At 36.5% G+C, this 72089-nt stretch overlaps 6 protein-coding genes across 11 annotated transcripts in view; 4 read left to right on the forward strand and 2 right to left on the reverse strand.

The window, feature by feature from the left end:
* LOC135206208 (ribosomal protein S6 kinase alpha-5-like) overlaps positions 1-2408 on the forward strand; it is a 177092-nt gene extending 174684 nt beyond the window's left edge. For both annotated transcript variants that reach the window (XM_064237547.1, XM_064237546.1), the window contains 4 exons: positions 1-14; positions 411-561; positions 999-1222; positions 1423-2408. The exon at positions 1-14 is cut by the window's left edge and continues 202 nt beyond it. In XM_064237547.1, coding sequence (XP_064093617.1) covers positions 1-14; positions 411-561; positions 999-1222; positions 1423-2130 — 1097 coding nt within the window. In that variant the 3' untranslated portion in view covers positions 2131-2408. The remainder of the gene's footprint in view (positions 15-410; positions 562-998; positions 1223-1422) is intronic.
* A 3629-nt stretch (positions 2409-6037) lies between these two features.
* On the forward strand, positions 6038-6808 carry LOC135206299 (uncharacterized). Its single transcript, XM_064237723.1, has one exon. The coding sequence runs from the start codon at positions 6038-6040 to the stop codon at positions 6806-6808; it is 771 nt and encodes a 256-aa protein (XP_064093793.1).
* A 728-nt stretch (positions 6809-7536) lies between these two features.
* LOC135206300 (uncharacterized) lies at positions 7537-8133 on the forward strand. Its single transcript, XM_064237724.1, has one exon. The coding sequence runs from the start codon at positions 7537-7539 to the stop codon at positions 8131-8133; it is 597 nt and encodes a 198-aa protein (XP_064093794.1).
* An 836-nt stretch (positions 8134-8969) lies between these two features.
* On the forward strand, positions 8970-10805 carry LOC135206301 (uncharacterized). The gene has a single exon (XM_064237725.1). The coding sequence runs from the start codon at positions 8970-8972 to the stop codon at positions 10803-10805; it is 1836 nt and encodes a 611-aa protein (XP_064093795.1).
* Positions 10806-26947: 16142 nt separating this feature from the next.
* On the reverse strand, positions 26948-59858 carry LOC135206211 (uncharacterized). Its single transcript, XM_064237548.1, has 4 exons — positions 59695-59858; positions 30911-31099; positions 30266-30382; positions 26948-28744 (listed from the first exon to the last, which is right to left on the reverse strand). Exons 1-4 carry the CDS (start codon positions 59758-59760, stop codon positions 28670-28672), a joined length of 447 nt encoding a protein of 148 aa, XP_064093618.1. The 5' UTR covers positions 59761-59858; the 3' UTR covers positions 26948-28669.
* Positions 59859-63901: 4043 nt separating this feature from the next.
* LOC135206212 (tubby protein homolog) overlaps positions 63902-72089 on the reverse strand; it is a 427064-nt gene continuing 418876 nt past the window's right edge. For all 5 annotated transcript variants that reach the window (XM_064237549.1, XM_064237550.1, XM_064237551.1 and 2 more), the window contains one exon: positions 63902-71657. In XM_064237549.1, coding sequence (XP_064093619.1) covers positions 71524-71657 — 134 coding nt within the window. In that variant the 3' untranslated portion in view covers positions 63902-71523. The remainder of the gene's footprint in view (positions 71658-72089) is intronic.

Genomic DNA, 72089 nt, shown 5'->3' on the forward strand with positions numbered 1-72089 from the left:
TAGGAGTTATATTGGTGAGTTCCAGAGGATGGCCATTGCTTAATTTTCTCTGGGCATTTTTCTAATTTTTATCCCTTACATGTATTTGATAACATAGTTGTACAATCAAACCGTACAGTTCTTGATAATTTCGCTTACAGAATCTTGACATTAAAAGTTATGATGACATTAAAAGTTATGATGATTTTCCTTGAAGAATCTTGGCAGTAAAAGCCAACACGGCATAGCTGCCATTATTATTTAGCTATTATAATTGATGTGCCATCACTTCTATGAGAGGCTTATCTAAATTTTAGATATCCAAAAGAATTGAATCCATCATTTACTATTATTACTTACAATATGGCCATTTCTATTATTGCTTTTTAATTCTAGACATTGATATTTCTAACTAATTTTTCTTATTTCAGTACACTATGCTGTCTGGCAGAGCACCTTTCCAGTCTAGAAGTAAAGATGATACATCATCAGATATTATAGCTAGAATCAAGGGTGGCAGTTTTGACATGTCTGGACCAGAATGGCTCACTATTTCATCTCAAGCCAAGAACTTGATCAAAGGTAAGATCATTTTAAAGACTATCCTTTTGTTCACCATGTACTTTATTGCTTTTCTTGAGACAATGCTAAAGCATAAAAATTGACAAAAAATAAATCAAAGACAATATGAGGAAAACTCAAGTTGAGGAAACTCCTGTTTTACATGTACCTTACTTGGATGAATGGAGATTTTGAACCTGAAATACATTACATAAGTTCTTTTGCTGCAGTAATAACAGGTGATAAAAGTCTTTGTAACAGTCTCACATCTTTGTTACAAAAAAGCAAATTAACTCAGTAATTTAAAAAAGCAGAACTAGTTAAAAGTAAGCAACATAAATTTTATGTAATATTTTTCTTACCATTGACAAGAGTATTCTGACCATTTTAAAATTCTCTCTATGGAGATCTTTGACAACCATTCCTGCAAATGATTAAAGAAATGAATTTTTCCACAGGACTGCTAACTGTAGATGCCTCAAGAAGACTTACCATTTATGACCTGCTTCAAGATGAATGGTTACAAGGAGGTCCACCCTCTGTGTTTTCTGCAACACCTCTAATGACCCCTACAATCCTCAGTGCAAGACCAACACTTAACGGTCCAGTTTCAGCAGAAGCTGGGGTCAAGCAGGCTTTTCATGCATTCCATATGGCAACCAGAGAAGGTTTCCGATTACTAGTAAGTATATAATTCCTTTAATCTACTGGTTAACTGTCATATTCTAATGATGTTGCTGTGTTTGTGGCAGCTGAAATGAAACAGAACTTTGTTTAATGTCGTAGATATTCATATCTCCATTACCATATGATAAAAGCATTTGAAATGCATTATCTTCATATATAAATGAACAGAACTAATATGACTTCTAATTTTCCCAGGATGTGAGCAATGCCCGTTTAGCCCAACGTCGAAAAAACAAAAAGTCTTCAACTGATGCCCGCAGCCATTCTTCTACCTCATCCCTCTCCTCTACCTCATCAGCGTCTTCCCTCACATCTGTCCGTACACCTAGTAAATCAGACCGATGTAGTTCCTCACTAGGTGTTACACCAAGGAAAGAGGAGAGTGTCTTTGACTTTGGGGAAGCAAGAGTCAAAGCTTATTTATCAAGTATCGAGTCTCCTTCTGAAATGGCATTCCCTGCCACCCCAAGTATGGTCCTCACATTACCGAGCCCAAGATCCAAAGCAAGTTCAAAAGGTTCTTTGGGTTCTTTTGACTTTTCGAGAAGTGACAAATCTATAGAACCAAAGCCAAAGTCCGAATCCTCCATAGGTTTGTCACCGGAAGTCAGTTCGCCCAGTAGTTCAACTGTGTCTTATAAGAAACAGGAACAGTGCCTTGTGTCTCAAGAACAATGTAATGTTAGTGAAATGAAAGAGCGTGTCACAGAGACCAGAAGTCCTGAGACGTCTTTCAAATCCTCTATGTGCCTATTAGGTGATGAATTTTCTGGCCCACAGACTAGATCACGGAAAAGGAAACTGGAAAAAATCTGTGATGCGGATGTGACTGTAGTCAAACAAGTGTTCAAAAACAGAAACACTCGTAGTAAAAGGTTTGATACGATTGTCATAGATGACTGATGTGTGAAAGGTATTTAAGGCATTACTGTATGAGACACTTTCCAAATTCTGACTAAGAGTATTTTATGTCTTTAAGCTTAAAGCTGAGAGATTGCTTTATTATTATACAGTATAACTGAATGTAAATTATATAAATAAAAAAATATATATATATAGCTGATCTGATATGTAAATACAGATTACAATATTATAACATTTATGCTCTAAAGTACATTATGTAGGAATTTACATGTGCAATCTGAAAAAACCCATAAATATAAAGCACTTTGAAAATGCAATCATGTCTTATTATCCTCAGTGAAAACTAGGTAGCTACAGCACGTATGTGCTCTGAAAAATCAAAATAAATGATGCCAAAGAATTACATCTCAGGGCTGGGTAGCATCAACTACGACATTGAGTGCCAGCGAGGTGGTCATTATCTGTCAAGGTTACCGATCTCCAAATTGGAATCCACAACTAATTGCTTTTCTGGTGAAAGAGGACTGTCAGTTAAAGATCATGGAATGTAGTTTTATCCACAAAATAAATACCACTGCATAGCCTTGTTATTTATACTGTACACTTAGCTTTCTCTCTCTTGCTCCTGGATAGAGGGCTGTAAAAATGTTCTACTGAGACATTTTGCTATCCTGCAACCTTTAAAAGATAAAAAAGAAATAAATAGCACATGCCAATTCAGAGTATGCTATATTGACAAATCTATTTTTGATGAATTCTTGTAGTCGTAAAAACCAAATAACTGATCATTTGATTAAGTTAATGCAGTCACAAGTGAGGAAATCAAAAATAATTATTTCCCTGAAGCATTTACATATAGAGTCCAGGACATGTACAATGGTAAGAACACTAAAGTTTCTTTTGAAAAACTTTTCAGTTAACAACCCGGAAATGAATAATTAAAAAAGTGATAACATGTACAGTAATAACCGTCTTGACTGTTTAATAAAACTTGCTTAATAACCTCTTTGCGTTACAATGAACTTGTTTATGCAACAAGAGCATAATGATACGAGGTTTTCAGCTTTCCCAAATATGATACAAAACAAACTAGGAAAAGCACACTGATAGTCTAAAATCCTAACTATTACTTTATGCATTAAAGTATATGAAACACTTCCTCTTGTTTACTGATGATGCAGAAGTACTGTACATTGTCTTTGGTGTCTCAAATTTAATGTTGAATTCTTATGTTAATTCATGCAGTTTTAATTATAAGTGTCAAGTTTCACTAAGGTATCAAGCTTGATTTACAGTATATGTAGATACATTGCTGTATAGCACATAACTGAAGTTGTTTGTTTTAAATAATATCAGCAAATCCTGTAACGAATAATAGTATGACATAGTACGTATAAAGTTTAATATTAACATTAGGTAACAGTCACAGATCCAATTTACTCTCTGTTTATTGAAGTGTTGGCCTTTCTTGGATGATTTCCTCCACACATATACACATACACAATGTACATGGATCAACAAACTGAAAACACTATCATCTTCGTGTCTAAATAAAAATTCCTTGACGTATCAATTAGAAATTGCTAGCACCATGCATATATGTATTGTATATTGTATTGCATATTTTCCAGCAATACTCTGCTTCCTGAAAGAGGATTCGGAGAAAAGGACTGCTCGATTTTCTCTACCTGGCATCAAGCAGATTTAGAGAAAAACATGACTGAAATGATCCTCTAACTGCCCCTCCAAGAATGAAGCCATGCTGGGAAATAAAAATCCATGGGCTTATTGTTTCACATGAAGTACTACTGTAAAGGCCTATATATATTCATGTTCCAAATGTTCCCAGGTTTACCAATCTTTTGTCTTTCAGATTGTAGAAGACAGAACTGTATCACTACACATGTTCCAGTTGGATTCTCAGGTGTGATCCATCCACTGTCATCAACCTTCAGTCCTATTAACAGCTTTATGAGTTTACTTTGCAGAGGATAATTATTGTTGTAAATTTATTTGTACATATCCATTTTCTAACCTTTAACGAAGTCACTGCTAAGAGCTACAAAATAACTATACCCCATTTTCTTTAGTATAAGCTCTGCAGAAATTATAATAATATATTTTGAATAATCTGATTAATTTTACTTAGCATTTAAAATATTTGATAGATAGATTTAATAGATTTAACTGTCCCTTCAAATTAGTTAAGAAATTATTTAATTGATTTAGGGAGTGATAAGAGCCATTGACCTGACATAGGCTTTTTCGGGGGATAGCGAGAGGTCGAGAGCGGGTTTTTGGGGCCTTATTCAAACAGGCAGCAACGGAAGACGGGCAACAACTTGTTTTGTCAACTTCGTCTTGAGTTTAATTTACGTAGTGTAGGGTTTTAGAAATTAATAACCCTCAAGATAATTGGTTAGTATGATCTCCTTCCTGTTTGTACCTATCCTAACCCATATCCTATCCGAATCCTTATCTGCAACCAAAACTTAAAACGGCCATTCACACTGACCTGTCGGCGGAAAATTCGGTAAGTAAAATAACATTTCTTGTCAACGTACCAATTTATTTCCAAGAATGTAATTAAAGGTCGCTGGGTTTACTGATTAAATATACATATAGGATTTGTTTTTTTAGTTTAGGAGTGAATTAAGAGGTATGCGTCCAAACTGGGTTAACTAAAGGTAGGTCAACATACCAATTTTCCACAAAGGCTAAGCCGCCATATTATCGGACGGCTGATTTACGCCAACGGTCATTCGTTAGCAAGCGGTTTCGTCTTTTAACGTTTAACTTACTTATTTAAGATATAATACACTGTTTTCTTTACCTTATCTAAATTTTGAGCCCTTTTACGTAGTTAGGCTATTGTAATATTGGAGTTTGTGAGAATTGATTAGGCACAGACCAGATTCGAACAATTTTAACAAGGGTTTATATTAATTGTATGGCGTAGTAGAAAAAATTTGGTCAAATTAGGTTCTGTCTGGTTACTTAGCATTCACTTGGGATTAGTTTACCTTAAGTTTTTACTTTAACCGGCCAAACTGAACTGCCCTGGGAATTTTTAGGCCTTTGGTTTGTAATTTATTGCATAGGTCCTTATTAAGTTAATTTGCATTTACCTAAGTTACTCTTACCTGAATTTAACTAGCCTACTTAAACTTTACAAAGCAATTATTAAAATCCTTGGATTTTCTGGCAAAGTCTGAAAACACGTTGGGCGCACGGAAGAATTGTGAGCTTAACAGCCCGTTTTATACCATTTACTATATTACTAGAGAACACTCAGTGGAAGGAATTACTCTCGTAATTTTGTAGAGTATATTCCTTCAATCTTCCCACTGTTGTCCAGGGATTTTTTTTTTTTTTTTTTTTTTTGCTTTGTACCTTTTAAACTCAATTAGCATATTCCTTCCAACTTTATGAGGAAACCTGCAAGGATCTATGCACAAGCACTGCTGACCTAATTCAAAGGGCAAGTGATGTTGAGTCCTCGACCTTGGAGGCATATCGTCTTAGGCTAGAGTCTCAAATAAAGAAGTATGAAGAACTCAACTTCAAGTACTTAGTTCAACTTGGAGAAGAAGGGTTCTCTGAGCAAACCTCTGATAGAAACACAGCCTCACTGCAAAGTGCGTCATGCCAACCAAATCATCATGCAAAGCGCCAAAGTTTTGGAGAAACTAAAAATCATTTGCATGGAAGCCAAACCCCAGAGTATTGCAACAGAGTTTAGGCCATTGCATAAAGTTAAGTTGCCGTCTTTATCACTACCAGAATTTGAAGGGATCGATGGAGAATGGGCCCCCTTTTGGGATATTTTCGAGTCTAACTATCACTCTCGTCCAGACTTGAGAGCTGTTGACAAATTTAATTTGAAGCTCTAGCTCTGATTAAAAATATCCTTGTCACAAATGAAAACTATTTAGACGCCATTGACATGTTGAAGAAAACTTATGCTGATCCACAGAAAATAACCTCATCTCTAATTTGTCAAGTAGCAGGCCTGCCTAAGCCTTCTGCAGATCTGGATTCACTACATGGCTTCCGGGCTAAACTTGAACAATATGTTAGAGGCATAGAAAGAAACAAATCTAATTCGGATCACTGTAGTACCTGGATACTTGGTCCTTTAGTTTTCCAAAAACTACCTGGGAAGGTGAAAGAACAAATCCAAAACAAGTGTGGATGGGACTATCCCTCACTCCTAGATATAAGAGAGGGGCTAGGAATGATAATCCTGACCTTGTCTTCTTCAGATTTTGAACCCAGGGATAAGAATAAGGATTACTCCCATAGAAAACCCAAGCCTAACCAAAGTTCTAATAGACCAGGTAATCGGATCAAAACTCAGGTTAGTTCTTACACCCCTAAGAAACATGATGTTACGAATCTGAGTATTTCTGTCACTCAAGGTCAGCCTAATAAGACAGCTAGAACCCAAAGTTGTGTATTCTGTGATAGACCAGAACATAAAGCCTACCAGTGTGACAATTACAAGACCACGCAAGAGCGCATTTCAAGACTTACCGCACAAAATCGTTGCGTGAAATGCACTTCACCCAACCATAAGACAACAGATTGTCTTGTAAAGTTCCAGAAATGTCTGTCATGTAAAACTGGACTGCACCATTCAGCATTGTGCTCTGATTCCTCAACTGAAGTCTCTGCTGTGAACTATTGTGGAGACAATGACAGTGACAAAGACTAAGTCACAAACAAGTGGAATTCTCCCTACCACCTTAATGAAAGTGGTGTGTCCGCCCTCAGGCAACACCAAGGAACTTAGATCACTGTTTGATTCTGGGGCACAACACACCTTCATCACACAAGAGGCAGTAGAAGAGTGTAAACTTGAACGAGACAATCCTGTCCAACTGAGCATCAGTGGGTTCTGGGATACCAAAGAACCTAGAGAATATAGTACAGTCACTGTACCTGTCAGGGTAAACGATGACAGCCTTGTAACTTTAAAGGCTATTGTCGTACCTAAACTACCTCAGAGCGCTAGGCCTCGTGGACTCTGTAAGATAGTCTCTGAACTGAAGAGCAGGAATGTCACCCTAGCTGATCCTAACTTGTCAAGTAGTCAGATTGACCAGGTGAAACTGCTTGTTGGCATAGATCACTACTTTCACTTTATCCATTCTCCATAAGCAAACGGAGTGAACCTGATTGAGTCCTCCTTAGGAAATCTGGTCGCTGGTAAACTGCCTAGTAATGACACCCCTATCAGTACTCATTCTGTAAACTGTAATGAGACTGGCAGTTGATGAACCTTCCAAAGCTGCTCTAGAGATACCACTTGAGATGTCTGATAGCAAATTTGCTGAAGACCCCATCCAACATCTTTGGACCCTAGAATCAGTCGGAATTGTTGATCAAGATATGTGACCTGAGGATAAGTTTGTACTGGAAGAATTCAAGAATTCCATCAATATGGTTGAAGGACGATATGAGGTATCTCTCCCCTGGAAAGTCAATAAGAAACAACTCCCTACCAACTTAACACTCGAGGAAAGACTGAACAGCACTATTCACAAGCTGAAACAAACTAATAAATATCTGGAAATTTATGACCAGATCATCAAAGAACAACTGTCTCTCATCTTCATTGAAACAGTGCCAGAAGAAGACCACAAGTTGACAAATGTTCATTATTTACCCCATTTACCTGTGATTAAGGATTCAACTACAACGCCCATTCATTTTGTATTTGATGCAAGTGCCCGGATGGACAAGCAGGCCCCTAGTCTGAATGATTGCTTATACTCTGGCCCATCCTTGACTAGTCATCTAACCGACTTGTTGTTGAAATTCCGTCTCGACCCATTTGCGGTATCAGCAGACATCAGCAAAGCCTTCTTACGGGTAGGTCTCCAACCTAGAGATCGTGATTTTACACGTTTCATCTGGCTAAAAGATCTTAACAATGAAAAGGACCTTCAAGCCTATAAATTTAGATCAGTTCTCTTTGGAGCCACCTGCTCGCCTTTTCTACTCCAGTCGACCTTGCAACATCACTTAGAAACCTAACCCACTTCACCTGAAGTTAGTTTCCTCATGACCAAATTTTATGTGGACAACTTAATTGGTTCCTTACCTACAACAGTCAGCCTCTACAGCCTTTACAAGGTTGCAAAGGAAGTTCTGTCAGATGCCAGAATGCCTTTAAGAGAATGGATCAGTAATGATCCAACCTTCAACGAAATGGTAACACAAGAAGGTGATGGAACAACAGAAGGCTCAGATCTTGTCAAAGTTCTAGGACTTCATTGGAACTATAAAACTGACCACTTAAGCATAAAACCCCCTACCTTTGAGGAAGCTCCGCTTACCAAACGGCTACTTTTGAGCAACCTTTCAAAAGTATTTGACCCTCTAGGATTGTTTGCTCCCATAATTGTATGAGCCAAAGTTCTTATACAAAAGGTCTGGAAACTATCTAAAAGGTGGGATGAGATTTTGCCACCAGAACTTCAAGAAGAGTGGTCGAAGATCAAGAAAGACCTTGAGAACATATCATATCAGGAATTCCCACGTTTCACAGCCAACAGAGGGACCAACTACTCTCTTCACATATTCTGTGATGCTAGTGAAAAGGCCTATGGGGCTGCAGCCTATTTGATGGACCAACACGAAGGTGCAATCCTGGTTTTCTCTAAAGCAAGAGTTGCCCCTCTCAAAAAGAAGAGCATTCCACAACTTGAGCTGACTACCAACTATAGTGCAGTCAAAATAGCTGACTACCTCAGAACCGTTTTCACACCAATGGTGTCAAGATTACTGACACTGTCATATGGTCTGACAGTAAAGTTGCCCTACACTGGATTCAGAACAACAAATCTAAAAACGTCTATGTCCGCAACAGGATGAATGAGATAAGTCAGGTCACTAAAGTGAGGTACCTCTATGTACCTGGTGAAGAAAACCCAGCAGACCTTGTTTCTAGAGGAATTTCCATGCAGCAGTTTAAGAAAAGTCAAATTTGGTTCCATGGCCCAAGTTGGCTCCCGAACCCAGAGATGTGGCCAGAGCAGACAGAAGTATCTACATGCTACCCACATGAAACACCTGAAGAAGTTTTAACTACAGTTGTCAGTGAAGAAGCTACTTGTCCCATAGAAATCCATAGGTTCGCTTCCCTTCCTAAACTTATAAATGTCACTGGGTTAGTAATTAAGTTCACTAGGCTCCTTAAACATACCATTGGGAATCGTAAAACTAAGAACTCGGGACCCATAAACTCTGAAAATGTCGAAGTACAGAACTCAGAAGCATTACGAATTCTTATTGGCTTCACAAAGAGTCAGTATTTTCCAGAGCAGTTGTCATACCTTAACAAGAATTCCCACAAAATTCCAACCAGAGTTAAATGCCTAGGCTTGTTCCTGGATGAGAGTGGACTTTTGCGATGCACTGGGAGACTAAAAAATGCGGACCACCTTCCATATAGCAGTAAATTTCATCTGCTTTTACCTCCAAATTCTCCTCTGACTGGACTTATAGTCATTCAAGCTCATGAAAATGTTCTTCATGCAGGCGTTCAAGACACAATTTGCAAGGTGAGAGAAGAATACTGGATACCAAGACTGAGACAGCGTGTCAAGAAGATGAAAACAAAGTGTCACCTATGTAACATTCTGGAAGGACCTGCCTTGTGCAGGCCTCCTCCGCCACCTCTACCAGCTTGCAGAATGAACAGTCTCCGGCTGTTTGAGGTGACCAGAATAGATTTGACTGGACAAATTCTTATCTGCAATCCAGCCACTAAAGAAATGGACAAGGTTTACATAGTCATGTTCACTTGTACCTCAACACAAGCTTGTCACCTGGAAGTGGTAAAAGACTTAACCAGCGCTGTTTTTCTCAATTCCTTCAGGCGATTCACTGCACGAAGATCTTGCCCTCGTCGAATGATTTCTGACAACGCCACTAACTTCAAAACTGGCTCTTCCTTGATTCAGTCTTTGTATGATGACACTGACGTACAGTCCACACTGACTAAGGAAAATTGTAAATGGACATTCATCATACCTAGGGCACCCCATCAAGGAGGCTTCTATGAGAGGATGGTTGGCAGTGTCAAATCAGCATTAAAGAAAGCTATATTCAAGAAGAGGAATAATTCTGACGAACTGAATACCATGGTCACTGAGATAGAGCGTCGTATTAACAATAGAACTCTTACATATGTGCATGCTACATCTCCAGATACCATCGATGCCCTTACCCCTTCTCACCTTTTGTATGGCTACGGGTTAAACTCGTTGCCCACTACCATAGACCGGGACTACCTGAATGACCCAGATTTTGAGCTTGACCACAAACAATGTAATGAGAGATTCAAGTCTGTATCTCAGGTAATACATGCATTCCAAGAACAGTGGGAGAAGGAATACTTGCAGTCCCTGAGAGATAGACACTATTTTAACAGGGATCCAACCCAACCGTTCCAAACTAAGATTAAAGTAGGAGATGTGGTGTTAGTACATAATGACACCACTCGTTGGATGTGGAAATTGGCAAGGGTCATTCAGCTGATGCCCAGCTCTGACGGACTGGTCAGAATTGTGAAGCTACAGACCGGCAATGGAGAGACAACTAGGTCAGTTGACAAACTTTACCCGCTGGAGGTCTCTGAGCCAGAGGATGTGTACTACTGTAGATGCTGCGGAGCAAAATTTAGGAGACGGTCAAAATTCTGAAGGCTATCAAGCAGAAGAAGAGAGACCGAAGAGAAGAGCCGCCACCAACTCGAGGCGATTCTTACAGCAGTTGATTAATGATGAAGCTGTTTAACCTAACACAAAACTGTGTGTTTTGTGTTATCTCACCTCAGTAGGATGTAAATTTATTTGTACATATCCATTTTCTAACCTATAACGAAGTCACTGCTAAGAGCTACAAAATAACTATACCCCATTTTCTTTAGTATGTGCTCTGCAGAAATTATAATATCATATTTTGAATAATCTGATTAATTTTACTTAGCATTTAAAATATTTGATAGATAGATTTAATAAATAGATTTAACTGTCCCTTCAAATTAGTTAAGAAATTATTTGATTGATTTAGGGAGTGATAAGAACCATTGACCTGACATAGGCTTTTTCGGGGGGTAGCGAGAGATCGAGAGCGGGTTTTTGGGGCCTTGTTCAAACAGACAGCAATGAAAGACGGGCGACAACTTGTTTCGTCAACTTCCTCTTGAGTTTAATTTACATAGTGTAGGGTTTTAGAAATTAAGAACCCTCAAGATAATTGGTGTGTATGATCTCCTTTTCTGTTTGTACCTATCCTAACCCATATCCTATCCGAATCCTCATCTGCAACCAAAACTTAAAACGGCCATTCACACTGATCTGTCGGCGGAAAATTCGGTAAGTAAAATAACATTTCTTGTCAACGTACCAATTTATTTCCAAGAATGTAATTAGAGGTCGCTGGGTTTGCTGATTAAATATATAGGATTTGTTTTTTAGTTTAGGAATGAATTAAAGAGGTGTGCGTCCAAACTGGGTTAACTTAAAGGTAGGTCAACATACCAGTTTTCCACAAAGGCTAAGCCGCCATATCATTGGACGGCTGATTTGAGCCAACGGTCATTCGTTAGCAAGCGGTTTCGTCTTTTAACGTTTAACTTACTTATTTAACTTAACTTACTTATCTAAGACGCAATACACCGTTTTCTTTACCTTAACTAAATTTTGAGCCCTTTTACGTAGTTAGGCTATTGTAATATTGGAGTTTGTGAGAATTAATTAGGCATAGACTCAGATTGAACAATTTTACAGGGGTTTATATAATTACATGGGCGTAGTAGAAAATTTATTCAAAATTAGGTCTTTCTGTTTACTTAGCATTACTATTTGGGATTAGTTTACCTTAATTTTACTTTAACCGGGTCGAAACTTAATTGAATTCTGGGACCAAACTGAACTGCCCTGGGAATTTTATGGCCTTGGTTTAATTTATTCATAGTCCTTATTAGATTAATTGCATTTACCTAAATTACTCTTACCTGAATTTAACTAGCCTACTTAAACTTACAAAGCAATTATTAATCCTTTGGACTTTCTGGCACAAGTCTGAAAACACGTTAGGCGCACGGAAGAATTGTGAGCTTAACAGCCCGTTTTATACCATTTACTATATTACTAGAGAAAATTCAGTGGAAGGAATTACCATCGTAATTTTGTAGAGTATATTCCTTCAATCTTCCCACTGAGTGAAACAAATTTCCCACAATTATGTTAGTACTTTTTACTAATTCTTTCATAATTTTTCCCATTAAGAATAATCTATCTCAGCCGTTTTTTTACCTCAGTAGGTGACGTAGAGAATGAATTCTGCTAGCAATGTGAAGGGCAGCTATCTATGAGTAAAGTGCAATTCCAGTGGCAGTAATTCTCACATTCATTGCTTCATTCCAGGTTATAATTTCAGTCCGCTATGATTTCACATTTTTCTATAATTATTACTTATTTTAAGAAAAGTTAGTTATTTTCAGTTTTTCTCTTACTAGCTACTAAATTGTTAGGTAAGATACTCAGGAATGCATTCTCTCTTGCACGAACCACCCACTTTTCTCATTGCTGTTTCATGTAATACGTTAAATGACGGGTAAGTGTACTATTAGAGCGGCAGCCCGGACCGTTGAGATACAACGAACGAGATACCGACTGTAACCCCTACCGGTATTTAGGAGTAGACTTGTAAACTGTGAAGCTGACCGTCTGCCGAAAATATATGGGTGGTTTACTTAACAAGCACCACTAATTGCTCGTTAGATTTTGGGTCTAGATCCAATATATGAGATACCAGATGAAACTAATATATAATATATCTGCAGACTCTACTGATTATAGAATGACCAGTGACAGACATTTTGGAGGGTGGGTTCCCCCTGACAGACGCACTGAAAAGGGAGGGTTAATTGGATCTAGATCCAACTTAGGAGATACCGAGTAAAATTTACACTACAATAGCACTGCACATCCTAGAATACTGTGGTGGTAATGACAGACGTTTTTAGTGGGTGGTTACCCCCTGACAGACGCCATCCAACTTAGGAGATACCAAATAAAATTTGTACTACAATTGCACTGCACATCCTAGAAAGCTGTGATGGTAATGCCAGACATTTTAGTGGGTGGTTACCCCCTGACAGACACCCCACAACGAGTGGGGGAGGAAGGGGGAAGGGGAGGGGGAGACAGGATCTCCATCCAACATCATAGTACCAAGTAACATTTGTACTACAATAGCATTGCACTTCCTAGAGTACTGCAGTGGTAATGACAGACATTTTAGTGGGTAGTTACCCCCTGACAGGCACCCCACAACGAGTGGGGGGGAGGGGGAGCCAGGAACTGCATCCAACATTGGAGATACCAAGTAAAATTTGTACTACAATAGCACTGCACATCTCAAGAGTACTGCGGTGGTAATGACAGATATTTTAGTGGGTGGTTTCCCCCTGACAGACACCCCACAACGACTTGGGAGGGGGAGGGGGAGCCAGGATCTGCATCCAACATTGGAGAAACCAAGTATAATTTGTACTACAATAGCACTACACATCCTAGAGTACTGTGGTGGTAATGACGGACATTTTGAGGGTGGTTACCCTCTGGCAGACACCCCACAACGAATAGGGAGGGGGAGAGTGAGGGGGAGACAGGATCTGCATCCAACATTGGAGATATAAAGTAAAATTTGTACCACAATAGCACTTCATATCCTAGAATGCTGTGATGGTAATGCCAGACATTTCAGTGGGTGGTTACCCTTTCACAGACATAACCTACGATTGGAAGGGAGAGGTGGGACACCTTGAAATATTTCAAAATCTATCTTAGGCAATATTAATATTAGAAATATGGTAAGTATCTGAAAATCGTGAGCCTGATAAAATGTAAAAGGCAAAAAATTCAAGAAATATTGTGATGTTTCAGGATAAGAATTACTGCCGGAGTTATTTTTTTAAATTCCTATTGAAGTATGGAATATTTCACTTCATTAATTCCATCACATCTATATAAATACTATGTGTGAGACTTCCTAGGCTTGGTCTACTTTCTATAGTTTCACACACACACACACACACACACACATATATATATATATATATATATATATATATATATATATATATATATATATATATATATATATATACTATATATATTAGCACTATCCTTTGGTTTGGAGTTATTACTTCACACAAAATATTTTATCTGAATGGGAGGGGGTCACAATTGGCAACAGTTACAAGTATGTGTGCTGAGCCATTTTTGAATAATTAAACCAGTCATATGGTGCCACTCTCAGTTCCTCTAAAAAAAGAAATGTAAGATAAGTATTCTTGCTTTAATAGCGTCTTTGGTCATTTTCTTTTCTTGCCTATAGTTAGGACACTGCAGCCATGTCGAGGTTCGTAGCCGAACGTGTCTTACCGTAAATGAATTGTTCTTTAGTTGCTGTTGGTTCGTGTGGATGAAATGAAATTTTTATCGGATATGGGAATTCGATTGATATTAAGAACAAAGTCCCATCATAAAGAGCCGTTTTAACACCCGCACATTCACAAAGAGATGATGTATCACAACACAAATAATTACTGGAAACGGAAATGTGAATGAATTGTTCAGGATAAGCTAACTATAAAGATTAAAACATTTTCCCCCATTTTATTCCCCCTCCCGAAGTTGACGATCATACAACTTGGAGCTCCTGACTCCCAAATTAAGTTGGCCTATAATATCATGTCAGTTATCTAATAGCCCACTTATTTTCGGCTGCCTCACTCAAATTGATCTGTACACTATCACCAAGTATCAGGTACCATATATATTCAGGGAAGAAAATCTAAACTTAAATAAAAATAATACACAGTTTGATGTTTAAAGCCAGCCGAGTGCGTTTGTCTCTTAACTTCCCGCCGGCACGCACCACAGGCAGCCTATGTAATGTTTCAATATATTCTATCGATGCTGGCTTTGACGACCATTATTCGGCCAATTTTCTCCCTAGTAATATTTTTTTCTTTATTTGTTCATTATATCCAGTAAACAGGCACTAACATCATATTATATCCTCACGTCTGTTCAATGCATTTACGATTGTTAATATGATTTATAATGCGTCTCCAACAGTCATAAAAATTTGACAGCCGAATGTGCAAATATGTCAGCTGTGTGCAAGGCATAGGGCGTCAATCACTGGAGTAGCGATCTCCCTGCCGAGAGTGACTTCGGAAGGCCATATTGAAAGGTCTCGGTCCAGCTCTTAGTGCTATATTTTATTACTATTACTTTTTTTAATCTTTATTATTATTATTATTATTATTATTATTATTATTATTATTATTATTATTATTATTATTAATCGACCCAATTTCACAGAGAAAAATTACCTTACGAAAACACACCTAAGCACTCCATCCATTGTTGTCAGGCCTAAGCATCTGCTCTTGGATCTAAGCAGTGTCAATCATAAATGGTTCCTGTGTAAATGCAGGACTTTCTTTGCATATGGTAGCGAAGAACTAACTAAACAGTAATGTACAATCACTAACCACCAACACTCACAATGCACTTACTCAGTAAGCACTCACACTTGCATACATTCACTATACACACACACACACACACTCTCAATAACACAAAACACTCTGAATACCCAACACTCACTAGGCACTCACTATACACTAAATGCTCACTAAACACTTGAAATACTAAATTTACTAAACATTCATTATACCCCAAACACTCAGTAAACATTCACTAAACACTCACTTAATCCTAAACATTAATTAAACACTAAACATTCACTAAACCCCAAGCACTCATTAAATACTAGCTTACCAAACCCTAAATACTTATTAAATACTAAACAGTGAATGAACATCCACTCATTAAAAACTTGATACACACTTACATACTAAACTTTTGCTAAACACTAACATTCACTAAACGCTCACTTAGAATTAGCAAAACTTTCACTAAAACCCTAAACATTCACTGAATACTTACACACTAAATATTCACCAAACACTACCATTCACAAGACATTCACTAAACGTTCACTTAACATTCACAAAACATTTACTAAAACCCTTAAGACAAAACATTCACTGAATACTTACACAATAAACATTCAATAACATTCACAAAACATTCACTAAACCCTAAAGACTCAGTAAACATTCACTGAATACTGACACATTAAACAGTCACTAAACCCTAAACATTCATCAAACACTTACTCATAAATATTCACTAAACGCATACTCACTAAACCCTAACAATTCGCTAAACACTGACTCATTAAACATTAACGATAGAAAAAATTGACAATCGCACTAATTTTTCATTTCTCTTGTTTTCTTTGCATTAATGCAAGGTGATTATTTTGTTTTGGTCTAATTTGCTCTTGTATTTATTCATAATCTTCTTGAGAGAATGGAAATGTTCGAAATAACTTGGTGTGTAGAGATATTGTTTAAAAAACAGAGATCCTCTGTGTCCTTCCTCAGCCAGGTGTATTATGTCTGACGAATTTTACACCAGCCGAAAAAAAATCGACTATAGCAACAGCAATATTCATTCATAAAACTGATAATACAAAAATGTATCCATGATTTCATTAGCATGAAAGTCAGTCGAAAACAAAAGAAGGTAGTCCTGCTTCGATAAAACAAACCGAGTAGGCTGTAGCGCAATTATTATGATCTGTACCCTGACTATAGCGTATATATTACATATGTATTACTATCTATTTAATGGGTGCGTAACTCTATTTAACAAATGCTATGTACATAGACATTTTACAGCAATAACTCTAATAATGATAAGAACTTATATGCTACTTTATAGTGTCAGTCTTCCAACCACCGCTACATCAATTTTCATATCGTAAACAAAGCTAAAGCGAGTAGGGGAGACCGGGGCTAGTTGGCACACTTTTTACAATTTTGGTTATTGCGAATATAAAAAAAACTTTTAGCAAAATTCTTACCACCATTGAAAAATATTAACATTCGTCTTTATCACAGAGCAAAATAATTGTTGTTTGCTTTCAACATAAGATAACAATAAGCTTTAGAAAAAAATAACTTTTCGTGCCACTTGCCCCACGGGGTAAGTTGGCACATTGATAATTAAAAGAAAATTACTACATTGCATTTAAATCAAATAGCAAAAATACCCTCTGAATTTCCAAAATACAAAATATAAGACATTAGTATCGCTTCAGATCATCACCTAGTTGTAATTGTGGCAGGTGTGAAATAAATCCTCGTCATAGTCTTCATGCTCCCACATGTTACATGCCCTGCACTGGACCCACACTTCTCCTGGCTTACCAAACACAGGCTCTCTTCAGCTGAGCTTTCTTCTGGATCAACAAGAGCAGTTCTTAAACTCTGTATCACGCTGTATCTCTCAATCTGTTACATAACCACCCGTAAAATCAAAATCTTGAAATAGTCTGTAATTCAAAGTTGAAATTCCATCAATCCTAAACCAATTGGAAACATCAGAATAAGTGACAGCTAGAGGTAAAGCCGAGGAAACTTTACCAGGAATGTCACAGATGGGCATACTTGATCCTGGATTACCAGTCATCCACGAATCACATGCCCTGTTAACACATTTCTTCAGATGTCTATAAACACTAAAATCCAGGGGCTGCAGCTTGTGAGAACAATGTGCAGGAAATTATAGGACACTAATCTTATTATCCTTCCAAAAATCCAGAAACAAAACGTAAATTATATATATAAATAGGCTTACTATTGTTATCAAATAACGTGTGCCAACTTGCCCCATTTATTTTGAGCCAACTTGCCCATCCCTACCATTTGGTACAAAAACGATTACCAGTCCACACCAAGAAGCCTTGAATTAATCATTTTAATGCTATAGAATCTTTAAACCATAAGGAAAACTATGCTATCATTGAAAACTAATCTTTATGAATGTAAAGATGTTATAGCAAATAACAGAAAGATTAAAATATTTACTTACTACCATCAAAATCAAAAATTGTCTCATAAATTCGAGCTCCTACGTTCTATCTTTATAGAATTTTGCTGGTAATTGAGGAACCACGTGGCAATTATACAGTATATGTATTAGAGTCATCCTATTGGTAAACTTTAAAGTCATGTTGAGTATGCCAACTTACCCCTGTAGCCAACTAGCCCCGGGCTCCCCTACTATAATTGAAGTCAGTTGCTTGCATGACAAAATAATAATATGACTGAATTATTATGTGCCTACAGATGACTGTTATTTATATGAAACAAATAAATTATTTTTGTGTTAGATCAGCCATCGTCAACCGGGGTTCCGTGAACGATCACCAGGTGTTCCGTAAGAATTCATGTTTTATTTAATTATTTGTTATTTATAAGTATATATTTTTTGTTAAACATGGCGTGAGAAATCGTAGTCCTATAATTTATTTTATCGTAACATATCGTGCGAGTTTTTTTCCCTCTGTTTTACTAAAGGTAATTAACAGAAATGCTTATATATATATGTGTGTGTGTGTGTATTAGGGTTCCTTGGGATGAGGAAAATTGTCTCAGGAGTTCCTCGAAGTGTCAAAGGTTGGGGAACACAGTGTTAGATAAATACAAAGGATATAGAAAGGATAAAAATATTTATAAAATATATCACGATAATGTATAATACGGGTCAATAGTAGCCCACTATACTAATCTAGACATTCATTATCAGGGCTTGCCCTTCCCCCTGCCCACCTGTTAGGGTGCGTCTGTCAGGGGGAAACCACCCACTAAAATATCTGTCATTACCATCACAGCATTCTATGATATGAAGTGCTTGGTATCTCCAATGTTAGATGCAGTTCCTGTCTCCCCCTCCCCCTCCCCACTCATTGTGGGGTGTCTGTCAGGGGGTAACCACCCGCTAATATGTCTGGTATTACCATCACAGCATCTAGGATGTGCAAGTGTTATTGTAGTACAAATTTTACTTGGTGTCTCCGATGTTGGATGGAGATCCTGTCTCCCCCTCCCCTTCCCCCCCAATCGTTGTGGGGTGTCTCTCAGGGGGTAACTACCCACTAAAATGTCTGGTATTACCCCCACAGTACTCTAGGATGTGCGGAACTATTGTAGTACAGATTTTACCAGGTATCTCCATGTTAGATGCAGATCCTGTCTCCCCCTCCCCCTCCCCACTAGTTGTGGGGTGTCTGTCAGGGGGTAACCACCCACTAAAATGTCTGGCATTACCATCACAGCATTCTAGGATGTGCAGTGCAATTGTAGTACAAATTTTACTTGGTATCTCCAATGTTGGATGCAGATCCTGCCTCCCCCTCCCCACTCGTTGTGGGGCGTCTGTCAGGGGGTAAACACCCACTAAAACGTCTGTCATTACCACCACAGTATTCTAGGATGTGCAGTGCTATTGTAGTGTAAATTTTACTCGGTATCTCCTAAGTTGGATCTAGATCCAATTAACCCCCCTTTTCAGTGCGTCTGTCAGGGGGAACCCACCCTCCAAAATGTCTGTCACTGGTCATTCTATAATCAGTAGAGTCTGCAGATATATTATATATTAGTTTCATCTGGTATCTCATATAATGGATCTAGACCCAAAATCTAACGAGCAATTAGTGGTGCTTGTTAAGTAAGCCTCCCATATATTTTCGGCAGACGGTCAGTTTCACAGTTTACAAGTCTACTCCTAAATACCGGTGGGGGTTACGTCGGTATCTCGTTCGTTGTATCTCAATGGTCCGGGCTGCCGGTCTATATACTTTGTTTTTTCTGATTATTTTCAGTCATTCTTGTTTACCTTATACTACTGTGCTGTATTTACTTTTCTGATAGGTGTTTATCTGAGGTTGCCATCACAGCATTAACTGGCTGTTTTATGATTTTTTTTTTTCCACTGGCTGTGTTTTTTTTTAATTAGTGTATCAATAACACTTCTTAATTAAAATATAGGTACATAATGTTAAGTACAGTATTCATTTTTTTTTAGTTATGCATTCATTTCATTCCGCAACAAAGCAACTTTATTTTACTTGCAGATGCTATTGCAGTCAGGTGTACTAACAGCTGTTCATCTCAAGATATATTGATGATGATCTTAGCTGCTAACCAGGCCATAAACTACTTTAACTGCTTTAACTGCTCACAAAAAGAGACCTTCACTGCTTCATCCACTTCTAACCAGGTTGGCCCATTGGTCCACAGACTCGTGAGAAAGGAAAGTCAGCATCCCTCCTAATACCAACAGCCTTTTACCTAAACCTAGCTTTGTTCACCTTGGTGGACATCCAGCAGTCAAAACCAGCCAGAGTGGTGAGCTAGCCGAAAGACCTCACATAACACTTGAGTAACAAATTGATGCTTCTCTACAAAATAGGCTACTTTAAACCTTGGGTAACCCAACTGTCCCAACATGCAATGTGCAATATGCATTACAGTAAGACAGGAAGCATTCTAAGGCCAAAGTTATCGCGTAGGCCTAAGCCTCGGCTATGCACAATTTGCTGTAATAACTTCAGACAACATGACGCAACTAGGTCTAGGCCTATGAATCACGAGTCTCATTATAACTTTCAGGCCTCCACTAAAATAACCGCCGCCCCTTCTAGCATAAGTACGGGTTGTATCATAGGGCCAGTATTCCATTTTGATATAAGTAGAAATGACTTTTTATACTCGCACTTTTGAAATAAAGACCAATCTTGACCTAAGCTGCAGAACACTAGAACACACTCGCACATGTCATACCTAAGACTTAACGTTCGTGTAATCGTGTTGAGAAAAATCAGCTGCTTGTGATAGGAACAGGAAGTAACGTTTGTAATTAAACGATATAAGAGTAAGGAACGCAATTTCTCATTGCTGTTAATTAAAATAGTTTAGTATTGCTTTAATTACTAAATTTTTTTTAATATAATCAACATGTAATTGAATGAAAATTTTAAAATATCTAATTACATATAAACAATGTTTTTCTAAGTTTTAATAATAGAATGTGCTTTCTTATTAAATTCTCGCATTATTCTAAAGTCTGCTTTTAATGTAAACCCATGTAAAATATTAATTAAGCTTTTATTCTAATTAGTTAAGATAATGTCACCGGTTTTAGAAGACTTAAAATTACTGTCTAAAATGTTATCACTCCCGCACAAAATGCTGACACAGTTGCAATTCAGCCCTCCCTGTGTGTCGTACTGAAAAGAACTCTACTGTGATTGTAGCTTTAAAATTTTGACAACAAAATCCTAATGGACAAAGAGGTAAGTTTAGAGAAATTGCCCTTTTCGAAAGATATTTATTATATTACACCTCTACTGAGGGAATGCGGATTTAGATGTCAGACTAGGCTGTGTAGTAGGGTAGGGTTAGTTATAGGTACTTTTTTTTTCTCTCATCTGTCCATCCGCTTGTGGTGTTTGCGCATGGTAACACTGCATCCCGGACTTTGAATAATATCCTATTTCGAATCTTAACGGTGTAATTCGCATACAGTAAATTATTAAAACACTTTTTAGTTGCATGGAACGTAATCGCGGATACGACATCCATGATCCACTATGGATTGGGCCGTCCAGTGTATTTCGCAGTGTTTAGTAGTGGCTCCCGGGGGTTAATTACAGTCGTCCGAATAAATATTACTTAAAATTCTTGTTCAGTAGGTAAAACTGTATAGAAAAACTGCAGGTATTTCTATGAAACTACTAGGTATTGCAAAGTTCGTCAGCCAGTTGACCCTTATAAAGTACTAGCCTAACTACTATATACTTTGTTTTTTTCCATCTGTCCATCAGCCTGTGGTGTTTTCGCATGGTAACACTGCGTCCCAGGGTGTAAATAGATCTACCAACTAATATTATGAGACGAAATTCAGGTACAAAAGTCAAGCTAATGTACCTACATAGCCTATAATTTCGCCTGAGGTGTCAACCATAAATATTTTCCCAATTTAGCTAGTAGCTAGTATAAGCTAGACTATAGGTAGCTTATGCACACAACTACCTCACATTATTCGTGGTAGGTTGTTAGGTTCGTCAGTGCATCTCTCCTGATGTACTGTAGTCAATACTTAAGGTTCCTTGCAGCATCTCTTTGGCCTCTAGCTGCAACCCCTTTCATTCCTTCCATCTGACTCCTCCCTCTCCTAACTACTACTACCTAGGCCTATTGTTTCATAGTGCTAAGGCGAGGTTTTCCTCTTGTTACACCTTTCAAACGTTTTATTTGCAATTTTTCCTTCAGCACTGAATGACTTCAGAAGTCCCAATGCATGGCCTTTGGCTTAAATTTTACATTCCATTCCATTTTATTCAACCCTCATACTAGGTAAATAACAATTATTGGGAGACTCCAGCCTGGAATGAGGACCAAGAAATGGATGAGTCATGCTTTTGGGAATGGTTAAAACTGCATAAAGCACAAGGAATAATTTTTAAATGGATTTAGTTCATGAGCAATTAATAGCTAATTGTCTTAATGTAGGATAATGTTCGTTTCCAGTTTGTTAAAAGCATGTTGAAATATGCCAGAAAAAACATTCGCATTTGATCCCCCTGGGACTAGCACTAAACATGGCAAAATACAGTTGGACCCCCGGGGGCTAGTACTAAACACAACGAAATCTCAAAAAATTTTTATGTGGAATTTGAGTTTGGACTGGAAAGAAACTTTTTACCTTAATGTAGCCAAGGCTATGGTCTGGGTTCTATCTGATGGTTGGAGCAATGAGATGCATAATAATCTAGCTATCTTCAACCAAACCTAACCCTGGATTCCAGGCCCAACCTGGCTGGGAGGATAATCAAAGGTTTCACCAGGCTTTCCAATAACAGTGAAACTGTTTTTGACGTATATATTTCATAGCCTAATTACAGGACATTTTCCTTCTGTGCTGTTTCTACTTATAATGAATGTTTTAGCCCCTAAATTATTTTTGTTTATTCTTTAAATTTCATTATAATCATCAGCATTGGTATTGGTATTTGTTTAAGAATTCTAAACCAGCACCAATCACAGGTACATCCAGTCACCACCTGAATCTCTTCACGAATGTGATTGGTTGTTTGTAAGAGTACCTATTCCTCAGCATGAGCTTGAATTGAGTGTTAAAACTTGGTGAGAAGGTAGTTAACTGATGGGAAATCAATGAGTGGGTGAAATCCACTACTTACCTGTTGTCATAAAGCACTTTTTCTTCACCTGCAAGTCAGCTTTAGATCCCTTGCTCCACTCTGACTGACCTTAAAGTTGAAACTTCTTTCAACTTTTTTTTTATATGTATGATATTTGTGGTCTTTGTTTTACATAAATTTGAACAAGAAAGTGAACAGTAATAGGCGTGAAGTACTTTGCAGTATATTTCTGGTTAGGAACCATTAGTTCCCAGAACTAAATCAGGTTCTCGCACTGAAAGTGTGTAACTACAGTTGTTTGTATTTATGTAATTTACTTAAGAACAGTTAGGAGCACAATTTCCTCTAAAAAATTTGTGTAATCAACATCAGTCAAAGAATGTACGTACAATTTTGGAGATTGACTGATTTGTACCTATTAAAACTGGCATGAAAATTTTGGTGACTAGTTCTAATACAGTAATAAGAAAATTGTCTTTCATGCACAGACACTAATTGGCTGCTCTCAACCCTTTTTCGCTCTTTCTGCGATTCTTGATACAGTATTTATTTACAAAGTAAGACAAGACTGCTTATTGTCATAATCCCCACTTGCTTTCCAAATTTCAAAAGCAACATAGTCTGGAACTATTGAAGTACGTATATATACTGTTGGTTGACAGGTATCCAGTGCAACACAGCCTGGCACTGATCAGTTCACAATGACTTCAGTTACACTCATTTAAAGAAACAGGCCTCTATATGAAATAGGAGCAGCAAGTTTTAGTTGAGAATGTTATTCAGTCTACAAAGACAGTTTGAAATAGAAAAAAAAAGTGTTACATGGTGTAAGAGAGAACTGCAGTCACAAAAAACATTATAGTAATTAAAAATTAAGTAGTATTTCCTTTAACACAAACAAATGCTCTTGTACTGATTTTACTTGCATGTAAGCAGTTTTTGGCTGCATTGTGCCCTTTGAGTTAGTTTAATCAGTGTTGTCTTTCTGCATTGTTACTAGGAGTGTGCTCACTGATTTCCTTCAGGGTGGAGAGGTTGGGAAGTGGCAGAGGAAGGCTGAAAGATGTTTGTTAATTTCTTCGATTGGTATTACTCTGCTTTGTGGTCTCCTTCAAGTTCTCCACGTCTCCTTCAAGTTCTCCCCGGCTGTGAAGGTAACCACAGCTAAGCCTCCTGTTTCTAGTGTCAGGAGGGTCCTTCATTTATGGAACCAAGACAACCCAGACTTCTACCTCTATGAAGGGCCAGGAGCATTTCCAACCCTTTTAGTTCTAGCTAGGAAGGGAGGTCAGGGCAAGAAGGAGGCAGATGCTGATTGGCAGTCCCTTTTTCAGCAGCCTTGTTGGGAGATGCCTATCATGGACAGAGAGGCAGAGACAGAGGGCCAGAGCCCTGAATGGTCTGTTTCTTATGGGATGTTTACAGACTACCTCTCAAGGACTAATGCTCTGCCTTATCTCATTTACCAGTACTGTTCTTGGGCCACCTGCCAATATGGAAAAGTTGAAGAGGATGCTGGAGAATAATGGCTAGGAAGATGTAGACAACTACATTCTGTCCATTTTACAGTCTTCTCTTCTTAGTGGGGAATGCTACTTTCAGCTGGAGAGGGGTCATTGATCTCTTTCCTTTAAACAGGTTTGTCACATAGGCACGGCTCTAAATAGACACGGCACACTCCTTAACAGATTTCTTCAGAGAGGGTTGTTTTATTATTCCATACACCTTTCCATTAGACCTCCAGATAGTACATCTGGTTTGTATGCAACTGGACTGCCTCCCGCTTCAAAGCCTTGTGTCTCAGATTAGCCACAGCCTCACATGAGTTCACCAGTGTCTCAACTGGGATTAGCTAGTTCTGTTCTCAGAGGCACAATTGCTCCAGACCAAAGACTGCCTCCTTGCATTTTGTGTTAGCTGGAGATCATGGTAAACAGAGAAGTAGGCACTTATGCAAGAATCAGGAAAGTACCCAAGCATACTTATAGATTAGGCTGCAGTGAGTATTTTTGTCAGATTCATGCATCACTCAACTTGAGAGGTTTTAGGGCAGTTCCTGTTGTGAAAGGAACAACCAGCACAGCTTTTGCCAATAGTCCTCAGTCAATTGTTCTCTCTAGAGAAGCTTGTTCTGCGCAGACATTGGTCAGTCTCCACTGACCATCCTTCACAGTTCATGTCCTAGAGCAGGAAAATAAAGTAGGTTCTTGCTTGGTGGCTGGACAATAGGATCCTTGTGGGAGTTCCTGATATTTTAATCTTTCAAGTTCACTGTATTGTGAACCTTGTATAGAGTACCTTCAGCTTTAGAAAAAATTATGACAAAACCACTTCCTTAAGAAAATGGATTTACAGTATTAGTAGATACAGTACCTAGACAACTGTAAAAGGGGATGTATGAGACCAAAAGACTGTGTATGCATTTCCTGAACTAGCAGATCACCTCCTGTTAGAAATGAACTGATATCATTCACTAAAATATCCTTACTTTTTGAATTGGCCCTAACTTGTGGCAAATTTCGGGCCACAGACTCCTTACTGTTAAGACTTGATACATAACTTAGGGAGGCTGGAAATTGGTGACTTTTTGGACAATTATGAAGTTCGTTGGGCAACTGTAGGATTCTTGTATGTTTTATCTCCAGTAACTCCACATATAGTACCTACTTAGAATTAAAATCAGAATGATTGCAAACATTATCTGGGATAAAAATTTCTGTTAGTTTCTCAGTTTGAAAGGTAGTAATACTTCAGAGTTCAGTCTGAGGGCATAAATTATTTTGGCACTTAACCAGAGTACAGAATTTAATCCTTATGATTAGAAGTCCTTTACATATTAGATGCAGATGAACCATTAGGCCTTAATTACTTCATATTCCTAATTTTCATTTGTTAAATTCTAGGAACTTTATAATGTGTGAATTCAGAGTTGAAATACTCATTAGGATAATAGGATTTATTTATTTTATATCACCAACAGGCTTTCTAAACTATTCAGTCCGTTTTATGCTAAAATTTGGTGTAATTGACTATAAAAGTGCTTTCATGAGCATATGCATGTTTTTGTTTTAATTAGTAGATAACAAGAAGAATTGATATATGAGAAAATTACTGATTTTGAATTAAGGAAGCTGGAAATTTTAGCTGCATTAATGTATAAAATTAATCCTTAATCCTGTTCGCCATAGAGACTCCCATAAGGCTTGTTCAAGGGTTTAGTTCTTAAGTGAGGAGCAGAACTTGGCAACACCAATGGAGTTGGACAGCCAGGAAGAAAGAGAAAGACGCTTTTATGTTGAGCAGATGTAAATTGTTTTATCTAATTTTTTTTTTTGCTACTGTATAGTAAAGGCTTTACTTTCTTCTGTATTGGGCTGCATTCCTCTTCGGGGGCCTTGAGTGTATAATGTCCTGCTTTTCAGTTTGTTGCTATTGCTAATAGGACTGTAATAATAATGTCTTAACAAAGCAAGTGAATAGGAAGTGAAATATATATAAAAAAAAATAATGCAGCTGGGAGCTGAAGGGATTTTTGCAAAGAATATGAAGCACTGCCAGTGCATGCCATTTGGATTACATTATACACAGGAAATAGATTATTGTTCTGAATGAATGCCTAGTGTACCATTACCATAAACATCTTTAGAAGTTATTTGAGAATGCATGACATAAGATAAAGGCATGTCTTCTATATTTTATTGGAAAAGTTACACATAGAACGGTATAGAGAAAAATTACATATGAAGAGATATAACTGTCACTCAAAATCTTTGGTGAAGAAGCATAGGAAAAGTGCTTTAAGGATTATTCTTCATGGATATACATGTACACCTTTTTAATATATAAAGTTCTGCTTAAGCATGGCATAGAACTCACATGTATATTTACACTACCATTCAACAAGGGTTTTAGTAACAAAATTCTTGGTCTCAAAAGGCTTTGAATGATAGGTTTGGAGTTGTAAAGGTTTTTTTACTGTCATGGTACAGTACAGTACAGTGTGACCTAACTGAAGGAAGGGTCACATGAAATGCCTGACTTTTGGTTAACCATAGGAAAATAATGATTTTTTTCCCTTTTCCACGTCACTTCATACACATCAATAATAATGGGGTTGTTGTGAATATGTATGGATTACTGTTACCTGAACTGTATTGTATTTGCCTGGATTATCAGCCGAACAGAAAGATTACCATAGATTCCTTTGTGATTATAAATGATACAAGACCAATTATGACAAAATATTGTTTGTGTAGGGCAAGTTTAATTTTGGAAGGTCAAAACAGCAGACTGAAATATCAGGCTTTTGGGTCTGTCGTCAAGGTAACTTGCATTGCATGTTGTAAATAGAGTAATTAAATATAGTTTAAGTTAAGGGAGGTATAAAGGAGAGTCTGAAGTTTAAAAATGATGACATTTTTGTAAATACTTTACCATACTGTTTGATTTTATTTTCTTTACTTGGACTGCTGTTCATTTATGGCTCTATACTTTTATATTCTGGATAATGTAAACCTTCTCATTTGTTGGATAATATTTACTCCTTCAAGATAACATTATTGAACATAACTTAGGGAAACAAAACCTGTTAATTAGGAATAACATTAACCTAAATACCTACTTTACATAATTTATTTGTTAAGTGCTTGAGCTTTTCCAGCACGTGGTATATAAACTTTGTATCAAAATAGTCTAGATCTGTTATACAATTCAAGAATTGTATATGTTATATTCATCTACTTATATAAAAATACTGAAGCACCAAAATAATACATTGTACATTGTAAACATTCAAAGCGCAGATCAGGAATCTGATTTTAAATGCTTGTTATATTTAAGCTATATTATCTGTACGTACAGTAATACTACAAGTGTAAGAAAGTCATGTTAAGGGACCATAGCCTTCATAAAGCTTTGCCTTGACAATTAATGTTTTCATGTGCTGCCAAATTTTTTATGTACAGTGTTCCTTCAAGAAATATGTTGTTTGTTAACATAAAATATCAAATGCTGCAATCAGCCTATAAGCACACACGGTAATCCAATAACATTACTTGTTCCAGTAAACTGAAATGGATGTACAAATTCATCAAAACCTGCAAACATTACATTTGGTGGATAATTAGTATCATATGCAACTTAAATGGTATATATTCGACTGTAACAAACATATAATGTGTAGGAGATGTAGTGGTACACAGATATAATGTAGTTTTGCTTATTGTAATGTTTAGCATTAACTTGTGTTTATCTGATTCAAAATATAAGTTATTTCTACCTTACAAGTAATAATTAACCTACTGAAGACTAAACTAATACAGTATTCTTCTCCTCCTCCTGTGGTGGGTAGAGTTATTTGTGCTTAGCGTTCACCCCTTCTTCGTCCATCTCAGGGCTTCACAAATTACTTATTTCTGTTTGCAATGGTGCCAGTGCTGGCATCAATGAGGTATACTATGGCGTTGATGATCATCATTGACTGTAAAGAGAATGTTATTATTATTATTCAGAAGATGAACCCCGTTTATACAGAACAAGCCCATCAAAAGGAGCATTGACTCGAAATTCAAACTTCCAAAGAATATGGTGTTCATTCGAAAGAAGTAACAGAAGGTAATGGGAAATACAGTCAAAGGAGATCAGTCACTAGAAAAACATATAAATTAACAAACGAATAAACAAAAATGTATTGTAAGTAAATGATTAAAATACAAGTTCATTTTAAATTTGCTCCACCTATTTATGTTTTGTATTTAAATGTAATATTTTATTGCTACTTCAGAACAGCATACGAACCTATCACTTAGCCATACAGATTCTCAGGGAGAAACTATCAGTATGTACAGTAGGCCTAGTCTACCTTCATTATTTTGATTCATTTACATTAGAATCACTTAATGGCATTTACATCTTGGTATTGACCACTTTCACATTTCATTACTTATTACTGTACTTGTAGGCTACATAGAGTGCCAATATTTAATCTTAAGTCAGTGGTTAAAAAAAAAAAAATTAAATATAGTAACATTCACGCGCGCACACAGCTGGGATTGATAACAAGGGTGTGGGGAACTATCTCTCTCTCTCTCTCTCTCTCTCTCTCTCTCTCTCTCTCTCTCTCTCTCTCTCTCTCTCTCTCTCTCTCTCTCTCTCCTGGTCAGATAACCTGTAAGTCTGAGAATAGCTATACTTTAATGTTTTGTAAATAATAATAGTAGTATAGAATGGTTACCCTTTCTTCAATTTTCTTCAGAACATTTGAACTAAAGAAAATGGGGTTTTACGAGACTAACTTGGGTAAATGGTACCTAAGTTGATTCATTGACCCAATAATACAAACTGTTGATAGAATTTATTTCTGCAGTTACTACATAATAATGAATATTTAGTAAAATCAGACGCGACAGAACTATAACATGCGAACTCATTCCAGAAATTCATCTTTGCTCATCATCTAGGTAGTATTTCTGGACATTTACCTTCCAAATACTATATAATCTAATCATGATAATATGTACGTCTCAACCTGTTTTAAGCCTACTTTAGGATAATAGGTCTTAGATAATCTTCACATTTAGGGTTGAAAGAGACCTGCTGAATTTTAAAATTCAGCGAAAATAAGTATCTAGGGTTTACAAAACAGTCATTTAATATATTTTTTCTAAATTACTTTTTAAAATTATTTTATTTATTATTATTTTTTTTTTACAGAGAAGTCACAACTCCTTTCAGAAGTTAAAGGTTGCTGAAAAGTTAAAATTTATCTTTAATGTTATTGAAGGCACTTTATAAGTAAGTACCTTGAATCTGGAAACTTGCTGGGGACATTTGCATTTCACAACTGAACCAACATTGCGAATAGGACCGTAATTGCTTTCCAGCCCCATTGTAGGGCCATATGGCCCAAATTTCATACAACCCCCCCCCCCTCTCTCTCTCTCTCTCTCTCTCTCTCTCTCTCTCTCTCTCTCTCTCTCTCTCTCTCTCTCTCTGTGCTTACCCCCATAGCCATCCCCGCTTTGGTGTATTCACTGTCACTCTTGTCCTGGTAGGTCTCAATGGCCATGGCACCACCAGCCACGTTCATGCAAGCAGCCGTGAAGCAGAACAGCACTTCCTGGAAATATTTGTTTTGCTTTAGGATGGTTCACTTTACTAATATGAGGAAACTATTGTTATCTAGGCCAATGTCACTTTGTGAATGAATTTATCATTTTTTACCCTTACTATGTTGGTAAAATAGTAGACTGAACTGAATTTTCTGTTAAAAATGTTACTGTAACATAACTCCAATTTTTTTAAAAGCTAATTGCCATTTGCGCTAAATTAACAGCAACTTGGGTAAATATGATTACAATTTATACAGTATTAGCTTTTACATTAAATTAAATGCAAAACAGGTAAAAATGATTACAGATTACTTTTAACTTGTACATTGAATTAACAAAAACACAGGTAAAATGATAACAGATTACATTAGTTTTGCAATGAATTAACTCCAACACAAGTAAAAATGATAACATTACTATTAGCATCCATTGAATTAACTACAACACTGGTAAAAATAATTACAGAAGTGAATGCTACTTTGTATTTTGTGCCAGTCTCTCTCAGAAATTTAAATAAGCTTTCCCTTCGTCCTTACCAGGAGGTTAGAAGAGTGAGCGAAGAAGATGTACCCGAGGAGGAGTGGAAGTGAAATCAGGATGGATGACCCGATGGCGATGATACCCACCAGTCTCCTGTCGGCAAGGGACTGGCTGTTCGTCCACGATTCTGAGCCGAAGTGGAGGTCGTACTGACGCAGGAGGGCGATGGCGATGAAGGCGAGGCACTGCAAGGTAGGGAAATGTTAATTTGAAGTTGTTTATATTTTTATAAACGTTGCTCAAAAGACCCTTAACATACCAAGTCGAGTACAGTACAGTACTTTACAGTACAGTTGGAGTAAGGTACTGAGTAATATTACTAAAAATGCACTAATAGAACTGTTGGGGGTCAAGAATGTGTTTTTATTTGATTGAGGTTATGGGTAGATATAATAATTACTTTATGTAGATCTTTTAGTATTTTAATGTGGTTTTGCTACATACGTTTACTTAAAAAAAAAAACCTTAGGTTTACACAGTGCTGTAATTCAAGTGCTTGTTGTTGTTGTTGTTGTTGTTGTTGTTGTTGTTATTATTATTATTATTATTATTATTAATTATTATTATTTAAAAGATAAACCCTATTCATATGGAACAATCTTGTAGGGGCCGTTGACTTGAAATTCAAGCTTCCTAAGAATATGTTTATTAGAAACGAGTAACATAAGGTAATGGGAAATATAGAAAGATATCACTTATTTAAACAAAATAAATTAACAAATTATTAAATGAATAGGAAAAATGTAGCCAACCAACCCCTTCTTATTCCGTCTCAGTCTGTATTTTATTAAACTTTGGTAATGTGAATGATTCTAAATTTATTATTTTGCCTCACGATGTAGGTACATCGTGTCGTACTATAAGTTTTGGGTTTATAGATAGCTCTGCTGTTTCCCTGGAGGCTGTTATCTCATCGCAGATGATGCTTATATTTAAATCGGTTGTAATAGTATTTTGGACTTATAGTTATTTTTAAATTATTTGCAAAAATCAAATCAGACGATTAACGGAAATTGATTTTTTTTACGAATTTTTCATTGACCTGACATCCTATATTTTATATGGTCTGTTGACAAAAGTTAACTAAGGGAGGATCTATCTTTATGTTGCTGATTGAGTTACGATTATATATATATATATATATATATATATATATATATATATATACATATACACTACTCTCCAAAAATATCTTTAATGATTCTTGTTTTTACTGAATCACTGCAAAGAGATTTGAGTGTAAACATTGCTCAACTTTGATATATTATGCGAGGTAAAACAAGGTTAAAAAAAAGTAAAAGACATTGTTTTGAAACTCGAGTGAATAATAAAGTAAAAGGGCCTTTGCTTTTATGCAAGGCAGGTTTGTTATTAAAGGCGTAGGTTGTGTACATTGCATGTGAGAAGGGGAAAAGGGCTTGATGAAAGAAGGATATGAGGGAATCGTGTAAAGAGAATATGATCGCAGAAGGTGACAGGAAGAGAAAAAGGATGATTTGATCGTTTGGAAAGACAATAGATATGTTAATTTGCTAATTTATTTTTTTCTTTTTTAATAAGTGAGATCTCTTCTTTCTTTATTTCCCTTTACCTCCTCTTCATTCTTCCTAATGAACATCATATTGTTTGAAAGCTTAAATTTCAAGCAATGGCCCCTGTGGGCTTGTTCCATATGAATGGGGCTCATTTTCTGAATTAATAATAATAATAATAATAATAATAATAATAATAATAATAATAATAATAATAATAATAATAATAATATAGAAAACGAGGATGTGAAAGAAATAGAAAAATGTTAACAACCTGAGAACAGGTTTAGGCAGTGAACCGTTGGGAAAGGGAAGGAAGAGGGGGGGGGGGGTAAATATAAAGGAAGAACGATTGTAACGAATAAAGTGTAAAAACGGCGGTTATGCAATCAAGACTTAGGAGAAAAGAAGGGAATAAACAGCCTTTGGGGTGGGGTGGAGTGGGTTGGCGGTCAGAAAAGGTGCAGAGAGAAAATGGCAGCAGCCAGCGGTTAAAGTTGGATCAGGGTGACCATACGGAACGAATCATCGCTATTTTTGTGTGTGACTTGATCACCGAACACCTGGTGGTGGAAAAGTCTAGTCTCAATCTGCTGCCTCTAGTATATGTTCCAGTGAGCTCTTTGTGCGAACGAGTTCAACCTTTATCTGGTGATTGCTTAGGGAACATGATTCAAGTGGAGATTGGGGGATGCGGCCCTTATGAGTTGAGTGCTGATGCTTTAATGCTGTCGTAATGCGTATTTTTGTACTTCGCAGATTCTTAACGAATCTCAGCTTTAGTTAGCTTCTCCAGTACCCTATTACTGCTTTCTGTTGGTGCACATCTTCATTTACACACATGCATACACATATACATGTATATAACTTAAATCAAATTATTAGTTTCAATTAAATTATAAATGACATTAGAAAAATATAGATCGGTAGTTTCCGTTAATTTCAGGAGTACCCTGGAAAATGCAGTAGTTCTTGAGAAATGCCACCCATTTTGAAATTCATGGAAGACAGTATTTTCACTGATTAACTTTTAGAACTGTAGTAAGTTTTTAAAACATACTAAGGCTTTTAAAAGATAGCCTTCCTACAGTTTTATTTACCTCTCCAAATTTGTTTGCAAGGGAAAATAATTATTTATATAGACCAAACAGCTTATTTTGCCTTTCAATGTCAGTATATTTGCATAAGAAACCTCCAATATCCAATCAAAATTGTGTAAATATCCAATCAAAATTGTGTACGAGTCAGGTGTTGCTAATGGAAGAACATGACTCTTAATCTTCCTCCCTGCAAACAGGCACACCCCTAATCTTCACGTAAAATTTATTCGAGAATGAATGGCGTAGCGTGTTTCGTTCTACAGTATTTCGGAAAGGAGTGCATCACCCCTACCCTTAGCCTTAATTATCTAGTCAGTCAGGCAGGATGAAGAGTGCTCATTATTGTACTTTGTTTGGGTAGTTTGCATTTTCATAGTTAGCAAAATACCTTACTGCAGCAGCTATGCCCGCAGGCAGGATGTGACAATTAAGCATTTCAAGGTCGAGGTCCTTTGTGTCACAATTAGGTTCTCTTAATTGTGTGCTGACAATATTCGTTGGGGATTTTGGTAATATTCACATGTTGACTTGGTAACACAAGGCTGGATATTTAATACCTATTGGACTTGGGAAATCAGGAATAGATACTGGTTTCGTGCTGGATTTGGAAACATAGGACTAGATACAAGTTATGTACTGGACTGGAAAATTTACTTGGAAACTCAGAACTCTAGGTAATGTTTTCCGTGCTGGACTTGGAAGCGTAAGACTAGAATACTATACTCTGTTTTTTTTCCATCGGTCCATCCGCCTGTGGTGTTTTCGCATGGTAACACTGCGTCCCGGGCTTTAAATAATTACGCGATGTGTAAGTTTTAGGTAATTGAAAGGATGTCTGGGTGTACATTTGCAACTGAAAAGTGTTTTAATAAATTACTGTAAACTAATTACACTGTTAATATTTGAAATAGGATATTATTATCATTGTTGAATGTAACTATCTAAAGCCCGGGACGCAGTGTTACCATACGCAAACACCACAGGCGGATGGCCAGATGGAAAAAAACAGAGTATATTTACGTACTTAACTTGGAGACACAAGACTAGATACTGTTTACGTACTGGACTTCGAAACGCAGCAATAAGCTCTATTCACGTATTGGACTAGGAAGCGTAGGACTACTTACGTTTCTTACGTACTGGACTTCGAAACATAGGTATAGGATTCTCTGGATCCTGAGTCTAGGTTTCGGTATTTTATTTCGTCAAGTAACGATTTAAATTTCATACTTTTTGCATCAATCCATTGACAAGGATATTGAAAATGGATATTTTTTTAAAAATGCATTCTGCTCATACGAATCAGGGCGATTAAGTTTCTCGTTAGTGAATGCAAAAATATATAGACAAATACAAGGCAACAATGGACTTTTATTCGTCATTGGTTTTTCACTGGGAAGGAATGACGAAACGGGTGATATTTGAGGGGATTGAAAAGCTTGTAGCATATGTGGGTCAATTAAGTAAACGGGAATCGTGCAGTGGAGGAAAATAGATTTGAAGAGACAGAATATAAGCTGAATGCTTCAGCTTCTTGTTAGTGAGAGTACCTCGTCGAGGCCTCGCGTTTTTAAATTAATTGACATGAGGGTATATATATTTCAGCTGTCTCAGATCACCCTCACAGGAGAGAGAGAGGTAATGTCATACATTACAAAGCAACCATTCATTATAAAACCTTAGTTTCATTGTAGCTGTATGTTAACTTAATGCCCATTATACTATCATATGAATGAAAATATGTGACAATGATTTTTTTCTGAATGACGTCAAAATGTTGTAAGAAAAACAATACTAAAACAGAGGAACTAAAGCATAAATGTTTGAATTGTAAGATATCCTATTAGCCACTTGATTTCTTAAAATTATGAAATGAACCCTTAAAGGATATTAAGAATGAAATTAAACTGGTAGAAGAAAATAACAGCAACAAAACATACGCAAGTTTAATCCCAAGTTAATACACATGAGAGAGAGAGAGAGAGAGAGAGCCAACCTGTTAACTGATTCAAGTGGGTAAGAATTCATTGCATTCATAACAATTTTTATATTCTTAATATTTATATTAATTATCATGAGAGAGAGAGAGAGAGAGAATGGCAACTGGTAACTGATTCAAGTGGGTAAGAATGTATTGCATTCATAAGTTTTTATATTCAGACTAGACGATTTAACCAGGGTGCAAGCGGAGGAGTGAAAGAAAGCACTGGGTAGGGTGAGTGAACTGAAAGGAGGTTGGGGGGGGGGGGGGGGGTGGGGGGGGGGGGGGGGGAGATCTTCGAGCTAGCTGGCAGGATGTAGTACCACACTCACACAAAGCCTCTCGTTCAGCTACCGAGATATCACACATCATGTCATCATTAATACTAGTTTCTATTTCAAGACCGTACGCATACTTATTTGTAAAATTGTCTATGGAATAGTGATCTGCGCATTTTCGTCTCTTTTGATTTAAACAGAACGTGGTAACCGACAGTAACGAACTTGCCCAATATGAAAAGAGGAACTCCGATAAAACTGTCTTTAATATCAGTTTAACACGAAAGGCACCTTATTTATATACCTTGGTATCGCAGCTTTCTTAGATATGGTTTATAAGCGACGGAAAGGCAAGGTGGTTTGCTAAGGAAAGCCTACTGGAGGAATCCACGTTCGGTATATAAGGGTTGATAGAAACCGAAAGTTTCCAGCACCGCCAATGGAACCCATAAGAGGGAATGGCGTCATCCCCTTTGGGCGTAGCTGGGAACCCTGCTATGGCCTCTTACCAGCGTCATTTTCATCGTAATTCTCGTGAAGAGGTACTGAAATGCACAATTGTGTATAAAACTTATGTTGGTATCTGTAAAGGTAAACATCTTAATACGTACGACAGACATTGACATGACGGATGCACAGGTGCAGGTTCTTGATTTGCTAAAACAAGAAACTAAAATACGGAGTTTCAGAATCGAGTCATGTTTTTCTCACACGCATTATTGAACATCCGCATTGAACACTGCTTTTTATTAGGGGCTCTCGGTTGTATTTTTCATTATTTAAACAACTGAAATTCTAGTCGGCTCATTGTTGCTTGAGTCCATCACTCAACCGTGGATTCATCCACGGCGTAGGATTGAAAAGAAACCGCCACAGGAAGTGAACCGGATGTGTCGTTATGCAACTCTGGTCTCTCTCTCTCCCGCTCACATATGCAGACGATTTTATTATTTAGATTAAGCAATTGCGGAAAAGCTCTGTTGATGAGCAGGCTTACAGTTCCACAAATAAATTGACGACTTCAACCATACTGCAGTTTTTGAGTACTGCAGTGTAAGATGCGTAATGTAAGCATTGCAATAATTTATTATTGTCTTCAAACTTTTTTCTAAATGCTCTTTAACGAGAGAGAGAGAGAGAGAGAGAGAGAGAGAGAGAGAGAGAGAGAGAGAGAGAGAGAGAAGCTGAATTGGAATACTGGAGGACAGGAAACTGTAAGGAAATCACATTTTCCTTGTCCTCACGATAATCACTTCATTATTGTCTATGTGATTATATGTATATTATATATATATATATATATATATATATATATATATAAATTATATATTATATACAATATATATATATATATATATATATTATATATTATATATTATTATATATATATATGTGTGTGTGTGTATGTGTGTGTGTGTGTGTGTGTGTGTGAATGAATTTATTGTCTCGCGGAGAAAAATACTCGGACTATCGTCGAGCTTGAGAGAACTTTCTGTAGAAGCAAGGAGAGGATTGCTCAAGGGCACCTCTGTCTGTAAAACACCTCAACCCTCCCTCCCCGCCATCCCCTTCACCACCTCCCCCCTCATTGCCTCCCCCATTCCTCTTCCTCCTCCACGAGCCACTCACGCGCACGCCTACTATAACTCCTTTAGAGGTGCTGCTTCGACCCTCCCTTTTTCACGGCGTTCTACAAGGGGACTTGAGTTTTAGGCTGAAATCATCCTGTGGATTACATTGTATTCTCTTTTATGTATATATATATATATATATATATATATATATATATATATATATACATATACATCACCGTGACATTTTATATACACAAACATTAAGCCTCAAATGTCGTTAAATATCCAGTTCGCTTTTCTTCGGGAATATCACCGAAGTTGAATTATACCTGATGAATGATCTGTTCTCAATAATTCTCCATCGATGACATTCCCGAAGTAGAGCGAATTGGATATCAAACGATATTTGTAGCTTAATGTTATGTTTATAAATTAATGTTTTGCGTAGAAAGCACGTATTCCTCATTTTTCAAATACCTTCATATTTCCTTTTGTTATGCTTTAAACGGATTCCACGCCCACGACTTCTGGTTGTGGATTGTAAACATTTTAGTTAAACATTCTTGTAAAATCAAGGACTGAGCCCATACTTTTAAAACGGCAAGGCACTCTACCGTATAATTTAGCAATTTGGGAAACTTAAAAAAAAAAAAAAAGTATACTGTCTTGCTGTTCTACTTGGTTGGAACGTGAAGACTATATAGTGTCAATGAACGCATTAGTCTTCATTTAACGATTGTTGCAGCTGCAGAATTGTATCGCTTCCAGTTTTAGTTCATAGGTAAAACTTTTTTTTTAAGATTTCGTTTTTATCTGTTGATAGCTGTTGTAATTCAGCAGGTGAAGTAGTAATTCCATTCTTAGAAAGGCATTGTCGCATTGTCATTAAGTAATGGAAAGTTTTTATAGCTAAAAAACACACATACATACCGTATATATATATATATATATATATATATATATATATATATATATATACCGTATTTAACTCTAGATATATCATCACCTTAGTATCTATTAAATACAATACTACCATAGTTCCATTCGATACTAATTTCTTGAAACTTGACTTGAGGGAATATACGCATATATATATATAATATATATATATATATATATATATATATATATATATAGATATATCTATATATATATATATAAAGATTTGAAGTCTGAGTCTTATACAGAGTATATCAACGTCCCTGGAAAAATTGCCTTTATAAGTTAGCGTCATTCAGTTATACACTGAGGATGTTATTCAGTCGAGTTTAATCGAGACCTGTTGTTGATCTCTCTCACTTTCTGTGTGTGTGTGTGTATGTGTGTGTGTGTGTGCGTGTGTGCGCGGCGTGTGTGTGTGTTCGTAGCTGAAATAGTGATAAGTTGAGAGAGTATGATTTATGTATGTATGTATATTCAGTATATTCAGTGGTTGCTCATCGGTAAGGTATCTTGACATTAGATTTCCCAACCGCTGTACTGGATGATAGAGTAAATCAGTCATTGCTTTTGTTAGAACGTGATGGTAGGAGAATAACTGTTTAATACATGGATTAAGTCTTTGAGCACAAAAGCCAGAATTATTTTTGAGTGTTCGACATTGTAAAGAATATTGAAACGAATTCATATTATTATTATTGTTCAAAAGTTGAACCGTATTCATTTGGAAAAAGCCCACAAAAGAAGCCATTCTCTTGAAATTTAATATGGCGTTCATTAGGAAGAAGTAAGAGAAGAGATCTCGCATATTAAGAAAGAAAAAATAAATTAATAAATAGATAACAAATTCACTAAAAAGCAAGAACAGTAAAATGCCGTTGGAAGTAATCACTCAAACAATGTTTGACATACTTCTAGCGTTAAAAACAAAACCTGTTGGACGGTATTATTTTTCCTCCTTCCCCTTTTACTGTAAAAACGAAGACAAAAACGCCTTTGTCAACAAACCAGAGCGCGTGCGTGGGTGTCACCCAACACCGGGCAAACAAGTGAAGACGAGCCGGGGCGCGTGCGAGTAAAACTTAGCCTAGATCCTCTTAATATTTTGGAGTACTTATTGCAGAATAGGGCACTGATCAAGGATTTAAATAAACAAATAACTAGTATGACGAACTATTAAATAAAGTAAAGCCAAAGAGGTTTAGATTTGTAAATAACAAGGGAATTCAGTGTCAGTTTGAATAATGTATTAACGGTATGAAAGAGAACAGCTATGAAGTAAAAATGTTTTCAAGTTATGTAGCTCTGCATCTAACACGAACGAACAGTGTAGTCTAGTGTGCCCGCAACTGTGTTTGTGGAGTGAGCGCCGTAGAACGAGGAACCAGTGTGTGTGTGTGTGTGTGTGAGTGAGTGGGTCCAGGATGACGGGATTGTGTCTTTTCATTGACATAATGGTTTGTTCTTAGAATTCCCCCATATATAATCGCTCGTGTCTATTTAAATTACTTTTATTATTTCGTAAATAATCTATAAAGGTTAGCGATGTCAAGACTCATTAGCTTCCAGGAAATGTTATCTATTTTAACTATTGGGATGTAGTCAGGCCCGTGCTATTTGTCTGCTTATATTTTAAACAGAGAAGTGTGTATAGAACATGACTTGCACGACGTTTATGTGTACACACGCAGGTGTTTAATCATATGTGAAATGCCGTAAAGATGATCGAATGTGTGGCGATGTCTATTTTGGGAAGCTTACGTCGTACTCTTGTCATTTTCTTTAAATATTTATTTTGCGATATTTATTCTTTATGGCATGTAATTCCTTTAACTTATCTCGGGAAACGGCGCTGCTCGTTTTACACAACATAAACTTTCCATTTTTAAACCACGACTGAAAAAAAATATTTTTTTTTATTTCAGTTCTTTTTATTTCACTCTTGAGCATCTCTCCTCAAGTGATTTCACCTGTCGTAAATTTCACTTTCCTACGACCTTCTGAGAGGGTAAACGCTTTCCCCCCCTTTGTCCTTGTCTCGCAAAAATGTGACTGAGGGAAAGTATCGAAAAGAATGGCTGGATTTTATTTTGAATTTGTTTGTGATGTGACTGAATGCACACTGAAGGAAAATTAATAGAGCCTTGGACTTTGCCGTCAGTTTCCTTTTTCTCTCTTGAGAAAAAAGCAAATATACAAAACGCTTTATGATCAGTGGAATGTAAAATGTAGGCCAAAGGCCAAGCGCTGGGACCTATGATGAGATCATTCGGCGCTGAAAGGGAAATATAAGTAAAAAGGTTTGAAAGGTGCAACGGGAAGAAAACCTCGCAGTTGCACTGCGAAGCAATTTTTAGGAGAGGGTGGAAAGTAAGATGGAAGAAAGAGAATTTGAAGGAAGGTATAATTGAAGGGAATGAAAGGGGTTGCAGCTACGGGTCGCTGGGACGCCGCTAAGAACTTTACACAATGCTTATAGTGCAGGGCGTGAGGTGCACTGACGACACTACCCCTTTTAGGGCAATTTAAGAACAACGATGATGTTACTAGATTCACTAGAACACCCAGTCACCTAGAAGGAAAGTGAGAGAGAGAGAGAGAGCTCACCATGAATTTACAGTACTAAGTACATTATCCGGTTATCGTGTGGTTAGGCTTTCACCAAGAGGCGAAAGTGTTCCTTTCCCCGTGTTATGTTCAATTGATCTGCGAAATGTTCATTATTTTTATATGTTATATATATGTAATCTTTAAACATACTCATGGTATATCTATGATAAATTATATCATGTCATAATTCCTAGAGTAACTCCGCTTGTGACCAACAGGCTCAAGGAGAAATATATACTAACCCAATTAATCTTTCCTTTACATAAAAAATTTAAGCTTTTGTTCTCCTGTTTTCATTATATCTGTAAATTTCATTTACCCTTCGTAATATAACGACAGCAATGTATTTCTGCTGTGTTGAATATCGTGACGAGAGACCATTTATATAAAAAAAAGCAAAAGAGAAATGCATCGCCATGACCGTAACCTCATGTGTAGCTTAGTCCATTCAAGTTTTTATGACCATGACCGCATGTGTAGCTCAGTCCAAGTTTTTTTTTATTTATTTATTTACGTTCAGATTTGCAAGATGGCAACTTTAGGAAAAGTTTCTAATTCACCATATCCATTCCTTGATTTTTTTCCGGTAAAAATAGATTTTTTCCCGGGAAAAATAGTTCGACTGGCATTGACCTTGTCCCTGTTTTTTTTTCCCAAGCTAAAGTTTCCCTCTCATTATTGAACTTCCCGTTCGTAATTGCGATAGACTTTCCAGGCAGACAAGCATCGAAGACCTTGAAGTTTGTTTGATGACCCACATTTCGGTTAAAACTTGTAAAAAAAAAAAAATGTGTTAGTTCCACAGAAACTTTCCCCTTGCTTCGAAATTCGGTTTTCGTTTGTAGAAGGCATCTGATATATTTAAAATGACTGCCTTGAGAGAGAGAGAGAGAGAGGATATAAACTATTATGTTATTTTTGATACACTTCGACGCGCTAGTCACTAAGACCTTCCAGAGAAGGTGACGAAAATTTCTCTTAGACTTCTCAAATCAGAGACGTTTATTCCTACGCGGAAATGTCACTTTGTTTTCAAATTAAATAATGCAACTTCCTCACTTTTTCGTTCCTTAATCGTATCATTATTGTATCTTTTAACAAAAATTATGTAATAAGTAGCCAGGTTAATTCGTTAAATTGAAATTTAGCGTTCTTCAGCCAGACCGTGTTATTGTAATTTGCTTTCAGCGTGATTTAAATCTGTCTTGTTCCCCGTACCCGTAGGGGGTAGTGCCGTCAGTGTACCTCAGGAGGTGCACTGTAGGCAATACTTAAGGTTCTTTGTTGCGTCCCTAGTTTCAACCAACTTTTTCATTCCTTTTACTGTACCTTCTTTCATAATTTCTGTCTTCCATCTTACTTTCCACTCTCTCCTAACAATTGATGCAGAGTGCAACTGCGAGGTTTTCCTCCTGTTACACATTTAGAATCTTTTTACTCTCAAACCTTCCCTTTCAGTGTAGAATGTGCCTCAACACAGGTCCTAGCGCTTGGCCTTTGGCTTAAACTCTATTCTGTTCTATTCTAAGCTTTCTTGTCTTTCCTGCGAAGGCTGCTTTCTTGCATTCATTTATGATAGTTACTGATAGTTATCACATCGCCTGTAGCCTCTGCGTTGAGTCATTACCACAGTAGGATTATTTACAAATCTGCTGTCATGCTGTTCGCACAAGTGACTGACCTTTGGGGGAAAAAATACTCGAGTGTTGATAATCTCCATGATGATGAAAATTATGATTTTTTTCAGCCGTTCTGTTGTAAGCTAGTTAAAAACTGCCTTATACTTTTTATATCCCTGGCGTCAACGGGTTCAACAAAATATGCTAATTCTGACAGCAGGCTTTTGTTAAATATGATACTGAATACAATTAGGTCACATGGAATATTAGTGAGTCTTCGGTGGGGCTCGTTACGACGTGCTTTGTATAATGGACTTTAACTTAAGTGAAGAGTTTATGCCATCATTCTTTCTGCCGACTATTTAGCACCATTTTTGTTAACGAAGGAATTTTCAAAACAGTTATCCAATACCAGAGTTGGTTCAAACAAATGTGTCTGTTAGGAATTGGTATATAGAATTTAAGCAGGCAGGCGAATTCTGGGACCTATGAGGTCATTCAGTGCAGAAAATAATGTTGGAACAATTGTCAGGAGAGGTTGAAAAATAAGATGGAAGGAAGAGAATATGAACATAGGAATGAAAGAAGTTTCAGGTGGGGGCCGAAGGGACGTTGCCTACAGTGCTCCACATGAAGTGTACTGATAGCACTGCCTCCCTGAGGGATGTCTCGTAGGAAAAAGCAGTGAAAACCCTTCGCAAAGGAAGGACAGTCACTGGTGTGGATTGTCGAAAAGGGTCTGGTGAAAGGCTTCGGGTATTTATCCAATTTACTTTTAAATTTTATGACCGCCGAGGGTAAATTTCAGTTTTGGTGTTTTTAGTCACGTCTTTTGGGAATGAGATTATTATATTGTAAAGAAGGAAAGTATGCAAATTATGTCCGGATGTTAAAAAGAAGAATGGGACAGTCTGACAATTAATGAAAATTTATGATGATTTTTTTTCCTGATATGTAGTGTTCTCAGTCAGTTGCCGTTGAATATTTTCGGTCACATATAACTGCCCAAACATGGTGTCAGTAGCGTACATTTTACCTAGCTGTTCCTTTTTACTGTGGAGACAGTGTACTTTTACAATATTGACCCAGTTGGTTAATGATGCTAAAAAATAAACTGCGTTGTATTTCTAATATTTTATGCTAATTTACAGAAGGATTTAATATAGTAAGGCAGATGGAAAGTGTACCGGATGTTTGGGGAGGGGGGCGGGGGTGATGTATGAAAAAAGTTTTTTTTGCGTTTACAAAACATAGGAATGATTTAGGATATTGTATGGTGGATAAACGCCTCTGATTAGAGAATCGCAATTACCAATTGCTTTCCAACACTGTTGGATGAAAAATAAATGTTAGAATATTCATTAAAGCCACAGTAGAAATTACCTAAACTATTTTCACTTGTCTTTTATTTCAGTCACGTCTGCTCGCTCTCTCTCTCTCTCTCTCTCTCTAAACATGCATACATACAAATGCGTGTCTCAGTGTTTGCTGAGCTTACATGAGAAAGCATGTGTAAATGTATATATTATATATATTATGCAAATTGCTAATAAAACATGTTGATGTAAACATATGTGCGAACGCTCCAGCGTGAAAACAGGTCGTAACAGTAAACTACCCCGTGTGTATACTACAGTAGGTCAGCAGTCGTAGAGAGAGAGAGAGAGAGAGAGAGAGAGAGAGAGAGAGAGAGAGAGAGAGAGAGAGAGAGAGAGAGAGCCAGGGGCTACGCCCTCTTTCATTATTTGTCCCGTCGGCGGACGCTGCGGGCGACGTTTAATTGTTAACTAGATGTTAATTCCATGACGCCATCGTCATTGTTAGTATTCTGGATTCCAAGGACATTCGGTGTTAGAACCGGAACTGAGAGAGAGAGAGAGAGAGAGAGAGAGAGAGAGAGAGAGAGAGAGAGAGAAAACACAACAAACTTTTATAAGTGTGACATTGGTAAGATGGCATCAAATGCTGGGGTTTGAGAGCAACAGTCTAGAGACATGGCAGACGTGGAGAGAGAGAGAGAGAGAGAGAGAGAAAGAGAGAGAACGCAATAAACTTAATGTTAACGTGACTGTGACCAAATGACATCAAACGTTGGGCTTTGAGGTCAAAAGTGTCGAGCCGTGGCTGACCCACTCGTAGATGAGAGGTGATGATATCATAGCTATTTTAGAAGAGGCCTCTTCCTTGGAAGAAAATGACGTGGCGCATTTTTCCCACTAGGACCATCCTTAACTGCGGTTATTTTCGGGTCCATTGCCTAAATACTGCCACCGAGACGGCGAAAATTTCTTGTCCCGTCAAAAGTTCCATGAATGAAGGAGGTCTGTCTGTGAATATGTACGGCTTGCTAGAGGGTCTTCCTTTTTCCTTGTTATTTTTGTCATTACTTATATTTTGATTGTAGTGTATTTATTAGAACTCTCGACATTACCTTTGGGGACAGTGTTAGAATAATGTTAAAGGCTGAAATGAAATTGGGTATCATCATACTGCCAAATTATTAAGTTCAAGGTGACAAAAATTGCATGAGAGTCAGCTGCGGTCGAAATTGAATTCACTTTATGGATTTGGGTAAATTCAAAGTTGAATACTCGGTTTTAATTGAGACCCAAAAACATCCAAAACCATGTTGATTGATTAAGATCTTAGGAGAGAAATTTTGCTCATGAAAAATATCAGTCAAATTGAACCTTGATTGAAGGTTAGATTTCATCCTTGAGTATTAGCCACGAACAGGTGCGGCTTTGAAGTATATCGGTTTGTGAAGTCAGGAACAGTAATTTCAAAGCAAACGCAAGGTTAAGGTAAGTATAGAGACTTAAATGATATCCTTGCTTTTAATATGAGTGGCTAAGGACAGACTGTAGTCACTTCTCTGAAAATATTTTTAGAAACTCTTGGTCCTAAATGTTTGACAGTGTTCCATTTAAATTTTGGATTAAATTTGTGATTTCAAAGATTTTCGAGTGTTCAAAATTGCCAAGATGAAGATCTAATCCTGGCTTTCCAGTTTTAGCTACACACACGCATACTACACCACTGAATAGCGAGACAAACAGACAGAGGAAGTTTGAGAGGGTTGGCAGAGTAAATATTTTTTATATATTTCACATGTGAAAATCCTTTTAAATCTATGTATTTACTTATCTATTTTGGTTTGATGTTAAATTTTTATACGGCGTCAATAACCTAGTCCTAGATGTTGTGACGCCCGTTTTAGTAGCCACAAACCAGTCACTCAGTCGTTCAGCTTCAAGAAGGATGTTACACTCAGGATCACATCCGAAAAATACTGGTTTCCGATCTTCATACGAGTCTCGCTCTATCGGAAAACATCTCCGGGGTTCTCGAAATTTACAGCCATGACTAGGAATTATTCTAGTCATGATTCACGCTTGGTTTGCCAACTCAGGGAACTCCAAACATATAGATCGTTTTGACGGTTCGAATCCAGGGAATCGTCGATGTCGTGAGAATAATAATTTCTTCTTCTATTTTAGTCATTGTCGTTTGGGAAGGACAACCATTTCTGAATCATTCTCATCAGTGACGACTTCTCTCTGTGTCGTCTGTTTTCCTTTTTGCTACAGAATTCTTGGAACAGCCCTATCTTTTATTGCCGTTGGTTTTCATTGTGAAATTATTTCCAAATGGTTGCACGCTGTTTTAAAAGTTGGCTCTTTGTGCCTGAATCTCATATTCCATTTCATTTCTGTGTTTTGAATTTATATATATATATATATATATATATATATATATATATATATATATATGTATATATATATATATAATATATATATATATATATATATATATATATATATATATATATTTTAAGTGCATTAGTTTTCACAGATTTTGTTTGAAACATAAACAGTAAACTCTATCAGAATGCTGACATAAAGCTAAACCTAATGTATATGGAAATAAGACGAAACAACAAACAACTTGGCTCATACGACCACAAAGCAACTCTTTGATCATCCAAGCCGAAAGACTGGTTCTGATCAAGTTTATTTTTATGTTTGCTGTTAGTTAGAAAAGTTTGAAAGGATATCTCTTTGTATAGATCATGATGCTTTCATTTGTGGTTATTCGGGGTAATTCTGGATGACAGTCTTTTGAAGTTTCGTCAGATTTAATTGATATAACAGTCCAAAAATAGGTCCAAGGTGTATGTAATTATAAATGCTATACACTTTTTCGCTCTTGAAAATTTACTTGGCTCCCCAAGTTGAATGACAGATTGTGGGCCAGTTGTAAGTTACTTTCAACTGTCTTCATTCTTTTAAATAAAAAATATATTTGGCTTTGATTATAATTTCGATCTGTATTTAACTTGGATATACCGCTAATATTTTTTCTAATTCAGCCTTATTTATCATGTGTCCTCCAGGAAACCAAATTTCAGACATTTGTGAAAAATCAGTTCAGCTGATGCAGCCGTTACTTCTAGTGATGTCTAAAAGAAGGTAGTCTTTCCAAATATAATAATAATAATAATAATAATAATAATAATAATAATAATAATAATAATAATAATAATAATAATAATAATAATAATAATTTTGTTAAGAAATTCACACTGATGAGGAACACCGTTCAAGTGTTCGGAAGTCTTTGTTTTATATTTTTACATAAAATATATTTTTATATATATATAATTGTGGATATTTCTTGAATAATAATAATAATAATGATAATAATAATAATAGCATGGATGATAATGGTATCTACATTTGGGCCTTCAGTTAACAATAATAATAATAATAATAATAATAATAATAATAATAATAATTAATAATAATAATAATAATAATAATAATAATAATAATAATATCTACATTGTAAGATTTGGGCCTTGAATTTACACACCCACACACTGTTCTCCGGTCATTTATGCATTTATGCATAGCCTTTTTTTTTTTGTAACTAGCTGAGTTAAGATGTACCCGTCCGGTTGTGTGGAAGACTAAATATAGCTTTGACTTCATCTGCACCTGAGCAATCATGTTTTGAGACCTTTAGTAAGACAATCTTGTAAGAAGGTTATATCTGTGACATTTTGTATTTGTATGTAGTCCAAGTTACTATTCAGAACTGTAGTTTTTATCTAGAGATTTAATGAAAAACAGTTCTGTGTCTTGTTTCAACTACTTTAGAAGTTCAAGCGAAGATGCAATGCATTACTGCCCTAGTACAGTTTTTGTATTTTGATAATTTACTCACATTTTTAGTTATTTATTTGTTAATTTATCTCTTTTTTCTAATAATTGATCTTATTTTTCTGTTTTCCCCTTTACCTTTTCATACTTCTTTCGAATGAAGACCATATTCTTTGGAAGTTTCTTGAATTTCAATTCAATAGCCCCTTTGGTGGGCTTGTTCCATACGGATAGGGTTCATCTTCTGAATAATAATAATAATAATAATAATAATAATAATAATAATAATAATAATAATAATAATAATAATAATAATAATAAGACCCCCCTTCCACAACAGCATCATGCTAAATATTTGACTTCTGTAGATAAAACTAGTAAATTTACGTCGTCCGTGAACGAGAGGAATTTCAAGTAGAAAAAATCACCGCTTATGAATTCAAGCAATTTTCACTTCCAGCTGCGCTAACCCGCGGATGAAATTTTTTGGGGCGACTGTATGAAGTGTGGGCTACAGGGTCCTTTTTAATAGATGGAGAGGATTGGGTGAGTGAGTGGGAGGGAGGGGAAGGGGGAGGGGAAGGCGTGAAGAAGAGGAAATCACCCAACATTGAATACCTCCGCCCACTCATCAATTTGAGTTTGTTAAACTAAAACGTCTTATCTTCGTGTGTTTTTCGCATCTTGAAATCAGATGTGTGTGTGTGTGTACTCGAGGTTGTTTTATGGGACGTTCAGGATAGCAAGAGTCCGTGCTGGCACAGAAACAACTGAAACTCTGCAACAACAGAAACAGCAACGATAAGAAATCCACTTGTTGCTGGCGTGGAAGTCAAGGACAAGCCACGGGCCTCATTTAGGAAAAACGCTTGTTCTGCTTTTTCATTTTTGTTTGTTTCCGAGTCCTTTGCTTGAAATGCTTTATCAATAAATCCATTGACCTTCAGTATATAGCATAGATGGCCTACATTAGTAGTAATTATACAAAGTGATATGAACTTGACTATGCAGAATTATCTGCATTATACTACTCGGAATTTTGAATTGTGCCATTCTTCTATATGATTGCAAACTTCAGGTTATATATTAGATGGAAGTATTATTATTATTATAAGTAAAATAATTTTGATGATTAAGGAAGTAAGCTGTTACTTAGTCATGAATTCAGGTGTCTACCCTTTAACCCCTTTTAGTTCTTGGTGATTTACCCAAACCATCCTTTGTCTGACTTGAAGAAAATTACAAGAAGCTTCTATCATTTTAATAAATACGCCCGTCGGCTCCCTCGCTGTTTTCATGTTTATCATAGGAGTACCACACAGTACCCTTTTGAATACCTCCCTTTGTTCTTCCTTCCCTTCGTCAGATTCCTCTCAATTCCCTTCTGAGTCACCCTCATCCAGTACCCAGTCATAACAAGGTGGGCCATAAGCATCTGAGTCAGTGTATATGTAGGGTAATGGATGATGCATTCTCAGTTTCTCGGCCCAGATCGCGAGTGGCATGCCAAAAGGTTGCCGAGCTATGACTCAGATGATTATAATTGCCTTATTCCTGTGTCTAGCTTGTTGCTTCAAGTATGGTTAGGCCGTTGACGAGGGCAAATTAAATTTTTTTTTTTTTTAGCCTCTCAGAATACCACCTGCTTTTTATGCGTTCTCTGTGAACTTGTATGTTGATTCGCTTACTGTCTAGTTCAGACTCGCGCTTGGAACTTTCTTTGGCTGCCAGGTACAAGTTATTGATTATAGTAATACAATTCTTTTACGCGGAAGTCATGGAAAAATTTTAAATGCAACTTCTGCGCACACTTGCTACGTTGTCAGTGTTCGTGTTTGCCATAAATTCCCGTTGAAGCCTTGGCGAGTGGGAGAATTCTCCTTTTCTCGTTTGGTTGTTTTATCGAGAACTTAAGAAAATTAAACGAGCCTCTACGCACATGTCAGTTTGGCACGTAAGAAACTTTGTCTGTTGAAAGAGTATCTTTTTTTGGAAATCATGAACCGTAAGTCATAACACCAGTATTTACTAAAGCACGTGACAAGTCAAAGTAAGATTTTGAGTCTCGCCTTCCAGTATCACTGTAAATACATGTAATCTACATGGTTGCAAAAAGGAAATTTTTACATGGCCATGTTTCATGTATCTACAGAAAAGAGGAGGATATTAATACCACCTACAATTTGCAGTTTGTTTAGTCATTGTTGAAATTTCAAATGTCTAAATGCTTTGAGCATTCCAGGACCATCTTGTTTTAATTAAATGCCCTTGAAATCGTATTTTTTGTTTAAATTAAAATAAGATAGGCCAACTATGTAAAATTTTGTTCGTGGAACTTTCCGTCTAATCTTTTTCTCAGGCCTAGCTTCCGTATTCTGTTTAAACACACTTGCACACACACACACACACACACATATATATATATATATATATTATATATATATATAAGCGGAATACCACAGGAAAATGATAGGCAGAAATCCATGCGCTTTCGTCTTTACTGAGACATTCGTTCCTTGACAATGTTTTAGTAAAGACGAAAGCGCTTGTATTTCTGCTTATCATTTTCCTGTGGTATTCGCTTATTTAATGAAGTCACGTGCACTCTACTGTGATTTTTTAAGCATATACATATATATATATATATATATATATATATATATATATATGAAGTGTGAATACTTGCTGCCCTGAGCTGGGCTAGATGTCACAACTGGGATATCTCGGAGCATGATGGCAAAGCATGTAGCATGTATATAAGTGTTCGCGATAACTTCAATATCGTGAAGCTTATAAAAATATGCTGGTCACTAACGCATGAGATCACAGACGGAAAGAGCAGTATACGTCATCTCCGTTATAACGTACGATTAACACGTTTTAAGGCGAACCCACATGTGACGCAATCGTTTGATATTTGGTGGTCTCATACTAATACCTACGTCATCATTACGTCACTGTTGCTGCTTCCAGCCTCTTGTTTGTTTTATCAGAATTTTTCAGTAAGGGGGTTAGTGCCGTCAGTGCACCTCATGCAGTGAACTGTAGCCATTAATTAAGGTTATTTGCGGCGCCCCTTCGGCCCCTAGCTGCATCCCTCTTCATTTCCTTTTACAGTACCTCTGCTCATATTCTCTTTCTTCCATCTTGCTTTCCAACTCTCCTATCATTTGTTCATAGTCCAACTACGATGTTTTCCTCCTGTTACACCTTTCAAACCCTTCTACTCTCAATTTCTCTTTTCCCGATGAGTGACCTCATAAGTCCCAGCCCTTGGCCTGTGGCCTAAACTCTATATTCCATCCAATTTATTAGAGAATTAAGATGAAAATGTTTTAGATAAATAAGAAAAAGCAGGTGAATTGTCCTAAGGGTGAAACGGATACAAATCTGGATTAAATATTTGCAATCATTTCGGAAGTCGATTGACAGAATGGTCTGTGTAGAATATATTAGAATACAGAATTTAGGCCAAGGGCCAAACGCTTAGACCTATGAGGTAATTCAGCTCTGAAAAGGAAACTGAGAGTGGAAAGGTTTGAAAGGTGTAACTGGAGGAAAACATCGCAGTTGCACAATGAATCAATTGTTAGGACAGGGTGGAAAGTAAGATGGAAGAAAGAGAACATGAACGGAGGTACAGTAAAAGGAATGAAAGGGGTTGCATCTAGGAGCCGAAGGAAAGCTGCAAAGAACCTAAGTAATGCCTACAGCGTACTGCGTGAGATACACTGACGGCACTTACCCCTCCATCAGAGGTGATGGTCTTTGTGGCATAAACAATATAAGATTCAATTTAGAAATTAAATATCTGTTGAAACAACGAACGGTGGATTTAGCCAAACTGAGCGACATGTTCCAATTTATTCGCATAATGATTAAAGCCTTATTTTCTAGGCAAGCACCGAGGTAGGCACCTTCGGGGGTGACTGCGGAAATTCACTCATTAAAAAGCAAAGTGTATGGCAGGACTCCAGATAGGATTTCTCATTAGCTTCGTTATTACCCTTAAAGAGGACTCCCCAAGAAACCTCCTTTCCGCTAAACTAGGACGCTAAGGAGACGCCCCTCTAATGAATGGGCGTTACTCACTCCCACTGCCCTTCCTTGGAGGACTTCCTTCAACCTGGTGAACGAAAAGGGAGGTTGTAACGCTTGTCCTCTTTCCCTCTTCCCCCTTACGATTTAGTAGTCTCTCTCTCTCCTATATACATATGTATATATATATATATTCTAAAACTATATATGTCTTAATATATAATATAGATATATATATATATATATCTATATATATATATATATATATATATATATATATATATATATATATATATAATATATAGGGGTAGTATGTTAGCAGATTGCTTGAAGTGCCATTATTATTATTATTATGCAAGATGGTTGAGAGTCGAGTGGTTTTTATAATGTATAAAGTTGTACTTGAGTTAAAGACCCTTTGGGCAACCCTATGAAACCTACCTCTCTCTCTCTCTCTCTTAGTTCGTGGACGGATATCTGCATTGATATTGTAGTGCGTTTTTCTTGCAGATTTTTTCAGTGGCCTTGGAATTTTTTCAGTTCATATTTAAAACTCTCTCTCTCTCTTCAGTTTGTGGACTGATATCTGCACTGATATTGTGGTGCATTTTTCTTGCGTATTTTTTCAGTGGCCTTGGAATTTTTTTCCGTACATATTTAAAACTCTCTCTCTCAGAAAATAAAACAACTCAAAACTTGACTATTGATAACCTTCTTTTACGTAGAAGAAACCCTATATGCGAGGGGTAGGAAATGGATATGGAATATACAATTTAGGCCAAAGGCCTAGCGCTGGGAACTATGAGGTCATTTAGCACTGAAAAGGGTATTGAGAGTAAAGGAGGTTTTAAGGATGTAACTGGAGGAAAACCTCGCAGTTGCAATAAGAAATATGGTTAGGAGAGGGTTGAGCAAAGTAAGATGGAAGAAAGAGAATATGAACGGAGGTAGTGTAACAGGATTGAAAGTTTGCAGGGAATGTTGTTAGAAAATTGCAATTGAAAGTTAGCACACTTGATAAATACCAGGCAGTTGCACGCCAAAGGCTGGATGTTGGTCACTGGATAGACAGTGTTCACGACGTTTCTATAAAGCCAATCGCTGAATGTATGGATTTCCGACAGAAATTACGATAGGGACTTGAACACACCCACGTGTGTGTATTTTATGTTTGTATGTATGCATGCATAATTGTATTTACGATATATAATTATATAATCCGCTGGTCGTTTGGTCACCTTACTTGAGCAGGTATGGTTTTGGCCAATGCATGGATGGGTTTTTGCCGAGACATCATCGTTGGCTCATAGGCCTTTGAACGTTACCCAAGGGACAGTTGAGTGGAGCAAGCAGCCTCATCCCTAATACCTGCTTAAACCACAATTGTAACTTCCTCTGGGACTTCTTTCTCTAAAGAGGACTTCCGGATGTATGGTAGAAAAAAATTAAATTTAAAAAAAACAAAAAATCCTTGTGGGATTTAAAAAAAATAGTAATCGTAAATGCAAAAAAAATCTTTGTAGGATTCTGAATGTGATAGAAAGGAAATCCGCAGACGGACGTCACTGCTACGGGAAATGAGGAGAATGTCACTTCTTCGTGAGTAATAGGCTGTGAGAGCCTCGTTGATCGTCTTCAGGATGGGGCATGACACAGGATTTGGTCAGGATCGCCTCCTGCGATGAGTAATCCCGATGCCACAGGATGCAGGTCGTCCTGGGGCAGCATGTGGGGTCGTTGTGGGTAATTCAGTTAGAGCGTGACTAAAGTCCTATGATTGATGGAGTCGAGGGCGAGTCACTGTTGTTTGGGTCGGAGAAAAAACAGCTGTGTTGACCTGGCGTACACGTGATTGTGTTATGGGCATAACGAGGAGGCTTTTAACGCAATGTGGTTGGCTGAATAGCGGGGGTTTCGTAATATTTTTTTTTTTTCGCCAGATAAGAGCAGAATTAGAATTCTGAGCAAAGGCCAATCGCTGGGACCTATGAGATCATTCAGCGCTGAAATGGAAATAGACAGTATAGGAAGACCTCGCAGTTGCGTTATGAATCAGTTGTTAGGAGAGGGTTGAGGAAAGTAAGATGGAAGAAAAAGAATATGAATGGGGGTACAGTAAAAGGATGGAAAAGGGTTGCAGCTAGAGGCTGGTGGGTCGCTGTAACGTTAAGTAATGCCTAATGCAATGCACCGCTTGAGGTGCACAGGCACTAATCCCCAGTGGGTTTACCATCAGAATGCATGAGAATTATATACTTTTTTATTTGTTGCATTTAGAGAGCTCCTTTTATCGGCCCTATATTGAAAAAATATCGAGAGTCTGCTTGGAAAAAGGATTTGTGTTTTAGCACATTTCATGAGAAGACATAATCCACAGGTTTCACGATCTAACGATTTAGAATTCAAGCTGTAATCCTAAGCATCTAAACATTGTAATAAAAGATCGACGCAGCTTATAGCTGCCTTAACCCAGAAAGGCATTCCTCAAGGTGCAATTGACCTGACCCAGAAAGGCATAATTCCTCAAGGTGCAAATGACCTGACTCTGAAAGGCATTCCTCACGTAGCAATTGACCTAACCCAGAAAACGATTTGGTAGGAAGATTCGAAGAACCGAAGTCACTCGGCAGACGGACGCATTCCACGCGAGATATTCCTTCCACCAGTAGTAGACATTTAGGCCAATCGATTCGATTTTCTATTGCGTCTGTAGAGGTCCGTCTGGAGAACAGCCGAGCCATTCGCCAGGTTTACCTTCAACGTTCTTAAGAAGCCTTCCGACATTCTTTGGCATATACGAGTGAGGCAGCAGACACTTGACTTCGTTTGGTAAGTGCTGCCACGTTATTTGATAAGATGAAGTAAGGAGTCATCCATCCCTTTCCTGATAAGATAAAAAACGGAAAGGCTGTCGGTCGTCATTTCCACGCTTGAACCTTCCCGGAAATTATATAACGTCCGGATCCTACTCTCTCTCTCCCTCTCTCTTGTGTGGAAGCATTTATAAGTTTTACTGCCTTATTGATTACGGATGAAAGTCACGAATTGAGAAAGAAAGTTCCAAGCTTAAATGCCGCTCTGTAAGTAGACTTTAAGATTTGTGTATTTTATCTGGAGAGAGAGAGAGAGAGAGAGAGAGAGAGAGAGAGAGAGAGAGAGAGTCCCCTCTCTCCGGCAACCTAAAGAGAGGCACGTCTATCAACAGAACTCCATAACTCGTGGGTATCCTCCGAGGAGGAATGAAGACTTAATATTTTCACGAACGTAGAGTCCGACATAACTGAATTATCTTTGATAATAAGATAAAACGGTTGCACTTCTTTATGAACGTTGGATCTGCCTTCATGCAAGTTATCTTATAACATTACTCACGACACGAAAATAACTCGAACTCTGCACCTGTTACTACTTACTAGTAGTACTTGGAGTCAAAAGGTTCACCAGAATTACTCACCTAAGACGGTTTGACGTGACCTCAGTGACTCTTTCGTGTCTTACCCTGCTCTGCTGTTGCTACAGCCGCCTGCAGCAGAAGCGTATAAACAAAACTCCTGTGGTGAGCACATCCTATCGATTTTCCTTCTTCCTTTATTCGCCAAAGCGTCGCCAAGGGCCTGGCTACGGAAAAGGTTAGGGCTGGGTATCACGATTTGCTTGTAGTAGGAGGGTCACCTTGCATTTGAATCCGTATGATCTCTCTCAATTGTGTCAAGCCTTGGTTTGGACTTGAATCTGCCAGATTATGTATCTTTTTTGTCGATTTCGTGAAGTCATGAATCTCACGTAGATCGGTAGGAATGTCTTTCGTACACTACTAGTGCTTTGGGCTTTTGCAGTATTTGGGTCACGTTATTAGGTCAATAACCTAATTGCAACTATGCAGACACCCAAACATCATTTAACACAGTCGAATTCTTAGTTACATAATAATATAATTGCATAAAACTTCGTCTAATTTTGTGGAAGTTGTCAAATACATTCAGTGTAATTTTATCATAAATTCACAACAGAAATCAATACAAAGTTCAAACTACGTTTCCGTGGCGAATAGAATGTCCGGCAATGAGGAGTGCGTCGCAGGCATTTAAATATTAGTGATTATATATCGATTTTGTGCTTGTCCGTGGAATCGAGTATTATATTACAAATCAACTTTTAAAGTGCCATTCAGGTGTAATTGTTATTAGGGTTATTAACAACATTCATCATGCAAGAATGATTTCCGGTTGGAATGTATAAAAGAAATAAACATAAATGGGCCAAGCAGAAGCAATTCAGGTATGTGTTCACATACACATACCAAAAATATTGAGTCTGTCTGTCTTCACTCTCTCTCTCTCTCTTAGTGAAGGTGGATGGACACGCCCCTCTTCTGTTTACAGAGTGCAAGGAGCATATGTTGTGATCGTTCATAAACAAATCTTTGAGGCAGGGGGGTCAATTCTAGACCCGATTTCCAAATATACAGGTTGATTTTATTCAAGGTTTTCATAAGGGTGTCTCACTAGTCACCAGTTCAAACTCTTCCCCCCTCCCCCACCCTCACCCCGCCATGGAGGAGGCTTGCCCTATTTATTTGCAGGCGAGATTGCGTGAGTATTATTGTTGCTATTTGTTAGACAGGATGAAATGTCAGCTGGTTGCAAACCCAAAGCATCGGACACAACAGTAAATTAATATTCATCACATAAGGACACTTCCGTTCCACTTTTGCAGAAGCATGGATACGTGATAATACACACACACACACACACACACGCTTGCACATGAGTGTGTTTATATGCGTATATATATATATATATATATATATATAATATATATATATAATATATATTATATATACTATATTATATATATATATATATTTTAAACAGACTTGTCGTAAGCCGCGATAAATCCCGAACGAATAAAACATGTCGTCTTCTCTGTGAAGAAATAATCGCTGTAGCATTATCAGAGATGACATCATACCCAGTAATACTCGATATTCGTGTCTGACCTCTGAGAATCACGCAAGGGCCGACCACCGGTAAATTAGTAGGAATGTTTGCAGTTGCAATAAGCAGCAACACTTGCATGCGACTGCGGTCTCCTTCCAGAACTAGTTATGATTTTGTGTTATCGCTTGTTATTATAGAAGTAAACTATTGCAGCCTTACATTAAAAAATGATACATACGTATGTATATATGTAAGATTATAGTATATAACAATACACATATGTATAGTATATTTAGTTATTTTACATATATATAATATAAACTATATATGCATACATATATATATATATATATATATATATATATATATATATATAATATATAAAAATTCAAATATATATATAATATATATAATTCAATTTATTCAGTGGTCAAGGAGTTCCAGTTTTAGCTAAGTAGTGAACATATTTTCCTTTTCTTTCCCACCATTATCCCTATATTAAGGGGTCGGTTGCCTGATGCGCCTTCTCCACTGCCTTCTATCAGAGGCATAATTCTCCACCAGACCTCTTCTCTCCATATCTTCCTTCACATTATCTCGCCATCTAATTCTCTGCCTCCCTCTTGATCTTCTTTCTCTAATAGGTTCCTCCCAAGCCCTCTTCACTCCCTCCTTGTCATCCATCCTCAACACATGCCCATACCATCTCAATCGCGACTCTTATCACCTCTGTAATCTTTACTAAGCCTGGCTGCCTTTCTTATGTCGTAATTTCCCAATCTCTCAGGCAACGATATTCCCATAATTCACCTCAGCATTCTCATCTCTGTTCCCTTAAGCTTTACTTCCTCTTTTCTTCTTAGAGCCCATGTTTCTGCTCCATACATTAACACTAGTTTTGTCACTGTGTTGTATATCTTGACTTTTAGCTTGATTTGCATTTTTTTATCACACTACTCCAGCTACCTTTCTCCACTTCCCCCATGCAGCTTTTATCCTACTGTCAACTTCAGCCTCACATCCTCCCTCTTGGCTTAAAGTAGATCCTAAGTATTTAAACTTTTCTGCCTGTTTTATAATCGAGCCTTTTCTTTCGTGTATTATTATTCTGTCTTTATCTTCCCTACTGCTCAGCAAAACCTCTGTTTTATTTACATTCACCTTTAAGCCACCCCACTCTAAAGATTCCTGCCATTCGTCAACGCTTTTCTGTAGGTCCTCCTTATTTTCACCAGTAATCACCAGATCATCGGCATACAACAATTCCCACAGATCTTCAATCCTGATCGCTTCACTCAACACATCCACTTGGTAGTTATTCGGCGGTGGTGGGTAGCAGAGAGAGAGAGAGAGAGAGAGAGAGAGAGAGAGAGAGAGAGAGAGAGAGAGAGAGATGGCAATAACACCGTATTCGTTAAATGCCTCGTGATAACAAGATGGTAGTAAACTCGTGAAGCCAATGTCTATCGATACTTTTTTTTTATAGTACATCTGCTGGATTGTATTTCAGTAAAATAAATAGTTAGAAAGGAAAAAAATAATAAATGATTTAACTTAACATTCAGTTTTGATGTAGTTTACGAAAGCTAGTCTCCCGAGCAAATCAGACTTTTCTGAAACCAACAAAAGGCCGTTAATTTTGGTTCCACACAAATAAACCATCTCTCTCTAACTCTCACGGGAGATGAAGTTGACCTTGGCTATACACAAAGGGTGTATATACAGGTGTAGGCGGATGACTTGGAGATGTCTCTCTATCCATAGCCCCTGCCTCTCCCCTTATCCCTTAATACCGACACCATAACAAGAATTTCTAGCAAAAGGCGAAAGTCTCCTGTTTGTATGAATAGTCTGATTTTAGCCGTTACCCTGATGGCAGGAAGTCATTAATTTGTGCCGTATTAAGTAAGACGACTTATCTCTATTAACTGCACTGTCAAAATGTCATAACTCTCTCTCTCTCTCTCTCTCTCCCCCTCTCCCTCCCTGCTATTGCATTTGGAGATTGCGTTATGCATTTTTTAATAGTGGGACCATCGATTTACGTTAACATTTTAGTTGGCCCTTGCCGGGAAACGCCATCACTATTTTCAATTATAATTTCAAAATGCCCGTACATAAAATACATCAAGTTTACCAACCATGTATGTTCTTTTTTACCAGGAGAACGACCAAAAGTAGCAGGATTATTATGAAGTTATGGTAGATTTTTGAGAGATAAAATAAGGCTAATCGCTAAGTTGCACTTCAGCTTCATTGTGTGTGTAAATTCCATTGTACCTTAGTTTGTGTGTGTGTGTGTGTGTGTGTGTGTGGAGGTTCCAAGTACTTGAACTCGCTGGCCACACCCACCCGAATTCAAAGACAGCAGCAGCACAGCACCCCACCCGCCCGCCCGCGTCTGAAAAGTAGGTCTAAAATGCGCGTAATTTTAAAGAGGAAATATGTTCCTTTAGTTATCCCCAAGTTTTCAAAGTTAAAAAATACAAAGCCACATTTACCAATAGAGCTCTGTACAATTTCACAGAATCTGCTTTAGTGTCCATGCCGGGTGTGTAAACATGTACCTATTTAAAGCTCGTAGAAAAAAAAGAAAAAAAAACACGTCCTACTTGACGAAGAAATCCTACCTCGCTCGTATCTTCCAAACCACCTGACAATGAAAATTCAGCACACTGTACAAACTAAATTGATAACATTGAATCTAAATTAGTAGATTTGTTAAAAATATATAATTTATAACGAACAAGTTTTTTTTTTAACTACAAAAATTGATAACGCCGGCAGATTTATTAAAACATAAAAAACTGATTATGCGCGCAGATTTATTAAAAAAAAAAAACTGATAACGTGTGCAGATTTATTAAAAGTTGTAAGTAAAAAGCTAGCTTTCAAAGCTGGTCACCCATACCATGTGAGCCGCGGACATACTACAGGTGTGCTAAACTCGCAATCTGCTTCACTTATTCACCTCCATTTTTAAGACATCTAGAATTTAACTTACGATTTGGACCACTTTAAGTCCTCCGCTGAGAGTGCAGAGAGCCTTGATGTTGAAAGTCAAACCCATCTTGAAGAGGTTTATCGAAAATATAATGCCACGACGTCACGAGGAGAACGCGATGTTAACGAACGCGGTTATCACTTTGAAGCTTGGAAACGTTGCCTTCCGCCTGATATCAGGCAAGTTGTCGTTGCCACAGAGTAAAAACTGTCGTCCGGCGTGGAACAATAGTGCATATCAAGACTATTACATTATAATGCATCTCGTATTACTGTTGTGAAGCCCTAAGGTTTTATAGTTCGTTATTCTTATTATTTAGGTCCCGTTTCCTAATGTTCACCTTGTATGAATACTTTATATAAACATAGTATGTGTATCTGACGTCTGGCAAGGGGGCTAGCTCAAGAGGGTGTGTCGGTTTGTTTCGTCAATCGTCAGGAAGGTGAAGGCGTAAGTTGGAGTGGTTGGTCAGGATGAAAGATGACGTTATTATGACGTGGCATTTAGTGCAAGGGTCAGTTTAGAAGAAAAACAAAAGGCTTGATATTCACTAAAGGAAGAGGATATGACCACACTGGTCTGGAAGTTTTTTTTTTATCTAAAGCGTAGGAGTCTCATCTGGCCAAACGTGTTTGGCGATATCAGTATATATATATATATATATATATATATATATATATATATATATATATATATATATATATATATGTGTGTGTGTATGTGTGTGTGTGTGTGTGTGTAGATGTATATGCACACAGTAGATCACTATTCAGACTTGGCATTACTGTTAACTGTAAAACTGACAATAGTTGCTACCCCACAACCATCTGCAAGAAACATCCATAGCACCTTCCATATTGTATCAATGTCTGTTATATAAAAAGTCTTTTCTAGGACCTTATACCTTAGTCTTTCCCACATGCATGTAACTTTTTATCCCCTGTGGCGGACTGGGTCCAAAAATTGTGGTTGGCAGGTGACAAAAGGGGACCCGCGCCATTCCTCAGCCCTATACTGTAATATAATAGAGTTTACATTACAAATAGATAAAATATTTGAAAATGCAAATGTGGAAACACGCAAGACAAATTATTGAAACGTTTGTTTTTCTCTTAATAAGTGTAAATTACCTAGAAATATGAAAATGAAATGTTGGATGGTCTTATGTGTAAGGGGCCCACTTTCCATTGCAACCTGGCCAGTCCGGCACTGCATATCCTATCCCTTCCCTAGTCTACTAAGTAATGTTTATCATTTTTCAGTCCTAAAGTAAGTATGAATTCTCTTGCAAATTACGGGGATCCTTTTATTCCTTTTGACGTACATACCTTGCGTAACTAGACTATTGATTTGTTACATTAATACCGCTATACAGCAGCATTTCGTTTGCAAACCTGTCACTTACTAGTGCATTTTCATCCTTCAGTCTTTCAATTGCGTGCCTTGCATCCTCAAAAGTAACTTCCACATTCATTCTTCCATTCTTGCTTCATTCAGATTTGTTTTTACTATCCTCCACTGTAAAGAATTGATTGTTATGCATGACATATGAAAATGCTTCATTTGTGGGGTGCATGTTCCCACTTACCGGTAAGCGCTGGAAGGCTGCTGGAAACCTGTGAATGGACTTGAATGGAATCCCATCTATTGCTCACTTCTTGCAGATCTAGTAAGCAGAAAAACTGTGATACGCTCACCCAGATGACAGATCTTAGGACCCTCATTGATTCTTCCATATGCACTTTCAGGCAGTATTGATTAGGTACAGAACTCCAGAATCTTCTTCCCAGTGTCTCTGATTGCATTACCTTGGCCAAGCAAGGAACGCTCCTTAGGACTTCATGCACTGCAAAAGAGACATTCCCAGAAACCTTACATATGGAAGAAGCTGTTACATCAACTCACGTCTTCATCAGGTCCACAGAAACTGAAAATTTAGATCTCCTTCCTTGAAAGTGGCTTAGCTAGCCATAGAAACAAAGACCTTACAGCTATGCTACCAGATTTTCACAGGTTCGTCCTATTTCTTACTGATGAAAGATTTTGTCTAGTGGATGAGATTTGAATTATATTTATCTTAGCATTATCTAAACTGCCGCCAGCCATTAGAGAATTCATATCTACCAATTATCAAGCCTTCAACTCACACTTGAACACTGTGTTATTCTGAGATATTCTTCCTTTGCTTACGCACCTTCAAGGTGGATCAGAGTGTTAGATGCTTTCTGTAATAACTTTCATAATTGAGTTGGCAAGAGGTCTATCTTTCACAGCGATCTTGCAGCAAGGGCAATTCTCCAGGTAACCAGGACCTATCTTGGCACCTTTCATTTCAGAGATTTTAAGAGGATCATCTTGGCCAGAGTAAAATATCTGGATGCTTGTCCAGACTGTTCCTGTTTTCAGTAATGTGGCTTTACCTTCTGAGAGTAACCAGATTTGCTGAACAGTAATATCAATATACATTTATGGAGTAAATGTGCGTAACATCAATGTACAGGTATGGAGTAAATGGGCTTTCCTGTCGAACTTCTCAGTTCCAGAGGTCCTTTATTCCTCACACTGTCGGATTGGAACAGCCTCCCAGAGGATGCTGTGCAATTGGAACTTCAGAAGTTCAAGGGAAGATGCAATACATTACTGCTTTAATACAGGCAGTCCCTGGTTTACAATGAGGGTTCTGTTAGTGCGCCATGTCGTAAGCTGAAAATCGCCGTAAACTGAATTGTCGAAAATTGTATAAAATCTTAGGAAAACCTCTCAATTTTAATGCTTTAGGTATATTGAAAACTGTAAACTGCATTTTTATTGTGTTTTTTCATAAAAAAACTTCAAATATTGGTTATTTTGCCATTTTGGAGTCATATTTCTTCTGTTGGATCAACATCATAAGAATTGTAACCTAAGAACATGCGTCGTAAACCAGGAAATAATTTCTGATGAATATGTATATTTGACTTAACCTTGGAACCTTGTATGTCAGAACTGTCATAAATCGGGGACTGCCTGTACTATTCTTGCATTTTGATACCTTTTTATCTATATATTAATTTTTCTTTTTTAATAAGTGACATTTCTTCTTTCTGCATTTCCCTTTACCTCCTCTTACTTCTTCCTAATGAACACCATATTCTTTGGAAGCTTGAATTCCAAGTCAATGGCTCCTGTGGGCTTGTTTCATATGAATAGTTTTCATCTTCATGTCACCAGGAACACAGGCATTGAAATAAAGGCAGTAGTACAGCACTGTGCAGACTAATGCTTGTGCACCAAATCAAATCTCTCCGTTTCCATTCTTAAGGGGAGATCGTGCTGTCAGCTGTATCTTGCTCATGATAGCGAGACATTACTACATTTTCTGCTAAGAGTAGTCTATAAACATGCAAATATCAAATTCTTGGTTAAATGTTGTTCTTAGTTTTGAAAACGACTCCCTGTTTCCTCTAGTCTTGGGTTCATTGCCATCCTCAATTCTGTGAACTTATAAGTCGGGTCTTTTGTTCTACGCACTCTGCTAATTCTAATTAAGGGATTTCCTTCAGCAGCTGAACCCTTCCACAAAAATGTAGTTGATGGGCTTATTATGAAACAAATGAAATGCTTTCCATTTTTTTTTTTTTTTTTTTTTAAATCGGTCGATTACCATCACATGTTCTGACTGCCAATGCCACTGATTTTTTTCCCAGACTACATGAAAAGTAAGGCAGACCAGATGGGAATTCCTGAAAATTAGAAGTAAATATTTCAGTCACTAATGCAAACCCTCTTTAGTGAGTGTTTTAACTACATATCTGAAGCAATGGGAAGCAAGAACTTTTCATTCATTAACTCTCTGCCAAACAGACAACACTCCTACATTTCACCAATTTAATCTTGATGTGTAATTGCTTATGTTGGAATTAAAGTATGCATTTTGTTTTCATGTTCACAAATTTCATTAAATTCTACAACTGTACTCTGTGAAATGTCCCTTAGTTCATTTATACAGAGTATAAAAATGGTTTTATATTGGTTAACAATTACACGTTTTATAGGCATCCTTTTAACATTGCATTGGATGATTGTGCAATATAAATATTGGTTTATATTTAAAGATGTATGGAGTAATTTAAGAATACAGTATCCTATGTGTCTTATGTGATAACTAAGTTTCTGTGGAGGCTGAAAATTTACAGCAAATGAAGGTTGATAGAATTAAAATAGTAGAATATCTTATTTGGCCTGTATTTCATAAAACTAACATATTAATGTTGGTCAGATATAATAGACAAGTTCACATTCTTTTAGAAATACTATTTCTTATAAATTCCTGTTACAGAAATGTTACCACTCTGGGTTTGTCTATTTCACTTCTGATACAGCAGCATAAGAACAAAGAAAACAATAGTAGGGTTTTGTGAAGGCAATGCCATATAAATTGTACAAGTTTGCTACTGTACATTTTATAAATTGTGACAAAACTTCCATTAAATTGAAACAATCTTAAGTGAGGAGGACCATGAATATTTCAGTCCATTAGTATTTATAAACATTTCATGGCATAAGTTCCAGTGATTTTAATTTAAAGGATTGTGTTTACACAGAGTTTCATTGTGAAAGATTTAATAAATTATATTTTGAAAGCTAACCACATAACCTGATGCCACAGATCGGCCTTTCTAACAAAATAATTCTCTTTATCTACAGAAAAACATTTTTTATATAAATACATATAGACATTTCCTACTACAAAAATAATAATATACATGAGAAAGTATTGGTCGATGAATGAACTAATAAATTAAAAGGAAAATCAGGTAAACCCTTAGAAATGCAGTGTGTATTTGACAACACTTTCCTGACCATACAGTTACTTCTGTCTCAACTAGATTTCTATGAACAGCAGCTGCACTAATGATTTTATTCTTTTTTGATATAAGCTTAATGAAGTAATTATAATAATAGGCAAGATCTTAGCTCAAAAAAGTAATCTTATACAGTAACCTCAGCACTGTACTGTATAAGTGTGTGAAGGCCGTTAGCCATTAAGTGTGTTTCCATCAGGTAAGGTTTCTTTTCAACTAGCCAGACAGTTAGCCTATTCTGCTAAGTATCAACTAGTTGCAGATTAGAAATTAAGGAAAATTGTCTAATTTGTTTATAGAAATGAAGCACTGCACTACTCAAGAGGAAGTTTTTTTAATTTTATCAACTAGTCATTGATAGTGGCCTAAAGGAATCTTGAAGCTTCATTACAAAGAGATAAAAGTAAACAAGGCATCATACATGACGTAAAGGTAATAAGAAATGAGCACTAATGCAGTCAATAAGGTACTTATAAGCACTGCTAATCTTACCCTATAATTAGGAATTACTTTGCAGTAGAGTATCTAACTGAAGAACTACGTCTGAAGTATCTGGTAGTCGATGCCAGTAGGTTAGTGGGTGTTTCATTTAATACTTAAAAAAGCATTTTTATAAGAAAGTAAAGTAATGAGACTATTTTTCATACTTGAAACTACTATCATTTGCAAATATTTTCAAGTACAAGTTCTTCACAGGCATTTATTAAGCATTAGTCTTACGTATATTACAATTTACTTGGATATTCCCAAAAAAGCCTTGCTCGTATTTTGTCATCAAAGTACTTCTGTGAGGTACACATATTTTACAATGAAATTAAATCCAATGAAGGTTACAAGGACATCTTATGGTAATTTATTTTTTTATGTCAGCAAATAGTAACCTTGTAAAATTAATGTTCATGACATTTTGGTCTAGCCAGGCTTTTGAATAATAATAATAATAATAATAATAATAATAATAATTATAATAATAATAATAGTAATAATAATACAGCATACTGTACCAAAAAATGAGTGGTCCAAGAGACTTCTTTAGTCTTTTGATCTTACTGCGGGGAAGTATTTTGTTATCCCTTATATAGTTTGGCAGTCATGTCAGATTTGAGATTTTTGCTCAGTTTAGTTGAACATTTAGTTTTAAAAATGTCTATAAAACTTCTATAAAACTTCAAAAATATTATTTTCTTTAGATGTTAAAATCTACATGTCACAAGGTTATGAAAATTATAGAAGTTTGTTGGTTTTCAGAGGAATTGATTGAGAAATTTTGTTCTTTCAAATGGGGGTGACAACAGCTTTTGTATTTGCACTATGTACTGTACATGTATTTTTCAAGTTATTTGAAGGGGCCTTCATTCAGAGTGCAAATGCAGTTTACTCCATTGTATTTGTTAACCAGTTTACTGTACTGTAATTACTAATACCGAGCCAAGCTTTTGAATTTTAATTAGAACTTATGAAATCTAGTGAAAATTATTTATCATTTTCCCTCTCTTCTTTTTGTCTTGTTGTTAGTAAATTTTCCTTAAGTCATGGCAGTTTATGAACTTGAACTTAACAATATTGTATGAAGCTATATTTTTGTGCATGTGTGTGAATTTACTGCTGAATTTCAGTGAAAGCTATTATTGCATTTTTGGTGATGTCATGTGTAATTTCATCTATATTTATGTAGTACATAAGTTTTACTATCTTATTTATACAAAAGTTATATGATAAAAAAAGCATTTTATCAGAGGACAGCATTAAATTTCTTTTATATTACTGCTTTAAGGGTACATTATTTATAAGGAAACTTTTGATTATTATTCTGTCAGCAAGGTTGAATAGACTACGGAGGAACCACTTTACATAGTGTAGAGAGAAGTAACTGTATTTTACAATTTGATTTTGTTTGATAAATAAATATATACTAAAAGATAGTGTTCCTAAACATTTTTTGCAAGCATTGTAAATTTAACTCCATTTTTTGTGCTCAAATTCATGTTTCCATTGTCAGCGAGTCTGCATTAACATTTACACCAGCTCAGTGCTAGTTCAATATGCATCATAAACCCAGCAAAAGTTAGGTGCATTTTTACCAATTAGAAGAAAAGAACAGTAAAGTCAGGGAAGGAGTGTCAGAAATGAATCATTTACTCATTCATATAGTAATATACATAGCACTACAGTCCATCATCAGGTAAAGAGTGCTAAATGTTTCACAGGTAAAGATGCAATAATTGTACTGCCACAAGAATACGTAATTGATTTAGACATACAACCACTCAACATTTAATCATGAGCTTCAAAATAAGTACAGCATGCGATAAGAAAGCTAACACACTTCACTAAAGGGTTCCAGTTATTTTCTTGACACCATGGAGAATTTTCTTCTTGGTCATAGCCAAGAGAAATAAAAGCATTGACTACAGAAGTACAGTAGTACCTTACAGTTAACTTTTTCTCCTTAAAGTTAGCTCATGACAAGGTAAAATTCAAGGTATGCATTGGTACAATGCATTTAGTGCTTGAACTTATTCTCAGATTTTCCTATCATTCATGTTCACAAAGCTAGGATACATTACATTTTATTTACATTGGATGTTTATGACAAGGCAAAAAAGGATGATGTTACATTTTTTTTGCTATTCATCACTACCATCTCCTGTATTGTAGGTGGTTGAGGCACAGAAATGTGATAAGAATGATAGATGATTGAGGTTATGGAAAATACAAGAGGGATGTCTAAAGTCCATTAGACAGCAGATTTATGGACTGACAACATAAAGGGCTACAGTTACACTGGAATTATGGTCATCAAGGCAAGGTAAGGTAAGATTTCTTATACACATGGATCTGAAAGTTCCAAAAGGCAGTAGTATAATATGTATATCTAGACAGATTTATAGAAACTGGGATGGAGGAAATATTTAGGCACAGTTTGCTAGTTGAAAGTCCAGAGAAATTTAATAGGGTATAACAGAAAAGATTAAGATAAATACAGCACACCAGTGAGGGTGCTGTGGTCGTGAAGCAACAGTGAAATAGCTTAACTGTTTATAAGAGGAATGTTATCATTTTGGTTCCTAGGAAACTGATTATGTTTGAGAATGACTGTACATTCTATGCTGTAAAATTATGTATCCAGCTGTCTCTTCATTTACTGCAAAAAGTTTATAAACTAAAAGTTACTGTACTCTTTCCATAAATTTTTGTGCCCTTCGCACTGTTATGATTATGAACCTTACTTATTGTGAAGGCCATAACAGAAGGCAAGAGCATGTGGCAAATAGCTGTAGCCCCATGGCTTATCAGATGTATTGTGTTGACAATTCTTAATTGAAAATTATAATTGTGTGTTCCAAGACTAACTGTGACCAGCACAATCATTTGCATCAAAATAGTATATATTAGCACTAACAATGTCAGAATATGAAAAGTGCTATATATTTTAACATTGAAAGTAGCCTGTGTACATATTACAGTGTTTATGTCAGGAACTGTGCTAAATCTAAAAGTTGGAATGGTGTTTGGCCGGCACAAGTCAATTAACTGGAAAATTATTGTTAACTTTCAGTGCAGATGATATTGAGTATTTTATATCCAGCCTTAGGTGAATGCTATCAGATTTGGTAGGTTAGTTCTATTTTATAATTCCTTAAGTATTTGAAAAATTTTAATTGGCTATAATAAAGTGATACAAGTCTCATTTTGTATATTTAAATGATTTATATACAAAAATTAGTGAGTGTAAGTTTTTAAAATCCAGTTGCAATGCCATATAGGATTTGACGAGATAACATTATAGTTCATGTGAAGTTTAACTAATACAGTCTCAGGTACAAGGCAAAGCAGTTATATTTGTGATAAGGATTTTCATTCACGAGGAGGTAGCTTTAAAATATACTACAGATATACTACTATGATGGAGGTTCATAGTGAGAGATGATATTAGGAAGATGGTCATGAAACTGATGTTGGTACACATCTCATGATAGAACAGAACTGAATGGAAAATGGTAATCCTTAAGGCACCACAGCAGGATAGATTAGTATCCTGATTTGAGAAGGAAGGTTTTCAACTTGAGTACAGTGAAAATTAAGTTTTAGTGTCAAGACATGTAGTGTATCCTTTCTTGTAGTCATGTGTTTGAAATAAGTTGTAGAACAATGCTTAGTCATACACTGCATTCACTGTACTACGAATTATTATATAATAATGATGTTAGAATAATTTAATTTTTTTAAATTTCAAAACTGTTTTTAGAAATGTATGTTACAGATGGATTAAAACATGAAATCGACTAAAATTTGGGATTTTTACAAGAAATTTTCTGATGTTTTGTACCTACTGTTAATTACATTGCCAGATCTTGTAAAACTCCAAATTTTGCTTACATTTTAAATATTTGTTAAACATTGACTCAGGATAGATAGCGATCCTAGTAAAATTAAATTAGACTTGCAGGCTCCAATATTAAGTCTATGAATGATGATGTATGACTCTTAAATGTGGTAGTTTGATTTGAAACGTTGAATTAACAGTTTGGAGACTGTTATAAATTTAAAGACTTTACATACATTTATAGCAGTACATATGAGAAAGGAGAACTTTTTCAAACAAGATAAGAGAGCAATACATTAATATAGTTTGTGAATTCCTTATTTATTTTTTTTTACTTAAAAGTTTTTCTAGGCTTTTTTACTTGGTGAAAGTTTCTTTAGGCAAGTTTCATTTCTAAAGGCCAAAATGATATTTAGTACAAGTAACATTCAGTCTACAAGTTTGCAGAATTAATTAATTCAGGTTTCCTGCACTTTAAATGATTGAGGGAAATTAGAAGACGCAGTTACAGTTTTTGTTAAAAGAAAAAGTATAGCAATACATAGTTATAACTTTAGTTCTCTTCATTAGGAACTTGAGTGACTAGTTGGTTGGAGATATGTTTTCATGTAAAAATCTATTTCTTAAGGCCTGTCCGGTGTCGAACTGTTCGATGAGACGTCAGAGGCGGAGAAACAGCGGATAAGGTTCTGACTTTTCCCACTTCTGATGTCACATCGAACAAATTTTGTTGGGCAAAGCTCGACTGTGTGGACAGGGCTTTAAGATGAAAACAACTTTTATACAAAGGCAGGAGTCTTTCGACACTAATGACCATAATTGAAATAAAGTAGTAAGAACTGTTATTTTTATTCTTTATTTGAAATATTTGATTATTTTAAGGCCTGCCTTTAGTCTCTTTTGTAGACTTTTCAATGACATCTGTTTGTTGGAATGGAAGGAATCAAATGTAAACTCTCAGCATTCTTTGATTACCCAGTATTCTTTGATTATAGTGAAACTTATACCTCTTTCAGTGTGATAGTATTATATAGTTGAATTAGGACAAGGCAGTGATGCCTGTAAGAAGGTCTTTGAATACCCTCTAGTTGCAAATATTCATGAAAAGTGTTGTAACTAGTGTAAAATATAGTAAGAGTAAATTTGGCCTCTCAGACTTACTCTTGATTATGACTGCCGTGTTTTCCTGGCGTTAGTGATGCCATCTATTAAGTTTTTCATTTACTATAACTATACATCAACTGCTCCTGTTCATGTTCCGCCTTTTCTTTTAGATACTAGTTTATTGTAATGTTTTGGTTACTTATGTTTTTGTGACCGTTCAAATATAGCATTACACTAGTAGTACCATGTATGTACAAATCTTAGTTATAAATTTTTTTTCAATAAGTTGCCATCAAACTTTTGCCATTTTAGTCCATAATTTTAAGTATGGAGTTACCATCTGGATAACTAATTTTAAAGCAAATATTATCCTGTCTGATTTCATAGTATTCTTACTTTTTAATACTCAAGTATTTTCTTTCCCATTTTCTTCTTTCATGCTTATTGTTATTTATATCTGATATTTCAAGTTGATTGTAGAGAACTATTTGATAAGAGCCTACAGAGTAATGATTGTGATAGCAAATTCTGTAGGAATTGCCCGTTCCTGTTTTTGCATGTCATTGCACATGCATTCTTAAATAAATATTTATATCTTGCATGTCATTGCACATCTTAAATAAATATTTATATCTTGCATGTCATTGCACATGCATTCTTAAATAATTTATATCTGAGGTACAAATTTTAAAATGGTCAGTTTATTTCAAATGACTATCAAAGGATTATGATAACCTTGTCTTGAGTAAATAAACAGAATAAGATGGTACGTATATGTATTCATGTATTAAGTTACTGTCAAATCATTTTAGTACCAAGAAGTTAATTTACAATTTTATAATCTGAGATCCTGACTTAAGTACTGCAACTTCTAATGCTGGGTACGAAAGTCCCCTTTTCTTAAATTCAACATCAAACTTTTAAAAGATCACTGTACACTACTGTAGTAGCTATGAGCACATTCATACATGTATTCTCTCAATGGTACTGCTCTAAATTTGTACATCCATACCTCAATTTAAAGATCATGATTAAGTGTGAACCTTTTTACTTTAGCTATTAATGTACAGCATTCCATTTCTCACAGTTTTAGCAAGGACAAGGCTATAGTCTTAGAAAAGAAAAATTAAACCCTATATACCTATAGTACTTATATACTTTTGAAGCTTACCAGTGTTATTTGGTAGGTGCTAGTTAGTATGTCACTCATATATATAATATATACATGTACACAGAGGTAACAAATGGTGATTTTAAGAATATCCACTCCAATTTAATTGTGTGACATTTCTTAAAATTTATGTTTTACATAAAATACAAGAATTTGTTGTGAAACCAACAATACCTAGTGGCAAAGTACAAGCATCGCATTCCACCTTAGCTTAGGAAATGTGAATAATTGAACAAGGCATTAGGCAGCATGGTACAAACACTGACGTAGACACTTTACAATGTATCGTTTATGCCTTAAATGTACCATAACAGACCTCAGTTGCAATACACCATTTCACTCGCATCATTTGAAAGATATTTTCTATATTTAAACTAAATATATTATTCACAGGCTAGTTTGGAATCAAATGAAGAGAGTGCAATACCAAACGCTTGAAGTGCACACATAGGGTATCGGTAGTCCATTGTAAATACATCCTCTGCCACTCTCCCAAATTGCATGATGATATAATCAACTGGAAAGTAAGAAAAAAAAATCTTTGATACTATATTCTTAACATGATTTGCAGCATAAATTATTTTGATTTCATGTAAATTGATTTTATATTTGTTAAAATATTTCTTTTGAAATGGTGTACATCACACTATTTTATGGTGTACCATGTCAAAAGAAATACAAATTTAAAGATATTTACTATATACAAATACCAAGAAAATAATATACTACATATTTTTTTAAAAATTTGTTTTACAGGTACAATCTACTTCCTTGCTGGAGACAACTGACAAAAATTACCTCAAGTTGAGTATACCCCCTGAATATATCCTCGTCTTATTTCCGTTAAAATTTTGTTCTTGAATTGATGACTCCTATCCTGTGTTTGTTTTTATGGTGTTTTTACGTTGCATGGAACCAGTGGTTATTCGGCAATGGGACTAACGGCTTT

This window comes from Macrobrachium nipponense, chromosome 29 (assembly GCF_015104395.2).
Source record: "Macrobrachium nipponense isolate FS-2020 chromosome 29, ASM1510439v2, whole genome shotgun sequence".
Taxonomy (NCBI): Eukaryota; Metazoa; Arthropoda; class Malacostraca; order Decapoda; family Palaemonidae; genus Macrobrachium; species Macrobrachium nipponense.

Bases quoted from the DNA above. Each gene is read 5' to 3' on its own strand.
- LOC135206299 (XM_064237723.1), top strand. From the start codon at position 6,038: ATGTTGAAGAAAACTTATGCTGATCCACAGAAAATAACCTCATCTCTA.
- LOC135206300 (XM_064237724.1), top strand. From the start codon at position 7,537: ATGGTTGAAGGACGATATGAGGTATCTCTCCCCTGGAAAGTCAATAAG.
- LOC135206301 (XM_064237725.1), top strand. From the start codon at position 8,970: ATGAATGAGATAAGTCAGGTCACTAAAGTGAGGTACCTCTATGTACCT.
- LOC135206211 (XM_064237548.1), bottom strand. From the start codon at position 59,760: ATGGGTTTGACTTTCAACATCAAGGCTCTCTGCACTCTCAGCGGAGGA. The intron at 31,100-59,694 runs GTAAGTTAAATT...CCTACCTTGCAG, and splicing joins GACTTAAAGTGGTCCAAATC to TGCCTCGCCTTCATCGCCAT. The intron at 28,745-30,265 runs GTAAGCACAGAG...TTCTCTTTACAG, and splicing joins AAGCGGGGATGGCTATGGGG to TCAATGATGATCATCAACGC.